The sequence below is a fragment of the Pelmatolapia mariae genome, linkage group LG5, assembly GCF_036321145.2.
Source record: "Pelmatolapia mariae isolate MD_Pm_ZW linkage group LG5, Pm_UMD_F_2, whole genome shotgun sequence".
NCBI lineage: Eukaryota > Metazoa > Chordata > Actinopteri > Cichliformes > Cichlidae > Pelmatolapia > Pelmatolapia mariae.
In genome coordinates, this window is record NC_086231.1 from 4,074,934 (window position 1) to 4,147,022 (window position 72,089).

Consider the following 72,089-nt stretch of genomic DNA (forward strand, 5'->3'; position numbering starts at 1 on the left):
GGTGCAGCCACTAAACAGGACAGGCGCAGACTGCAGCGGACTGTATGGGCAGCAGAAAGGATCATCGTCGCCCCCCTGCCCTCCATCCAGGACCTGCACCTTTCAAGAACCAGGAAACAGGCAGGGAAAGTCATCACAGACCCCTCACACCCTGGACACAGACTTTTTGATCTGCTGCCCTCTGGCAGACGGTACAGAAGCCTGCAGACCAGGACCACCCAACACAGGAACAGTTTCTTTCTCCTCGCCATCTCCCTTCTAAAGAGTTGACCTGTCACACTGCTCCCACTGCCAGACTGCAGCTGCACCTTATGTACATTCTGTAGTTTTCATTCCACCTCATTTCATTTCTGTATTTTATGTATATAAGTTTAGATTAGTTATTTATAGTTGGTTTACACAGCTTTGTGTATGTATGTGTATGCATGTGTGTAATGTATATATAGACACGTGTGTGTGTGTGTGTGTGTGTGTGTGTGTGTGTGTGTGTGTGTGTGTGTGTGTGTGATTTACATTGCTGTGCTTGAGAGCCACCATCTACCGGAACCAAATTCCTTGTATGTGTCTGCACATATACTTGGCCAATAAACACGATTCTGATTCTGATTCTGATTAAATACAGCCTTAGTAACATGAATAACCTCAACTTGCTCTCACAGATTTATTTGTGTCCATCGTTGTTAGTGCACGTCCATGTTTTCTAACATGTGGAAGGTCCTGAGTGTGAAACCAGCAGGTCTTTATACTGGATGCAATACTGTGATAGAAGCACATCAAATAATTCAGTAACAGCAGTCAAAACATGAGAAACTCCTAAATGTACTGAATCAAGTTCACTTGGTGTTTTCAGTTTTCTGGGCTTTTTCTCTTTAGTGCACCAACAAATCAAGAACTAAACTGATTATAAAGCTTCAAATAAGCTGTTCTGCTTGTAAAGGTGTTTTTTCTCTGGTTTTCCCTCCTGGTTAAAGCTGCAGCATAAAGCTCAGACTATTTCTGAGAAATCACAGTGCTTCCTGACCTTCCCAAAGGAACAATAGCTGGTGGAGTGTGTTCCTGTCAGGGACTTCATTCTGCTGTGAGTAAGTGGTTTGACTGGATTTGTTTGTTTTAGATCTTCCTGATTCCTCATTGCTAAGATTTTTTAAATATTTTTGTTGTGATTCACAAGGCATTTTCAGGTTATTTCCTGTTCAGACATCTTTTTTAATATAATTTGCATATTACGTTTGTACCACAAAATCAGCTAAATGAACTCTGAGCTGTTGGTTTATAAAAGAAATGTCCATCAGCTGTAGAGACGCTGTAGCTTAAACTGCCTGTTGTCATTCATACAGTTTCAAATACTGTCTCTCTCAATATAGGTGTGGCTGTAGCTCGGGAGGTCACAGACTAATCAGCAGGTCTGCATGCCAAATATTCTTGGGCAACATCAAGTTGCTCTCCAATGCATCCACTGGAGTATGAATGTTAGATAGAAAATACTTGCATAGAAAAAAGTGCTTGTGCGAGCAGGTGAATGAGACAAGTTGTGTAAAGCACTTTCAGTGCTCAGAATACAAGGCGCTGTATAAGAACCAGTCAGTTGGCAACTGACTGGTTCTTATACAGCGCTTATACTTATACTTATACTGACTTAGACCACTGAACCTTTAGCTGTGCTAATGAATCTGTCTTCTCACCAATGAGAGGAGCAGTGTGAGCGAGAGTGACTCACACTCTCTTTTGATTACATTTACTGAACTATTGTTATATTATTGTGTATGTTATGTTCACATCAGTGTTGTAAAGAAATCCTCATTATATATATTAATGCTTGTTCTACAAAGAGGTTTGATTTCATCTGATTGTTAAAATGAATTTTTGTGAATCATTTTTTCCCAGTTTGGATTCAGGAGACAGACACTATCTTTACTTTTAAGATTAGGCTTCAAACTTTCCTTTTTGCTAAAGCATATAGTTAGGGCTGGACCACGTGACCCTGAATCCTCCCTTAGTTATACTGCAATAGGCTTAATCTGCAAGAGGATTCCCATGATGCTTTGAGTGTTTTTTCTTTAGTTACCATTTTATGTGTTTATCAGTTTCAGTTTTATTTGTCATATGCAAGTTAGCACAGGGTCAACATTGCAATGAAATCTATTTGACGAGCAGCAGACAGCAATTCAGCAGTATAGTAAGTAAAAAACAGTAAGAGCAAAATGTTTATAAAATAGAGTAAAAAGAAAAAAGTTAACAGGAAATACACACACACACACACACACACACTTGTGAATAGATAAAGGAAATCTTAAATAGGAATGTAACCACGTCAACTCGCTTACGGAGATTTGCCGCGTTAATGCGGTTATGGCGTTAATGTCATTTTGACGAGATCAACGCTGACAGCAATAGTTTATACACCACGTGGTCTGATTGTTGGGTTTTCTCTGTGGTCTTTACCAGTGTTGGTCAAGTTACTTGAAAAAAGTAATCAGTAACTAATTACTGATTACTTCCCCCCAAAAGTAATCCTGTTACTTTACTGATTACTTATTTTCAAAAGTAATTAATTACTAAGTTACTTAGTTACTTTTTAAAAACACGATTTACAACCTGAATAGGTGATAAAGTTATAGATCTTTCAGCCCAATTCTACTTTTTCTGCGTAATTCATCATACAAAATGTAATCAAATGGAAAAGTCTCTTTTTAAAACTTGTTTTATTAGTTTTAATCTTTTAACTTTATGCATCAAGCAAACATTAAATTATATGCAACATTCTCTGACTGGAAGAAATTTGTTTAACATTTAAACCTATTTTCTGCACATTCCAGCACATAAAATAAAATATTTTTTTTTGTGTTTACACTCACTCTTTCAAATAGATGCAAGTAAAACACAGCAGAGAATAAATAAAATCAAAGACTCAGCGGTCCTGTTGCTCTATTTTCACCTGTTTAGCAGGATTGGGGTAGGCGGAGGTGTGCCCTGGTGCAGGTGAGCCGCAGCGGTCAGTGGAAGAATCCACGAGTTTGTCTGTGAATTTCCCATTACGTCGTAGCGCACTCGGTACTTGCTCGTAAGTTTAAGGGTTTTTTCGCTGTAAAAAGAAGTTTTCTTCCCACGCACAACGGACACTAATGTTTTTGTCACTTTTTATGGAATCAAACTCAAAATAAGGTCAGTACTTCCACGCTTTAAACGCTGCATGCTCATACTCCGCACTCGTTATATTATCCATTGTTGATCTGCACACAGCTGGTGTCACGAACGTGGCACTCGCTTACGTCACTGTCATGAGACATTCTCGCAAAAAAATCACGGTCTTAGTAATGCAGTAACGCAGCATTTCTATGGGAAAGTAACGGTAATATAATTACAGTTTTTGCAATAGTAATCCCTTACTTTACTCGTTACTTGAAAAAAGTAACGAGTAATCGGATTACAGTAACGCGTTACAAGTAACGCGTTACTGCCCATCTCTGGTCTTTACTGTATAATGTAAAGCACTTTGAAGTAACTGTTGTTGTGATTTGGTGCTATATAAAATAAACTCAATTTCATTTAAAAATATTTAGATTAACAGCATTCTGGAAATGACCTACTGCCAACTTACGATACTCGTGAAGAAAAACTACTACAAAACGAAACTCTGCATGTTTAGAAGCATTTCAAATGAAGCTTTGCAGTAGCTGTGGATCAATAAAGAGTTTTAATGCCTGAACCTGTAGCTGTATGCTTTCCAGTGGATCCACAGCTGTGCAGGATCACCATCTACTGATGTAATAAGGTTTTATCTTAGTGTGTAAATGTATAAGAGGTATTATTGACAGTTATAAACAGAAACAGTTTGTTTCCATAAAACTGAACATGCAGCATTTAACAACCTACTACACTGTCACTGTCTCACCCAGGAGGTGCCAGGTGGAACTATTCCAGATGTTGTCAGTTATAGTAATGAGTATAAAAACAAAGAGCTGGACAGAAGAAGAACCAGAAAAACCACCTCAAACTTTTTCTATGTTTTCCAGGTTAGACTGAAGGATGGACGGTACATCAGGCAGTGCGATGGAGGTGGCAGCACTCGGTCGGCCTTTCAGCGTCGGGATGCTGTACGACTGTCGCAGTGAAGCGCTCGTCCCTGGTAAGAATTCACATGTAAAGATTCTTGATGCATCACAAACTTTCATTTTTTAAAGCCAGTCGACTGTAGAATATATATATATATATATATATATATATGTGTGCATCTATATATATATATATATATATATATATATATATATATATATATATGTATATGGGTGGGTTCCCTCTGGGTACTCCGGCTTTCTCCCACCGTCCAAAGACATGCAGCTTGTGGGGATAGGTTAATTGGATAATCAAATTGTCACTAGGTGTGAATGTGAGTGTGAATGGTTGTCTGTCCCTGTGTGTTGGCCCTGCGACAGACTGGCGACCTGTCCAGGGTGTACCCCGCCTCTCGCCCTATGACAGCTGGGATAGGCTCCAGCGCCCCCCGCGACCCTGAAAAAAAGGATAAGCGGAAGCGAATGGATGGATGGATGGATGGATGGATATATATATATATATATATATATATACTGAAAGTGCTGGGTATACAAGTCTGGCCTAAGTCTTCTGTCAGAAAGACGGCAGCAGTCCAGGAGTTGAGTTAATTGTCTTTATTTAAGTTCCACAGAAGAATTGGTTACATCAGAGCTTGCCAGGCTTAATCCAAATGCAGTGCAGCCATACGTGAACTTACAGTTGTAGAAGATACAGTACATGTGACTATGAGCATGGTTTTCTGGAAACAGAAACAGGCAATTCTGTAATTATTAGAGCCAACGATAACTAAGAAACAATCACAACTAGGGATGGGTACCGGTATCCGGTGCCATAATGGCATCGGTTCTGACATAAACGGTAGTAACCAGACCAAAAAGCAGCGCACATTTCGGTGCTTTTTTTTTTCTTGAGATGTCATACACTTTGGATTCTAGCCAATCATTTTACCTTTACAAGGATAGTAGGCGGGCCCAGGTACGTACGTTCTTTTAGAGCAGAGCTACAGATTAAAAATGCCCAAGGCAAAGCGGTCAAAAGTCTTGCTGTACTTCACAGCAAAAGATGCAAACTCAGCAGCCTGCAACAAGTGCTTTAAGCCCCACGCCCCCCGGTACCGCGAGCAAAAAGGAGGAGATCACGTTTAATCGGTTGTAACACGGGGTGAGAAATATAAGTCCAGACATGTGTGGTATCCACAGAAACCTCTGAATCTCAGCTAAAATGTCATATAAACCATTTCTGCAACCACCAAACTCATCGAAAACAAGCCATGATTAAACGAGCAGTTATGTAAATGCGCACAAGTCCGCTAAACAAACAAGGCGAACCAGAAATTCTCCAGACTTCATGTAACCGGCTAAAGATAGCTCTGGAAGATAACCAGCCTATCACCAATCCCAAACACCAAGTTTCACCACACTCTGACCAAAATTCACTGAATGAGCCGCAAAAGAAGACCACAAAAACACACAGCGGCACCAATGCGCTAAGACAGAAATTGGCTTACCGTCCAGATTTCCTCCGTTATTTTTCGCTGGTAGCTGGTAGCCATGTGATTATCAGCAGTTACCACGCCTACCTAGCTGCATCAGAGCCGTTTTCCGTCAACAACCTCCATTTTAGACCCACCTATAGACACGTGACTGGACAGACGTAACATGCAGTAAATTTGGGCCCACGTGGGTTTTGGCATTACAACGTCTGATTGGTTAACGTAACGTGAACGTGGCATCGTTACTGTGACTCTATTGGCTCAAACAATTAAAAAGATGTGTCAATCATGCAAATTGACCAAAAGAAACCAAAGTTACAGCCCCTCAGAGTTTAAAGGGCCAGAGGCCAATTAAGCGCTCCATGGCAGAAAAGGCCCATTACCATGTAAATGTATGGTTAATTCTTCAAAAACGTATTTTTTTTTTTTAAAGAAAAGGATTTTTAGGCATGTTAATAAAATTAATTAATTTCTGCTCTTAAATACCTAAAAAATTCAACTGGCATGGTGTCCAATTGTGTGCCAAAATTGGACATTTTTGTACAACGTCTGGATATTCATGTATTGACAGCGCTGTAATTTTTCACTGTTTCACTTTAAAAACATAAATCTTTGCACAGATGATGTTTATATGTTGTTACGGTTCTTATCATTTTGAAGAAAAAAAGAGACTGCTAAAAATAAAAACATGAGAGGTTTTTGGACAAAGTTTGTGTTCTCCATTCTTTAAGCACCGGTTCGAGCACCGTTTAAGCACCGACACTGTTTCAAAAGTACCGATTTGGCACCGGTATCGGATAAAACCTAAACGATACCCATCCCTAATCACAACACATCATCTACTCAACGCAGCAGTATTTTACAATGTCCACAAGGGGTCACTGTAGACCATAAAGACCATAAGCTGAAGCAGCAGACATGAGCCCAAACAGGTTCCCATCACTCCAGCCTTTCTGCCAGTAAAAGTAGCCACACCCCAAACTCCAGTATCAGATACATGATATAGAATAATTCACCCTACAGTTGTTTTGAAGGGAGACTCTATGCACTGGGACCAAACGTTTTTATAACAGGCCGTAAACATGATTTTAATGCAGTAAAGTTGGACATATGACATATATATATATTTTATATATTATAATACAAGACTCTGTGGGGACTGACTCCCTTTTGGAGCCTTGTGGCACCCAGAGGAACTGTAGTTTTTAACATTTCCAAGTTTCAGCTCCACAGGTTGCCTCGTGGTTTTAACTGAACCCAGTTGTGTTAAAGTGATCTGGACTGTTCCTTTGTCATTCTAATTTTTCATTTTTATTTTTATAATTCTCAAAGACAGTTCAAACTGAGCCTTCAAACAGAATTAAAACCTGCTGTTTGCTTAAAGTTGTTGGATTTTAGCAGATTAGTGTTTGAAGTCCTGTGGAAACAGCCGAGGTTTTATTATTCCTGCTTCTAACTTCTATTTATGCCTTTTTGTAAAAGAAAAAAAAACAACAACACAAAACAAGCTCTAACTAGCTGCTGTAATCAATGTGCAACTAACAGGGCCTAAAGATAACATAAGGATAAGAACATCTTCACTGATCCTCATGAGTAAAGTCAATCACTATTAAAACAAGTTGGCAGCCATGATGCAACACCTGGAAATCATCTCCAACTCTTCGAGCGCTTTTCCATTTGGAGCTACTCAGGTTGGCTTGAGTCGAGTCAGTCTTTACGATTTTATCATTAGCTGGTAATACCTGGTACCAGATACTTTTTAGTACCTACTGCATGTCACTGATTGGCTGATCAGTGACATGCAGTCTTTTGACAGTGGCGTCACTAAATTAGTTATTAGAAAGTTTCCCTCAAGAAAACCCAAACTGCCATTTTTGATATTATTACTGTCATTATCTAAAATACTGAAAACTCAGATGCAGAACCTGAACTCTTCATCTGAAAGAACTCAGCTAATCTGGTTCATCCAGACAGACAAACAAAAGATTTGTGCTTCATTTACTATTTTTATTTCATTTTGGTGAATATCACAAAAAGAGATGAAAAAACAAAACATGAAAAAAATCAACAGCAACAATTTGACAAGTTTGCTCATAGAAAGAGACCGCTCTGTTTATTTATTTCAAAATGTACATTTTTTAAAATCATTTTTTAACATTTATTTTAGGGTGTTTGATTTAATTAATGGTGTCCTGGTAGAAATATTTTCCTTCTTCTTTTGCAGGAATGACTCTGTGGGATTGTGATGACCTGAAGAAAGATGTTGGAGAAAGACCACAGGCCTCTAATGATTTTGAAATTGTTGCATCTGAATCAATTGAGGACAAATCTTCAGCTCTAAATGTTGATGCTTCACTGAAGGCAAGTTTCTTGGGTGGACTGGTTCAGGTTGATGGATCTGCCAAATATCTGAATGATAGTAAATCTTCCAGAAATCAGGCCAGAGTAACACTGAAGTACAAGGCAACCACAAAGATCCAGGAGCTGTCCATGAATCATCTTGGAAGGGACAATGTGAGACATTCATATGTTTTTGATCAAGGCTTAGCAACACATGTAGTCACAGCTATTCTTTATGGAGCACAAGCTTTCTTTGTGTTTGACCGTGAAGTTTCTGAACATGAAGATCATCAAGATGTTCAGGGCAACTTGAAGGTGATCATCAACAAAATTCCCTTACTTTCTATAGAGGGTGAAGGTTCCCTGAAGATGGAAGAGAAGGACAAAGAAAGTGTTGATAAATTCTCCTGCAAATTTTATGGAGACTTCTGTCTTCCAAAACCACCAACAACCTTTAATGATGCAATAAAAGTCTACCAAAGCCTACCAGGATTACTAGGAGACAAAGCTGTACCAATGAAGGTCTGGCTGCTGCCACTGACAGCTTTAGATTCTTCTGCTGCTAAACTCGTCCATGAGATCAGTATAGGATTAGTTCAAGAAGCACAGACAGTCCTGGAGGACTTCAGTGAGCTGGAAATGAGGTGCAATGATGTACTGGGAACCAGCACTGCATGGGAATTCCCACAGATTGGCAAAAAAATTAAAAGTTTTAAAGAAATGTGCTCTGAGTTCAAGCTGGAATTCCAACAAACTTTCGCGAAGAAGCTTCCATCAATCCGAGGAGGAGGAGAAGAGGAAGCTGAACTCGCTGAGATCCTGAAGAAGAGACATTCTTCACCTTTCAACAGCAAAAACCTGAACGAGTGGATGGACTGTAAAGAGAGAGAAATCTACACTTTAATGTTTTTTACCAGGATGATGAAAAACACCAAAATCATCTCGTCTCAAAATGATCTGTACAAGGAAAGTCTCAGTGCAGAGCATGTTGTGTGTTTTGTTTTCACCTCTCTGGGAAAGGATGAACCGTACCTCTCAGCTTTATCAAAATACTTAAAAGGAAAAGCCAACCCAGACCTTCAAGATCCTCACATTCATGATGTAGAGAAGGAACAATGGTACGCCTCAAAAGAAGTAACAGCTGAAATGAGGAGAAAAGCAAAACTCTTCAGTGATTTTGCAGAGGCCAACAAGGAGAACAAGAACATGAAGTTCCTGACAGTGGGTTTAACTAATGAGACACAGGAAGCTTCCAGCATCTACCTTTATGAAGGTGGATTTCCTGTCAGTGAGAACTTTGAGCCTCCTTCAAAGCCTGAAACTGTGACAGCAGCTGACAGAAACCACAACAGTGTGACACTGAAGATTTCTCCACCCAGATTTGGATCAGAGAACATCACCTCCTACTCTGTTGAGTACTGTGTCAGTGGAGAGGATGGATGGCAGCAGAAGACAGAAGCAAAGGCTGAAGAAGTCACAGTGAGAGATCTGAAGCCAAACACAGAGTATGTGTTCAGATGCAGAGCAGTGACCTCAGCAGGTTTCGGACCGGCTAATGTAATCAGTGATGTCATTAAAACCTTACCCTGGTCCTTTGGAAAAATAAACCTCCACGTATAAGCTTAAAAACACTACAAAAGACCAAGGATAAAGGAGGATTAGAACTACCTAACTTCCAGCACTACTTCTTAGCCAACAGGCTTCAGTTTATCTCAGGATGGCTAAAACATACCCTCTTAGATGAACCTTGGCTAGATGTAGAACAAGCACTTTGCAATAATCTAGAGATTTATCTACCATTTATCAGCTCAAACATCCAACGACATGAATGCTTCAAAAGCGTCAACATTAGCTCCTCTCTGACAGCATGGTGGGAGTTTCTGAAGTTGACAGTCTTCATTAATCCCATGCAAACGTACACCTATCTGGAACAACCCTGACATATTACAAAACAATAATATGATAAACTTTTCAGATTGGAGTGGTAAAGGAATCAAATATTTAGAACATATACTAGAAGGAACAGAATTTATTTCATTTGACAGACTAGTTACACAATATGGGATCAACAAGAAAAGATTTTTAGAATATCAACAAATTAAATCCATAGTAAAAAAGAAATTTAAACCTGGTCAAGTTGAACTACAAACACCACCAAGTGTGGTTCAATTTCTTACTCTTAAAAGCCCCAAATTACTTTCCAAAATATACAGAATGCTTTCTAAAACAGGTGAATCAATATCACTTCCTATTGCAAAATGGGAAGCGGATTTATCAGTTAATTTAGACCAAAACTTCTGGTCTCAGATTTGCTTAAAAACCTTTCATTCAATTAGAAATCCCAGTCTTCAATTAATTCAATACAAAATACGACATAGAGTGCACTATACAGGTCATCGGCTGTTCAAGATGGGCTTTACGTCTACCAACAACTGCTCACACTGCCAAACCAACTCACCGGACAATTATATCCACGCTCTTTGGTTCTGTCCACCAGTTCAGAAGTTTTGGCGCGAGATATGTGAAGACTTATCAAAGTGTCTGAAATGTAACATTCCAACTTCCCTTTTAGTGTGTTTGTTGGGCAGCTTAGATAATGTCACTACAGAAAAGAATATAGCCCATATGGTTTTCACTGCACTATGCATAGCCAAGAAAACAGTCCTCATGAACTGGAAAAATAAAAATAATCTTAATTCTAACCAATATAGAAATTATCTATTAGATTACATTAGTCTTGATACAGCCTCTGCCACCACATCAGATCAATTGCTCTGGGCTCCTTTGATCAGCTCCATCTCCTAGTGGAGGTGGGGGGTCATAGTTTGGTCCCACCTTCGCTGTTGTGATTGTTGTGGGGATAGAGAAAGGCTTAGGGCGTCAGGGGGTTCCCCAGGAGCATCTTCCTTGGAGGGCTCAACCCGGGGTAGCGGTCATGGCCAATTAAGGGCTCTGTTGGCTCTTAGGTGACGGTTTCCTCGTGGCTGCGTGCAGCGGGGCTAGGGGAGGGTCTGTGCTGACGGACATGGTTTACTGACCTGGTAGCCTGGCTGCCCCTGGGTGGGTCCGGGTCGGGCGTGGGGTTCTGGGGGTGCTCCGTCTCTGGGCTGGGGCCCTGGCTGGGCCTCGGGGGCTTGGGTCCTGGTTGGTGTGTTGCCAGGGTTGTGGGCGGGTGGGTGTATGGGGGCCCAGCCCTGGCGCAGGGTGCCGCCAGTGTATCGAGCCACCTGGGGGGCTCTTCAACTGGTGGGGGAGGTTGTCACATCTTGCAGGAGCTCTCCTCTCTTCAGGAACTCTCTCTGCTGGAGGGGGAGATACAGGAGAGGTGGAGGAAGATCTCAGCCTGGGCGTCTATTGTCTTGTATAGTCTGGAAGATGAGTGGATGACGGGGTGGGTGCAGTTTTCTCTGTGGTGGGGTCGGGTGGGCTGTCCCGGGCTCTGTGGGGCCGGGCGGCGCTGCTGCACTGGGCCCCGGTCCGGATGGGCCTGGGCCCCCTTTCCCTGGCGGGTTGCAGAGTATGGGGGTGCCTACTGGGGTCAGCGGGGGAGCTGGCCCCAGGGAGGGGACACTTGCCCCTCCCTTCCTTCCCTCCCCATCTCCAGCTGCCTCCCTCTTCCCGCTCCACCACAATCACCCACACATGCAGGGCCTTGGGGTAAAGGTGTGTCACCAGGGTGCAGGGGAGGCATCCCCCCCTCTCTGTCCCCCCAGGACCTTGGGGGTGGGCACGCTACATGGTACCCAAAAGACCATCAGGGTGTACAACCTCACCCCTGGCGCCGTTGCCCACCCCTCAATTTTAAATACACGTAGACATTGAGGGCTATCAGGAGGGGCTATGCGCTTACCTGCTGCTCTCTGGCAGGTAGCTCCATGCCCTCCTGGGTTTTAAATGCACCTTAGAACACACATACATCAACACTACATATGAGCGGGCGGAGGGAGGTTTGGAGTCTTCTCACACCCCCGTTCTCTGTGGCCTGCTGGAGCGGGGGGGGCTAGGAGGAGGAGTTGGCCGTCCGACTGGGGTCTGGAATGTGGGGCCTCCCTGCTGCTGCGGAGTCGGGGCAGTCTGCTTATCTCCACCCCAGGGATGTGCAGACATTGAGCTACATGGTGGAGTATTCAAAAACAGATGATAATGAGGAAGCTCTGCAGTGGAACCAAACAGAGTCAGCAGGTGAAAATGTGATCCTTTCAGGTCTTCAGACAGATACAGAATATGCAGTCAGGGTCAGATGTCATTGTAGTTCAGCTGGAAGAAGCAAAGAAAGCATCACTGTTAAAGTCTACACAACATTTAACCGCCTCGCAGAACTTCTCAGGATTAAAAGTGAAAAGATCAAATCTGATTCCCCCTCAGTTTACAAGCTGCCTCTGACAGAAGAACACATGAACATAGATGGATGCAGGAAGTTTAACTTTGGAGAAGAAACTGAGGGGCAGAATCGTACAATAATAGTTTTTGGAGCGACAGGATCAGGAAAGTCCACTCTGATGGAATGATCAACTACGTTGTTGGTGTAGAGTGGGAGGACAGTTTCAGGTTTAAATTCATTAATGAGGATCAGTCAACATCACAAGCTCACAGTCAGACCTCTGAAGTCACTGTTTACAAAATCAACCACCAGGATGGATTTAAAATCCCGTTCTCTCTGACCATCATTGACACTCCAGGCTTTGGAGATACAAGAGGCATAGAAAGAGACAGAGAGATCACAGAGCAGCTACGTAATCTCTTATCTGCTCAGCACGGTGTCACTGACATTGATGCTGTGTGTTTTGCAGCACCAGCTGCTCAAGTGAGATCCACAACACAGAAATATGTGTTTGATTCAGTGCTCTCAATCTTTGGCAAAGATGTGGCAGAAAACATCAGGATTCTGGTGACATTTGCAGACGGTCAGAGACCTCCAGTTCTTTTTTTTTTTTTTTTTTAAACCTGTCCCGTTTGGTTCTTTTGCCATCAGAATTATTGTCTAAAGGCGAAGAAAGATGCCCAACGGATTTACTTTACCAAATGGACCATCCCAGCCTTGCCGTAATGGTCCATTTGATTCAACTTTTTATTGTTTATTTTATTTTCACTTGTTGAATACGGGACAGACTTGACTGGAGGAGAGAACGTGGAGAAAGAAAGAGGGAAAGAAAAAAAACCTGAGAAGAGGGACGGGGGAAAAAGGGCAAAAAACAAAAACCAACAGAATAAACAGACAAAAAATACATATATCGATCACCTGGATCACCTGTTGAGAAAGAAAAAAGAAAGCAAGCAGAAGAAAACGAGAGTAATAAACAAGATCACAATGATATATGGGAATATGACAGTAAATACTAAATATTAAACATTATTGTGCAGCACGTGAGATCGACAGCGCACAGTGTGCTTTGAGGTAGGAGCCAAAAAGGGTGTAGTTTGTGTGTGTGATCACCCGTGTGTGCACCTGTGAGCATGAACGCGCTTGTTTTTAAAAGGTTCCTTCATGTAACGATCTGCTAGAGGGTGTGGGGGGCCACTGCCCCGACCTCCAGGGCATGAAGCAGGTATGGAGGAGATCAAGACTCCAGACATCCAGAGGCCCCCAGAACACAAGAGACCAAGGAAGACCAACAGAGGGGCAGCCGCGCCACTATCCCAGAAAGAGCTGAGGAGAGTCCCAGATGAGGGGTCACTCATCAGCCGCGGAGCAGAAGCCAGGGGGGGTTGCAGTGACGTGCCCGTGAGCTCCGCCGGCAGCCAGCTGTGCCTGAGTGGCCGAGCCCCGGGCCGTGAGGCCAAGGGCACCCCATCCCCAAAGTGGCCCGAGCGAGCCCCAGGCTCCAGGTCCCAATAAGCAGCCGCCAAGGAGTGAGCCGGTGGGTACCTGGGCGCCCACCCCCGGACACAGAGAACCACCAATGCACCGATGTCTGAGGGCGTCCGCCACCGGCAGGGGAAGTGGTGGGGGGAGATGGGCCTCCAAACCTTGGAGGGCCTGAGATGTCTCCAGAGAGGTGGCGTCTGATACCCAACCTGACATATAGACACAGACAAAAAGGCACACACAGATACAAACATCTATTCCCACCCTCATGCTCTCATATACAATTGCTCAACACTCACCCAACGTGGAGACAGACATAGAGAGACACTGTACACACAATCACACTCCCCAAGCGTACTCTAAGCCCCGAGTCTAGGTACCCTTGCCCCTGGAGGGGGAAACTGCACCCAGACTCAGGTGGTGTAACCCTTTTCCCTGCGGTGGGGAGAAGCAGACCGCCCCGACTCCGCAGCAGCAGGGAGGCCCCATACACCAGACCCCAGTCGGACGGCCAACTCCTCCTCCTAGCCCCCCCGCTCCAGCAGGCCGCAGAGAACGGGGGTGTAGGAAGACTCCAAACCTCCCTCCACCCGCTCATATGTACTGTTGATGTATGTGTGTTCTAAGGTGCATTTAAAACCCAGGAGGGCATGGAGCCACCTGCCAGAGCAGCAGGTAAGCGTATAGCCCCCCGTGATAGCCCTCAATGTCTACGTGTATTTAAAATTGAGAGGTGGGCAGCGACGCCAGGGGTGAGGTGTACACCCTGATGGTGATTGGAATCCGTGTAGCGTGCCCACCACGAGAGACCTCCAGTTCTAAAGACGATCAATGCTGCAGAAGTCCCATGTCCTAAAACAAAAGACAGGCTGCCGGTTCACTTCAAGTTTAATAATTCAGCACTTTTTGCAAACAACAGATCAGCTGAAGGAGACAGAATGAGTGATGATGATGAAGAAGGAGGTTTTGATAAGATGTTTTGGGAGATGGGGACAAAAAGCATGAAGCGTTTTTTGCTGCACTGAGTGTCATAGAAACCAATAGCTTGACAGTGACAAAGGAGGTCCTCAGAGAAAGAAAGCAGCTCGAGATTTCAGTTGAGAATCTGCAGAAGGAGGTGAAACTTGGGTTAGCCAAGCTTGAGGAGATAAAAGAGATGAGTGATAAACTTAAAGAATATGAAGCAGAGATCAGCAGAAATGACAACTCTGAGTTTGAAGTTACTGTCAAAAAACCTGTTCAGTTGGCCATTTCTGGCACTGGAAACTATGTCACCAACTGCCAGCAATGTCATGTCACCTGTCACTATCCCTGTCCCATACCAAAGGATGCAGATAAAATACGCTGTAAGGCAATGGGATCAGATGGATACTGTACTCAGTGTCAAGGCAAATGTGTTTGGAATGTACATTTTAATCAGATGTACAGATGGATGTATAAAGACGTTAAAGAGAAAAGAACAATAAAAGAGTTGAAAGAAAAGTACCAGATAGCCAGAGGGGAGAAGATGATTGTTCAGGGACCGGTGGACAAACTGAAGGCTGAATATAAAAGTTTGCAGGCTGAAGTGATGAAACTAATGGAGAGATCTGAAATGTCTGAACAGACTTAAAGAGACATCACTGAAGCCAAACCCTCTGTCCACTCCAGAGTACATCGACGTGCTTATTGAAGGAGAGAAATATGAGGGCAAACCAGGCTGGAAGAGACGAGTTGAGTCTCTGATGGAGATGAAAGAAAAAGCAAAACTCATGGCTAAAATAGAAAAAGGAGAGAAACCCCTTCACTGAACATTTATGTGATCACAAGGAAGAACAAAGAAAAGGTCGAGACCAGTTTGAACTGAGACGATAAAGATCTGAACTCGAAGACTGACGAAGACAAACGACGCATGTAAAAAACCTCATTTTTACTTTGCTCCCTGATAAGATCTCATTTTAAAACTGATTTGTCTTTAACATAGAAGTGTAATTATATGTTATTGAACTTTACAATGTTCAACTTTTTACTTTTTGTTTTCAGCTTCACCTCGTTTATGTAATATTAACTCTTTTTTTTAATAATTTGAAACATCAGGACATTCAGAATCAGTTCAGTGACTCCTGTTGATGTTAATGGACTTTTTAATGTGTTGATTTGTATTCTTTTATTAAAAAAGTTTGATTTTACTTTTTGTTTCATTTCCTGTAATTTTTCTGGATTTTAGTTGCTTCAATTCAATTTTATTATGTTTCATAAAACACAGTAAATCTTTATCACACATATGAGAGCAGCTGTTTATCGTCTGTGTGAGAAGACGTAGTTTTACTAACTCACAGGTGTCATTTACACATTCACAGCTTCATTTTTATTTACTTCCTGTCCACTGCTGCCAGCCTTTGTTCACAGTTCAAACATTTATTCAAACAGTTTTTAAATTTACACTCAGTAACTCATCACAGTGCTTGTAGTTTGTTCAGCAGCCCAGCAGAGGGCGCTCCCTTCCAGCAGCTTCCTCAGTAATGTCTGACAGTGAGGCAGCATGAAGAACTTCAGCCGTCTGAAACCAGCTCGTCTGAGTGAACTGCAGCTGTTTGTAACAATGTTTGAATGTTTCCACTGAAGCTGTGCTCCTTTAGTCTCTGTGTATTTACTACATTACACATGATTTTATTAGAATCATTGAATCTGGCAGGAGTTCTGAGCTCTGTATTCACACTGAGTTACAGAAAGAGCTGATTTTAATCCTCTGCTGACATTTTAAATCTTTATTCCTCGTTTCAACATCAACATAAACTTTATGATCCTCGAGGGGCAATTTGTTTTGTAGCAGCAGCATAAACACACTGTAACTTCGAAATGACAACACAGGCACGGCTTCTTCAAGACGGGCGCTTCGCTGCATTTATTGAACACCATGAAAACTACAAACATAACACACAAAGGCTTTAAGTGCTTCAGTCTATCAAAAGTGTCACTTGTGTTTTAGCAACAACAACAAAAAAATTACCTCGTGACCGCCTGCCACTTCGGAGGTTCTAGAAGAATACCTTTACAATCCTGTGCATTCTAAATTAAAACATAAAATAATTAGAACACCATACATTACAAATTTTCACAATATTACAATACAGTTATAACAAATGACAAATACCTTGTACAGCTGGTAGACTAACCAGGCCTTTGCAGATAGCTCGCTGAACTCCTTAGCGTGATTATTAAACGTGGGCTTACAGGCTATATTATCACGCCCAAACCTCGCGATAATAGCGGTGTAACAAAACTTGTTCTTTGTGACAAGATAAACATGTCTCCTATACAAGATAAACACACCTTTACAATATTGTCCACAGAAATATACAAGCAAGAACATTTTAACTGCTGGAACTATCTATCAAAGTTCTTTATACATAAGCCACTTTTGTGACACATACACCCAAAAACACAAATCCCATAATAGAATTTGTGCCTAATTCTAATCAGCCAGGGTTTCGGGTGAGCTCATTGTGAAACCTGGCCCCACCCTATCATGTGATTTCCTGAGGTCAGATGGCCCAGGATGTGAGTGGGCGTTAACGCCTTAACGCCCACTCACATCCTGGCTGATTAGGTCCCACACCCACTTTCACACCTTGGCGCATGTGATTAGAGGATCACCAGGGGGTCCTTTGTCCCTCCTTGGGGGGATACTCCCACTGGGTTTAAATCTGGGACTCTCGGCCATTTGACCTTAGAACTGAAGAAGCTTCTCGGATGAGAGGTGAAACGTCTTCAAGCAACTCAAAGAAGTCCAGACGCTTTTCTTTGCAAACTCCTTTGACTGTCTCATGTTTAGCATTTAGGTTCCAGGTGTTATATTCACTCTGTCTATCAGTGTCGAGTCTGCATCCTTGTGTAGTGTTCTTGTTTCCTGTTTTATTGTGAAGGTCTGCGTCTCTTGTGAGTGTGTTCAGTTTTACCTCTTGTCTCGTCTTGTTGATTACTCCCAGCTGTGTCCCCCACCTGTGTGTAATCTCCCTGTGTTTCTCTGTGTCTATTTAAGTCGCGTCTTCTGTCATTGTAGTTGCTGGTCCGTCTGTGTATCCACCGTGCTCCTTCTCTGTGTTCTCCCTGCTGTCCGTCGTCATTCTCCGCTGCTCATCCTCCTTCATGTTCATGTCCTGGTTTGTGTTCACTAGTTTAGTTGTTCTCAGTTTAGATAGCTTTCTGTTCCGTTTGCCGTTTGCCCATTTTTATTTTGTGTTTAATAAACCACCCTCACACCTTTACAAGTGCCTGCGTTTGGATCCTCCTTTATTTCTTCCACACGGCTCATCTCACTCGCTGTGACAGTACGGACCAGCCACTAATGGATCCAGCAGCATTCACCCCTCCCAAGGAGCTCCAGGAGGTCATAATGGATGCAGCCTCCAGGTTAGTCAACCTATGGCTGGAGCATGAGGGAGAGGGATTTCTCAGCTCTGTGGAAACCAAGCTTCCGCGGCTGATTTCCGGTTATCCCTGGCTATTGGACTCACTGCACCCACTCGTACAAAACTTCATTCTTCACGAACTACAAATTCACCCCCCCGCCGTTACCGCTCGCCCACTCGCTTCAATAGAGGACGCGCAGTCCGAACTGCCGGACGAGGAGTTACCCGGCCTGTCGGAACCGTCTCCACGGAGGAAGCGACGTTCACGTCATCGGCGCGGCACCCCACAGCCAGATGTCGGGACATGTATGCAACCGGCAGTGGTGAGTAAGAGGGACACTGTTTCTGTTTTGGCAGATACAAGGACTGTTTATTCCGGGGTCATTTTTTGTGTGTCTTCTGAAGACGATAGTAGCTTCTCTGTTTCATCCATTTCCATTGCTTCAAAAACTGCCTTTTCTGAGCCCACATTCTCTGTTAATGACTGTGTTCACGCTGTTGTTTCCATGCCTGGAGTAGCTGAGCCTAGCACTACGAACGTAGGGAATTTAAGTGTCAGGGAAGCTTTTTTGTCTCCGTCAGTCCCTTCAGGGAAAGCAATAAACCTTTCTGAAACAGGTTTTTCCGGCCATATTGTCCCATCCTCGCTTTCACCCCAGTCAAACATCAGGTCTGTAAAGCTGCCCTCAGTTCAGTCAGCAGCCTAGCTGCCCTCAGTTCAGTCAGCAGCCCAGCTGCCCTCAGTGTCATGATTAGCGGAGCGGACTCAGGCGCAGACCACAAGTTCCTTCAAACCAAAAGTGAATTTATTTACAGTGTTCTCCACAGTGAAGTATATACACACAACGGTGTCTGGGGAAAAGGGGCCGGGGTTCCAGGGTCCGGGAGTGAAAGGGGCAGGAGTCCAGGGAGGGGAGATTTCCATGCAGCTCTCGCAAACACACACAGCTCCTCTTCTTTCCTCTACCACTCTTGCTCACGCTCAGTCACAGTGCACAGGGAAACGGGTCCGGGGAGAATGCTGATGGCTCAACGATCCAGCGACGAGTAGAGCAGGTTCGCCATCTTAAGTAGGACTCTAATTCTCGTAATCAGTTGCAGGCGTGCTGATCATCCCCAGGTGCGTGGGCCAGGGACGGGAGCCCATTCTGAGCTCCATCCCGGCAGGAGAAAGAGAGAGTGGGAGAGAACGAGAAAGAAAGAGAGAGCAGAGGCGAGAGAGGAGGATAAACAAAACAAAACAAAACATAGCGCCTGACTAATGTCAGCAGGCGAGGTGCGGGGACCATGACAGTACCCCCCCCCCCAATGGGAGCCTCCCGGCGACCACCAGGCTTGTCCGGATGAAGGCGGTGGAACTCCCGGAGCATGGTCTTGTCCAGAATGACTGCTCGCGGGACCCAGGAGCGTTCCTCCACGCCATAGCCTTCCCAGTCCACCAGGTACTGACAGCCACGCCCCCGGCACCATTAGTCCTTGATCCGAGTGATGGAGTAAGCTGGCAACCCATCCACGAGCCGGGCGGGTGGAGGGGGCCTGGAAGGAGGGTACAGAGGACTGGACCAGACAGGTTTGATTTGTGAAACATGGAAGACATCATGGATTTTCATATTGCGAGGGAGTTTTAACTTCGCAGAGACAGGGTTGACCAGGGCAGAGATTTCAAAAGGGCCGATGAAGTTGGGTGTAAGTTTCTTGGATTCAGTCCTGATGGGAACAAAGCGGGTAGAGAGCCATACCTTCTGGCTGACAGAGTATTCGGGTGCTGGGGTCCGGTGCCGGTCTGCGATGCGTTTGTTGTTCTCCTTCGTGCGTAGTAGGGCCACTTGAGTGGCCCGCCAAACCCGTCGGCACCTGCGTAGATGAGCCTGGACGGAGGGGACAGAGTGCTCACCTTCCACAGCAGGAAAAAGAGGAGGCTGATATCCCAAGGAAACTTCGAATGGAGACCAACCGGTGGCAGAGGCAGTCAGGCTGTTATGGGCGTACTCGATCCATGGCAACTCCTCGCTCCAGATGGTTTGATTGGTGGAGGCGACACAGCGCAGGGCGGTCTCCAGTTCCTGGTTGGCCCACTCGGACTTGCCGTTGCTCTGAGGATGATAGCCCGAGGATAGACTGACCTTTGCTCCCAGAGAGTTGCAGAACTCTTTCCAGACCCGAGAAGTGAATTGAGGCCCTCTGTCGGACACAATGTCTTCCGGGATCCCATGCAGGCGGAAGATGTGAGTGGCTAGCAGGCGTGCGGTCTCTAGAGCTGTGGGAAGCTTAGGCAGAGCAATGAAATGAGCCGCTTTAGAGAAACGGTCGATTATGGTGAGAATGACGGTGTTACCTGCAGAAGGAGGTAGCCCGGTGATGAAGTCCAGTGCTATGTGAGACCATGGTCTGGTAGGAGTGGATAACGGATGGAGCTGACCCGCCGGGGGTTGGTTCAGTGGTTTGTTTCGGGCACAGACAGTACAGGCGGTGATGCATTCCCGAGTAGCTTGGGTGAGTGAGGGCCACCAGAAGTACCGCTGGAGAAACTTGACAGTGCGATGGATACCTGGATGGCATGAGAACAGGGCTGTGTGAGCCCACTGCAGAACCTGGGATCTGACGAAGCGCGGAACATAGAGTCTGTGGGTGGGTCCCCCTTCCGGATCCGGTTCGGCTTCCTGAGACGCCCGGATAGCCGCCTCGATCTCCCAGGGGATGGCCCAGATAGTACAGGTCGCTGGCAGGATGGGATCCGGATCTGCCTTTTCTTCAGCGGCAGAGAACTGACGGGAGAGGGCGTCCGGCTTGACGTTCCGGGAGCCGGGTCTGTAGGTGATTGAGAAGTGGAAACGGGTGAAAAACAGGGCCCATCTGGCCTGTCGAGCATTGAGATGCTTCGCCGTTTGAAGGTAGGCCAGGTTTTTGTGATCGGTCCAGACCACGAAGGGTTGGGTGGTGCCCTCCAACCAGTGCCGCCATTCTTCCAGGGCGAGCTTAATCGCCAGCAGCTCCCGGTCGCCCACATCGTAGTTACGTTCTGCAGGGGTGAGACGACGGGAAAAAAGGCACAGGGGTGCAGCTTACCCTCCTTCTGTTGGGAAAGAACAGCCCCCACCCCTGAGTCAGATGCGTCGACCTCTACCATGAACTGAAGAGTGGTGTCAGGCTGGACCAAGATGGGCGCTGAGGCAAACCGCCTCTTGAGCTCCTGAAAGGCTGATTGGGCGGCGTCACTCCACTGAAAAGCAAGCTTGGGAGAGGTTAACTGGGTTAATGGTAAGGCAATCCTGCTGAAGTCCCGTATGAATCTCCTGTAGAAATTGGCGAAGCCTAGAAAGCATTGCAACTGGCGACGGTTGTTTGGCTCGGGCCAGTTCACCACAGCCTTGACTTTCACAGGGTCGGGTCGGAGATCTCCTCGCTCGATTATGTACCCAAGGAAGGCAACAGTGGGCACATGAAACTCACATTTCTCGCTTTTGACGAACAGCCAGTTCTCCAGAAGGTGTTGCAGTACCAGCCGGACCTGGGTTTCGTGCTCAGCCTGGGAAGAGGAGAAGATCAGAATGTCGTCTAGGTAGACAAACACAAATCGTTTAATAAAGTCTCTTAGAACATCGTTGACCAGAGCCTGGAATATTGCAGGTGCGTTAGTGAGGCCGAACAGCATGACCAGATACTCGAAATGTCCGAGGTGGGTATTGAACGCTGTCTTCCATTCATCGCCGTCCCGAATCCGAACCAGGTGGTAAGCGTTTCTTAAGTCCAGCTTGCTGAATATGGTGGCACCTTGGAGAAGTTCAAAAGCAGAGGTGAGCAGAGGCAGTGGGTATTTATTCTTGACCGTAATGTTATTGAGTCCCCGATAGTCAATACAGGGTCGGAGGGTCTTATCCTTCTTCTCCACAAAGAAGAAACCCGCTGCGACTGGTGAGGAAGAGGCACGGATGATGCCAGCAGCGAGGGAGTCAGTTATGTATTTCTCCATAGCCTCCCGTTCTGGCAGCGAGAGGCTGTAGAGGCGGCTGGTCGGTAAAGGAGGTCCCGGCAGCAGGTCTATGGCGCAGTCATAGGGCCGATGGGGTGGCAGCGACTGGGCTCGGTCCTTCCGAAACACCTCAGCAAGATCGTGGTAAACAGACGGCACATTAGCTAAGTTGGAAGATGGTGGTGACTCTGGGCCGGTGACCAATGTGCTAGGAGGTGAGGTGAGCCTCCTTTCTGCCAATTAATAGTGGGATTGTGTTGCTGGAGCCAGGGCGTCTGGGTGGAGTGAAAAACAAAAAAGCTAATCTCCTCTGAATGATTGCCAGACAGTGTGAGGGTGAGCGGTTCAGTGATGTGTGTGATGTCGGGGAGGCGCTGCCCAGACAAAGCCGTGATGCGTAAGGCATGAGGCAGTGGCTCCACAGTTATACAGAGTTGTCTTGCTAGTTCGGAGTCAATGAAATTTTGTTCTGCTCCCGAATCAATGAGCACAAAAAGTGAATGACACTCGGAGTGGACCAGAAGTTTAGCCGGTAGGGCTAGACGTGGAGGAGATTTATCCTGATTTAAACCGCCCACCAGTACTCCTACCATTACTGGCGGGCGCGGCCTTTTGCTCGCGATGGGCAGGAGGCGATCATGTGTCCCTTGTTACCGCAATAAAGGCACTCACCTGCCGTGATGCGTCGCTGGCGTTCCGCAGCAGTGAGGTGGGAGCTGCCAATTTGCATTTGTTGTACCTCTCCGTCGGCGCCCTCTGGTGTCCGGGAGGACCGGTAATCGGCCGAGGCCTCCGCCCTTCGTTGCTCCGCGGCCTGTTTGTGGCTAAATTTAAACACAGTCTTAAATTTAGCCACAAACACCTCAAAAGAAATCCCAGGGTCTGAGTTTACCACCTGGGCCCATTTCAAAGCACGATCTCTTAGCATCTATATAAAGAAAGCAATCTTCGCCCCATCATTGTTATGGAAGCGCCGCTGTTTGCGGAAAATCAATGAGCACTGGGCCAGAAAATCAGAGCACTTTTCCGACTCACCCGTAAAGGGTTCAGGCGAAGGCAGAGGACCGTCAGAGGATGGAGTGGCTGCCGATGGGGGGCTTGCTGTGGCCGCCACGAGTGTTCCCTGCGGGGCAGGGTGAGCTGGCTGGGGATTCCCCAGCTGTACGCCCCCTGGTGTGGTCAAACGGGAAACAGCTTGGGTTAGTGCGGCAATCTCACCTCGCAGCTGGTGTAACATTTGTTCGTGGCGGGTCAGCGCCGCTTCTTGGGCAGCCAGTGCCTGTCCGATGGTATTCTGGTCTGCAGAGTCCATGTTGTGGCTGGATCGTTCTGTCACAATTAGCGGAGCGGACTCAGGCGCAGACCACAAGTTCCTTCAAACCAAAAGTGAATTTATTTACAGTGTTCTCCACAGTGAAATATATATACACAACGGTGTCTGGGGAAAAGGGGCCGGGGTTCCAGGGTCCGGGAGTGAAAGGGGCAGGAGTCCAGGGAGGGGAGATTTCCATGCAGCTCTCGCAAACACACACAGCTCCTCTTCTTTCCTCTACCACTCTTGCTCACGCTCAGTCACAGTGCACAGGGAAACGGGTCCAGGGAGAATGCTGATGGCTCAACGATCCAGCGACGAGTAGAGCAGGTTCACCATCTTAAGTAGGACTCTAATTCTCATAATCAGTGGCAGGCGTGCTGATCATCCCCAGGTGCGTGGGACAGGGGCGGGAGCCCATTCTGAACTCCGCCCTGGCAGGAGAAAGAGAGAGTGGGAGAGAACGAGAAAGAAAGAGAGAGCAGAGGCAAGAGAGGAGGATAAACAAAACAAAACAAAACATAGCGCCTGACTAATGTCAGTAGGCGAGGTGTGGGGACCATGACACTCAGTTCAGTCAGCAGCCCGTCTGCCCTCAGTTCAGTCAGCAGCCCAGCTGCCCTCAGTTCAGTCAGCCACTCCACCACCTATTACGCTTCCACTACAATTGGCTCCGCTACCTATAGCTCAGTTGCCACTAGTTCAGCAGCCTACCCACTCATTCATTCAGTCACCATCCTCACCGCCTCATTACAAGCAGGCAACACACTTCATAAAAACATCTGCTGGTTCTCTTAAGCTGGCCATCTCAGAGACAGTTGCTCCCTCTAGGGCCTCCCCAGAGGCTGGGTGTCAGTCACCAGCCAACTCTGGACCCCTAGAGGTCAAGACGCATGCGCCAGCAGCTCACCCGGAGAACTCACCAGAACAGTCTCGGTTCTCAGCACCCCCTGAGAGTTCAAGTAAGTACACCCGTCCGCCTCCGCCTCCGCTGAATGTATTGGGGAACACTTTCAGCCCTCCGAGGACTGCATCCCACTGTTGCTGCCTGAGTCAAGCCACTGTGCTGCTCAGCCCCAGCCAGTGTCCACACTGCCAGAGGTCTCCGTACCTGCTGCTTCAGTGTCTGTCTCCACTGGAGGGCCCGAGGAGCCCGTTGAGAGGAGGTATTTTACTGTTATTTTATCATTGCAAGGCCGCACATGCTTACAAGACACTTACATCATGTTATTTTATGATCCTTTATTTAGTTATATCTTTTGTTAACCTTTAAGTAGTGTGTATTGGCAATAATTACTCATTACTTCATTTACTTATCATCATTAATTGTTACTTCATTAGAGAATTTCTTTAGGCTGTCGGCCTTATGTTACAACTTGTATTACAGGTATTGTCATGATTCCGTATTAACATTTTCTATTACAGGTGCAGTGATAATCCTTTTTTATATACATGCATTGTATTTTTGTGCTTGCCAATGAGGGGGCTTGGTCAACCAGTGGAGGGTCGGAAGCTTTGTTCAGCGCGAGGTCCAAACAATCTATTGTGTTAAGGATCTTGAGCTATAGAAAGAACACGCTTACAAAACACATATACCATGTTATTCATCATTATCCTTTATTCATTTATATTCTTTTTATTAAACTTTGAATAGTGGCATTTGATTAGAACATTTATTCAACATATTACATGTATGGTTTCAGTTAGGTTATTGCACACATGCAGAGTTGGCCTCTGTCCTTATAGACAGAGTGAAGGCTGAGGTCGAGGCACACACGCACACACACAAGCAGTAGTTAAACTCATGTTGAGGGGAGAGTTCAAATATTTAAATAATATTTTGCAAGGCCTTGTAGCTGTTTGATTATGCTTGCAGGAGAGACGGTTTGTTCCAGGGGATAAGCGGAGTTAGAAGATTACCGGGAAGGATCTGGCCTCGGGAAGAAGAAGATGTTCTTTTAATGTGTTAAAAGTTGTCAACATTGATTGTATTGTACCTACTTTACGCATGAGGGGGCGTTCTAATACCCTGATTTTCATAAAACTATTGTTGTGTGGTTTTCGGCGAGAGATCTTATGCTGTCTGCGTGCAGTGTTCATCTCCCACACGTGTGTTCATTAAAATCATCGTTTAACTTGACCCGGCCGGACCAGTGTTGTTATTTTGGTTTTCCTCTTGTATCCATCCCCAATATTTTGAACCCAGCCAGCATCCTGCCTCGTCGGCTGGAGGACCTGAGGAGCCCGTCCAGCCTCAGGTCTCGTCAGCTGGGGGTTCGGGAGTACCCAGCCAGCCTCAAGTCTCGTCAGCTGGGGGTTCGGGAGAACCTAGCCAGCCTCAAGTCATCAGCTGGAGGGCCCGAGGAGCCCGTCCGGCCTCAAGCCAAGTCTGCTGGAGGGCCCGAGGAGCCTGTCCGGCCTCAAGCCACGTCTGCTGGAGGGCCCGAGTCGCCCGTCCGGCCTCAAGCAAAGTCAGCTGGTGGGTCCGAGGAGCCCACCCGGCACCACGCCTCGTCTGCTGGGGGTCCTGGAGGACCCAGCCAGCACATCCTCATGTAAGCTGACGGTCCAGGGAAGTCTGTTCAGCCGTCACCTGCTGAACCATCCCCTGCGACTTCTACACCGTCACCTGCAGCGTCCCCGCCTGCAGCGTCCTCGCCTGCAGCGTCCCCGCCTGCTGCGTCCACATCGTCGCCTGCAGCATCACCGCCTGCAGCATCACCGCCTGCAGCATCACCACTGTCTGGTTCCGCAGCCGTCCCGCTGTCGTCAGGTTCCGCAGCCATCAGGTTCCGCAGCCGTCAGGTTCCGCAGCCGTCAGGTTCTGCAGCCGCCACGCTGCCGTCCGGTTCAGTCTCTGTGTCTTCATCCACGCCTGGTCCAGCCTCTGTGTCTTCTTCCACGCCTGGTCCAGCCTCTGTGACTTCATCCACGCCTGGTCCAGCCACTGTGTCTTCTTCCACGCCTGGTCCAGCCTCTGTGTCTTCTTCCACGCCTGGTCCACCCTCTGTGTCTTCATCCACGCCTGGTCTATACTATGATTTTGCAGACAGTCTATGTTTTTGCACAACTAGCACAATGTGACAGAAATACTATGATTTGGCACAAGTACTATGATTTAGTACAAATACTCTTATTGGCACAAATACTATGTTTCAGTACAAATACTACGATTTGGCAAAAATACTGGGTTTTAGCACAACTACTGAGATTTGGGTGAAATACTAATTTAGAAGAAATACTATGATTTTGTACAAATACTACTATGTTTTGGTTCGAATACTATGATTTGCAAAAAATACTATGATTTGGCACAAGTACCATGATTTAGTACAAATACTACGAATTGGCAGAAATATTGTGACTTAGTAGTAATACTTTAAGATAACAGATATACTGTTATTTTGCAGACATAGTATGTTTTTGCACATATACTACGATTTTGCTCAAATACTATGAAATTGCAGTAATACTATGATTTTGAAGGAATACCATGATTAGGCAGAAATACTATGCCTTAGTAGTAATACTATGACATAACAGATATACTGTGATTTAACAGATAATATGTTTTTGCACCAATACTACGATTTCGCTCAAATACTACAAAATTGCAGTAATACTATGATTTTGAAGAAATACTATGATTAGGTAGAAATACTATGCCTTAGTAGTAGTACTATAATATAACAGATATACTGTGATTTAGCAGACATAGTATGTTTTTGCACAAATACTACGATTTTGCTCAAATACTATGAAATTGCAGTAATACTATGATTTTGAAGGAATACTATTGGTAGAAATACTATGCGTTAGTAGTAATACTATAACATAACAGATATGCTGTGATTTTGCAGACATAGTATGTTTTTGGACAAATACTACGATTTTGCTCAAATACTATGAAACTGCAGTAATACTATGATTTTGAAGGAATACTATGATTTGGTAGAAATACTACGCCTTAGTACTAATACTATAACATAGCAGTTATAATGTGATTTTGCAGACATAGTATGTTTTTGCACAAATACCACGATTTCGCTCAAATACTATGAAATTGCAGTAATACTATGATTTTGAAGGAATAATATGATTTCGTAGAAATACTATGCCTTAGTAGTAATACCATAACACAACAAATATACTATGATTTTGCAGACATGCTATGTTTTTGCACAAATACTAAAAATTGGCAGAAATACTATATTTGGGCAGAAATACTATGATTTGCTATAAATACTATGATTTGGCACATATACTATAATCAGCAGATATAGTGTAACATAACAAAAATTCTACGACTTAGTAGTAATACTATAACATAAGAGAAATTTTAATTGGACAAAAATAACATGATTTGGCACAAATATCATGATTTGGGCAAAAAAATACCATGATTTGGCACAAATACGATGATATGGCAGAAATACTATGATTTGGGATAAATACTATGATTTGGCAGATACACTATATTCAGCAAATATACTATAACATAACACACATTCCTCCACTTAGTAGTAATACTATAACATAAAATAAATATTATGGTTTTGCCCCAAAACCATGATTTGGCACAAACACCATGATTTTTCAAAAATACTATGATTTAGCAGAAATACTATGATTGAGCAGAAGTACTAAGATGTACTAGAAGTACTTTGATTTAGCACAAATACTATTATGGAGGAGTAATAGTTTAACATGGGAGAAATATTGATACTCACACACACATACACAGAGAGCAAAGTGTACAGGGGCTGTTAACAGTCTGGGCTTGGTATATCTAGGTCAGCTAAATTGGCTGCACCTGCTGTAATCCGCACTTACACACACAGACACAGAGAGAGGTATGGGTTTTCTTCAGTGTATTTCGCACATTCAGGATTCCCTCGAACAAATGGCCATAATTTCCTAACCGTAGGAGCTAGAACGGTCATTCTGACACTGTTTTGTTCAGAAGAGATGGGGGAATCTGCAGGTCTTCATAATTCAGAGATAAAATATAAATTATTGAAGATATATGACTTGTAACACACTGTAACTGAGTAGAGGCAAAGCAAAACTGCCTTGACTTGCCCTCAAACAACGTTTTGTAACTCTAAATCTATATGGAGCATCAAAATCATTTTTTCACCGTAAGAAACAGCAGGCTTTGGTGAACAGTCATGGGAATTTTCAGGTCTCTGTGGAAATCCATCAAAAAGATATGACGAGAGAAAAAAGTGCCTAATTTCCAGAGTTTGAAATCTGAAGAGATCTGAGCAAGGCACCAATTTCCTACCCTCAAACAAATGTAATTGATGGCCAAACGGTAATAGGTGAGAAAAAAATTCTTGAATTGTGAGCATCAGGGGTGTCTTAAGATATATTGGCACAAGCGTCATGTCTCAACTTTGTTTGGTTAAAGAGATATGACGATTCGAAAATGCCTCTCATTATAGAATTCCAGCGCTGATTTTAAACAAACTCTCCATTGACTCTCTATGGAGAGTTTTCAGACTTTGTGTTGCTCTGAGGAGATTTGCAAAAAATGTGTAAATCCCACAAGAATGATAGTGACATTTTGTGAAAGCCAGCAAAAATACCTACGTTTTGATGTATAATTTGTGGGAGTTGAGTGGAAATTGAGCGAGTAGCAAGAAGTTGTTTAGACATGAAGAGAAAATTCAGAACGGACCAGCACTCACTCTGACTTAATTGCATAGCAACCATAGCAACGCATGTATTTTCTGAAAAATCACATTTTTGCAAATGAAAACTTAAAGAGGTATAAGATTAAAACGGTAGAAGATCTGAAAAAGCTGAATCATTCAGGAATAGCCCAATAATCTGAGAACATTTTAAAGTTTGAATAGAGTTTCTAAGTGAAAGTATGACAAAGTAGTTAAGTTTCAAAAACAAGCAAGTTTTAGCAGAATTGTGGAAGTTTTCCATTCATTTCAATGGGACAAATTAAAGGAAAAAAGTGTAATATTTGAAAAAGTATAATAGTAATAAACACCAAAAGATATAGCACCCATCTCCAGAAAGAGCAGAACAGTATAGAGTTTGAATGGTAAAAATCGGCTGAAAACTGAGAGAGTAGTTAAAGTCCAAAAAACGTATGGAAGCAACTAGAATAAAGTATAAAGAATAAAGAGAAACAGGAACTCAATAGTGTGGAAGCCCTTGAGGGCATCCACACAATAAAGAGAAACAGGAACTCAATAGTGTGGAAGCCCTTGAGGGCATCCACACAATAAAGAGAAACAGGAACTCAATAGTGTGGAAGCCCTTTGAGGGCATCCACACAATAAAGTATAAAGAATAAAGAGAAACAGGAACTCAATAGTGTGGATGCCTAAAGCATCCACACAATAATAAAGAATAAAGAGAAACAGGAACTCAATAGTGTGGATGCATAAAGCATCCACACAACTAGAAAAATTTGCATTTCCTGCGAAAATGCTGTGTGGATGCCTTAACACTGAAGCTGTCTGCTGAAAAGCTGAAAAAGATGAAAAGTTGCAAAAAGTTGTATGGTGGTGAAAAAAAGTGTTATCCTGAGCAGGAATAGAACCTGGCCCTCCTGGGCTCAAGGCAGTAACTCATTTCACTGTGCCTAACTCACTCTGACAAGGAAAGAGATGGAGAGCCTGACAATTATGGTGGAATGAGCTGAAGCTGCTGAGAATTGTCCTGAGAACAGGTAAAAGGGCTGAAAACTTTGCAGAAAAGAGGTAAATCAGCAGAATTTCTGCAGAAAAGTGGCAAAGAAGCAGAACATTGCGCTGACCAGAGGTGAATCAGCAGAATTTCTGCTGAAAAGAGGCAGAACAACCTGGTTCTGCTCAAATTCACCAATCAGAGGTAGTGCTTCTGTCTGCTTCATCAGGCTGTGTACTTGTATATATTTCTGCCATGGAGCGTTAACAAGAATCTGAGGTCCATTTTAGAAAAGCTGCTAAAATAATAAAACTTTGTAGAATTGTAATAAATTAGCAATATAAATTTCAGGTCTGTGATATTGTATCAATTTTTAGTGAAAAAAAACAATGTTGAACAAGGTGGGATTGAACTGACGACCTTTGAGCTGCAGAGCCGTGTCATTACTGATTGCGAGGGTCTGAAAGACAGAGACTGTTGCAGAAAAGAGGTGAATCAGCAGAGTTTCTGCTGAAAAGAGGTTTTTTTTCTGAAAACAGCCAAAAAAGCTGGAATTTGTGAAGAAAAGGGGTGAAGAAGCTAAAGTATACCAAATCAAAGTATTTGTGCCAAAACATAGTATTTCTGCCATATTGTGGTATTTGTGCCACAAAAGTTACTACATTACAACATGAATACGGATTAAAGATGAAAGAAACTGGCAACAAATTCCTCCACTACAAACCAGTCTGATACCACTTCTTTGCAGTGTTCACGTTTACTAAGGCACTACCCAAAAGGCGCCACAAGAGGGCACTCCAACACAAGAGATGACCTATGTACACTGATGCACTTAGTAACAGTCAGCCTCCTACTTAGCCACTATGTAATACAGCGATATTACAGTGTACAAATTCACATAAATTTGCAGGGGGAACAAACAAAGCAGGAACAAGCCCAAAGCAGGAAGCTGCTGAGAATTGTGCTGATAAGAGGTGAAAAGGCTGAAAATTTTGCAGAAAAGAGGTGAATCAGCAGAATTTCTGCAGAAAAGAGGCAAAGAAGCAGAAACTTGCGCTGAAAAGAGATGAATCAGCAGAGTTTCTGCTGAAAAGGGTTTTTTTTCTGAAAACAGCCAAAAAAGCTGGAATTTGTGCTGAAAAGGGGTGAAAAAAATGAAAATTTTGCTGAAAAGGGGTGAAGAAGCTAAAGTATACCAAATCAAAGTATTTGTGCCAAAACATAGTATTTCTGCCATATTTGTGCCACAAAAGTTACCACATTACAACATGAATACGGATTAAAGATGAAAGAAACTGGCAACAAATTCCTCCACTACAAACCAGTCTGATACCACTTCTTTGCAGTGTTCACGTTTACTAAGGCACTACCCAAAAGGCGCCACAAGAGGGCACTCCAACACAAGAGTGACCTATGTACACTGATGCACTTAGTAACAGTCAGCCTCCTACTTAGCCACTACGTAATACAGCGATATTACAGTGTACAATTTCACATAAATTTGAAGGGGGAACAAACAAAGCAGGAACAAGCCCAAAACAATAAAATAACTGGGCTGCCATAGCTATCGCTTAACTAGCACATACGCTAAAGGTAACTAAAACCAATACACAAAAGTAGCAGGGTAAACATCTTAAGCATGGAACATTAACTCACGTTTATGTGACACACACCATCCCCAACAAATACAGAATGGGCTATTTGCTCCCCTTCCCAGCAGCTCTCTCCTCAATCGTTAGCCCAGGAACGAAGGAAGACCATCTAGCTCAGAAGTCCCATGAATTCCCTCACTGCTCAGAGGCTGCTGGGTAATGTAGCTCACAATAACACAGGTTTTTCTACAAGCACAAATACTATAACATAGCAGAAATACTGTGATTTTGTTGAAATACTATGCTTTAGGACAAATACTATGATTTGGCAGTAATACTATGTTTTAGGACATATACTATGATTTGGCTCAAATACTATGATATAGCAGCAATTCTATGTTTTGGTACAAATGCTGTGCTTAGGCACAAATATTATGATTTGGCAGACACTATGATTTAGCAGAGATAATATGATTTGGCAGAAATACTAAACTTTGGCACAAATACTATAATTGAGTGCAAGTACTTTAAGATAACAGAAATACTATGATTTAGCAGAAATACAATGTTTTTGCAGAAACACTGTAATTTCACTCAAATACTTTGAAATAGCCGTAATACTATGATTTGGCAGAACATAACAGAAATTCTACGACTTAGTAGTAATACTATAACATAACAGAAATATTAATTGGGCACAAATACTATAATTTGGCACAAGTACCATGTTTTGGCAAAATCCCATAATTTGGCACAAATACTATGATTTGGCAGACACCATGATTTAGCAGAGATAATATGATTTGTCAGAAATACTAAACTTTGGCACAAATACTATAATTGAGTACTTTAAGATGAGAGAAATACTATGATTTAACAGATATACAATGTTTTTGCAGAAACACTGTAATTTAACTCAAATACTATGAAATAGCAGTAATTCTATGATTTGGCAGAAATACTATGTTTCAGAACAAATACAATGACTTAGAAGTAATACTATAACAAAAGGGATTCCTCAAAATACTATGAAATTGCAGTAATTCTATGATTTGGCAGAAATACTGTACTTCGTACAAATACAGTGCTTTGGTACAAATACTATATTTTGATTTGAGTACTATGACTTGCAACAAATACTATGATTTGGCACGAGTAGTATGATTTAGTACAAATACTACGAATTGGCAGAAATACTGTGACTTAGTAGTAATACTATAACATAACAGATATACTGTGATGTTGCAGACATAGTATGTTTTTGCACATATGCTACGATTTCACTCAAATACTATGAACTTGCAGTAATACTATGATTTTGAAGGAAAACCATGATTAGGTAGAAATACTATGCCTTAGTAGTAATACTATGACATAACAGATATACTGTGATTTAACAGACAATATGTTTTTGCACGAATAATACGATTTTGCTCAAATACTATGAAATTGCAGTAATACTATGATTTTGAAGGAATACTTTGATTTGGTAGAAATACTATGCCTTAGTAGTAATACCATGACATAACAGATATACTGTGATTTAGCAGACATAGTATGTTTTTGCACAAATACTACGATTTCGCTCAAATACTATGAAATTGCAGTAATACTATGATTTTGAAGGAATACTATGATTTGGTAGAACTACTATGCCTTAGTACTAATACTATAACATAACAGATATACTGTGATTTTGCAGACATAGTATGTTTTTGCACAAATACTACAATTTGGCAAGAAATACTATGTTTGGGCACAAATACTATGATTTGATATAAATACTATGATTTGGCACATATACTATAATCAGCAGATATACTATAACATAACAGAAATTCTACGACTTAGTAGTAATACTATAACATAACAGAAATTTTAATTGGGCACAAATAACATGATCTGGCACAAATACCATGATTTGGCAAAAAAAATACCATGATTTGGCACAAATACGATGATATGGCAGAAATACTATGATTGGGTACAAATACTTCGATTTGGCACAAGTACTATAACTTAGTACAAATACTATGACTTGGCACAAATACTATGATTTAGCAGAAATACTATGTTTTAACATAAATAATATCTTTTGACAGAAAATTCTGCTAAAAGGTACTATTTCTGCTATTTAGCAGATATACTGTAATTTTGCACAAATACCATGATTTGCTATAAATACTATGATTTGCCACATATACTATAATCAGCAGATATATTATAACATAACAGAAATTCTACGACTTAGTAGTAATACTATAACATAACAGAAATTTTAATTGGGCACAAATATCATGATTTGGCACAAATACCATGATTTGGCAAAAAAATACCATGATTTGGCACAAATACGATAATATGGCAGAAATACTATGATTGGGTACAAATACTTTGATTTGGCACAAGTACTATAACTTAGTACAAATACTATGATTTAGCAGAAATACTATGTTTTAACATAAATAATATCTTTTGACAGAAATTTCTGCTAAAAGGTACTATTTCTGCTATTTAGCAGAAATACTGTAATTTTGCATAAATACTATGATTTGGGATAAATACTATGATTTGGCAGATATACTATATTCAGCACATATACTATAACATAACAGACACTCCTCCACTTAGTAGTAATACTATAACATAAAGTAAATATTATGGTTTGGCCCCAAAACCATGATTTGGCACAAATACTATGATTTAGCAGAAATACTATGATTTAGCAGAAATATTATGATTGAGCAGAAGTACTAAGATGTACTAGAAGTACTTTGATTTAGCACAAATACTATTATGGAGGAGTAATACTTTAACACACACACATACACAGAGATCAAAGTGTAGAGGGGCTGTTAAGAGTCTGGGCTTGGTATATATAGGTCAGCTAAATTGGCTGCACCTGCTGTAATCAGCCCTTACACACACAGACACAGAGAGAGCTCTGAGTTTTCTTCAGTGTATTTCTCACATTCAGGATTCCCCTCGAACAAATGGCCATAATTTCCTAACCGTAGGGGCTACAACGCTCATTCTGACACCGTTTTGTTCAGAAGAGATGGGGGAATCTGCAGGTCTTCATAATTCAGAGATAAAATATAGATTCTTGAAGATATATGACTTGTAATACACTGTAACTGAGTAGAGGCAAAGCAAAACTGCCTTGACTTGCCCTCAAACAACGTTTTGTAACTCTAAATCTATATGGAGCATCAAAATCATTCTTTCACCGTAAGAAACAGCAGGCTTTGGTGAACAGTCATGGGAATTTTCAGGTCTCTGTGGAAATCCATCAAAAAGATATGACGAGAGAAAAAAGTGCCTCATTTCCAGAGTTTGAAATCTGAAGAGATCTGAGCGAGAGACAAATTTCCTATCCTCAAACAAGTGTAATTCATGGCCAAACGGTAATAGGTGAGGAACAAATTCTTGAATTGTGAGCATCAGGGATGTCTGAAGATATATTGGCACAAGCGTCATGTCTCAACTTTGTTTCGTTAAGGAGATATGACGATTTGAAAATGGCTCTCATTAGAGAAATCCAGCGCTGATTTTGAACAAACTCTCCATTGACTTTCTATGGAGCATTTTAAGACCTTGTGTTGCTCTGAGGAGATTTGCAAAAATTCTATAAATCTCACAACAATGATATTCACATTTTCTGAAAGCCAGCAAAAAGTCCTACGTTTTGATGTATAATTTGTGGGGGTTGAGTGGAAATTGAGCGAGTAGCAAGAAGTTGTTCAGACATGAAGAGAAAATTCAGAAAGGACAAGTGCACACTCTGAGTTAATTGCATAGCAACCATAACAACGCATGTATTTTCTAATAAATCACAATTTTGCAACTGAAAACTTAAAGAGGTATAAGATTAAAATGGTAGAAGATCTGAAAAAGCTGAATCATACAGGAATAGCCCAATAATCTGAGAACATTTTAAAGTTTGAATGGAGTTTCTAGGTGAAAGTATGAGGAAGTAGTTAAGTTTCAAAAACAAGCAAGTTTTAGTAGAATTTCTGAAGATTTCCATTCATTTCAATGGGACAAATTAAAGGAAAAAAGTGTAATATTTTAAAAAGTATAATAGTAATAAACACCAAAAGTCATAGCACACATTAGCAGAAAGAGCAGAACAGTTTAGAGTTTGAACTGAGAAAATCGGCTGAAAACTGAGGAAGTAGTTAAACGGCAAAAAACGTACGGAAGCAACCAGAATAAAGTATAAAGAATAAAGAGAAACAGGAACTCAATAGTGTGGAAGCCCTTTTAGGGCATCCACACAATAATAATAATAAATCCGACGAATAGTAATATGTGTGCCTCTTGGCATAGGCATACATAATAATAATAATAATAAATCCGACGAATAGTAATATGTGTGCCTCTTGGCATAGGCACACATAACTAGAAAATTTGCATTTCCTGCGAAAATGCTGTGTGGATGCCTTAACGCTGAAGCTGTCTGCTGAAAAGCTGAAAAAGATGAAAAGTTGCAAAAAGTTTATGGTGGTGTGAAAAAAAATGCCTCCCTGAGGAGGATTCGAACCTGGCCCTCCTGGGCTCAAGGCAGAGACTCATCTCCCTGTGCCAAACTCACTCTCACGAGGAAAGAGATGGAAAGACTGACAATTATGGTGGAATGAGCAGAAGCGGCTGAGAATTGTCCTGATAAGAGGTGAAAAGGCTGAAAATTTTGCAGAAAAGAGGTGAATCAGCAGAATTTCTGCATAAAAGAGGCAAAGAAGCAGAAACTTGCGCTGAAAAGAGATGAATCAGCAGAGTTTCTGCTGAAAAGAGTTTTTTTTTCTGAAAACAGCCAAAAAAGCTGGAATTTGTGCTGAAAAGGGGTGAAGAAGCTAAAGTATACCAAATCAAAGTATTTGTGCCAAAACATAGTGTTTCTACCATATTGTGGTACTACTACATTACAACATGAATACGGATTAAAGATGAAAGAAACTGGCAACAAATTCCTCCACTACAAACCAGTCTGATACCACTTCTTTGCAGTGTTCACATTTTCACATTTAGTAAGGCACTACCCAAAAGGCGCCACAAGAGGGCACTCCAACACAAGAGATGACCTATGTACACTGATGCACTTAGTAACAGTCAGCCTCCTACTTTGCCACTACGTAATACAGCGGAAATACAGTAGCAGAAATACAGTGTTTTTGCAGAAACACTGTAATTTCACTCAAATACTATGAAATAGCAGTAATACTATGATTTGGCAGAAATACTATGTTTCAGTACAAATACTATGACAAAGCAGAAATACTATGACTTAGAAGTAATACTATAACAAAAGGGATTCCTCAAAATACTATGAAATTACAGTAATTCTATGATTTGGCAGAAATACTGTACTCCGTACAAATACAATGCTTTGGTAAAAATACTATATTTTGATTTGAACTCTATGATTTGAAAAAGATGAAAGCATTGAAAAAGGTGAAAAGGCTGAAATGAGCAGAAAAGAGATGAATCAGCAGAATTTCTGCAGAAAAGAGGCAAAGAAGCAGAACGTTGCGCTGAAAAGTGGTGAATGAGCAGAATTTCTGCTGAAAAGAGGCAAAGAAGCAGAACGTTGCGCTGAAAAGAGGTGAATGAGCAGAATTTCTGCTGAAAAGAGGCAGAATTTGTGCTGAAAAGAGGCAGAAGGTTTTGTATGTAGAAAAAGAAACACGATGAACCATGTGTGAAATAAATAAAGAAATGAAATGAAAGAACAACCTGATTCTGCTCAAATTCACCAATCAGAGCTACTGCCTCTGTGTGCTTCATTAGGCTGTGTACTTGTATGTATTTCGGTCTATATTAGAAAAGCTGCTAAAATTATGAAACTTTGCAGAATTGTGATAAATGATCAATATAAATGACAGGTCTGTGATAGTGTTTAAATTTGTAATGAAAAAAAAATGTTGAAGCAAGGTGGGATTGAACCCAGGACCTTTGAGGTGCAGAGCCGTGTCATTACTGATTGCGCCACCTGGCAAGGGGGCGGGCGGCTGAAAAACAAATAGATCAGCAATCAGAAATAGATCGCGGTGAGAGGCGAAAAGCGCCGTTTTTTGGAGTTACAAAACGTCGTATAACTCAAAAACTAGGAGGGCTAGCAGAATAATTCTTGTACTGGGTGAATCAGCGGACTTTGGTGTATTTTGACTGCGATTTTCATAGCTCTTTGTATCTCTGTCGCGGAGATATGACGAGAGAAGAAACGGCTTCATTTTCAGAGTGTGAGAACTGAGAGGAGGACAGATTTCCACCCCTCAAACAAACGTAATTTATGGCTCAACGGTAAGATGAATGTAAAAACTGCTTCCACTGTGAGTGTCAGGAGTGTCTGAAGATATATTGGCACAAGCCTCATGTCCTAACTTTGCTTTGTTAAGGAAATATGGCGATTTCAAAATGCCTCCCGTTACAGAATTTCAGCTCTGAATTTCAAAACCTCCCTATAGACTTTGAATGGGAAGTAACCAGACTATGTGTCACTTCGAGGCAAATTGCGAAAAAACGGTAAATCTCACAATAAATATAGTAACATTGTCTGAAAGCAGGCAAAAATACCTACGTTTTGATGTATAATTTGTGGAGGTTGAGTGGAAATTGAGCAAGTAGTAAGAAGTTGTTCAGACATGAAGAGAAAATTCAGAACAGACCAGCACACACTCTGAGTTAATTGCATAGCAACCATAGCAACGCATGTATTTTCTGAAAAATCACAATTTTGCAACTGAAAACTTAAAGAGGTATAAAATTAAAACGGTAGAAGATCTGAAAAAGCTGAATCACACAGGAATAGCCCAATAATCTGAGAACATTTTAAAGTTTGAATGGAGTTTCTAGGTGAAAGTATGAGGAAGCAGTTAAATTTCAAAACCAAGCAAGTTTTAGCAGAGTTGTGGAAGTTTTCCATTCATTTCAATGGGACAAATTAAAGGAAAAAAGTGTAATATTTTAAAAAGTATAATAGTAATATACACCAAAAGTCATAGCCATCATTAGCAGAAAGAGCTGAACAGTTCAGAGTTTGAACTGAGAAAATCGGCTGAAAACTGAGGAAGTAGTTAAGTGCCAAAAAGTGTACGGAAGCAACTAGAGGAATAACTAGAAAAATTTGCATTTCCTGCGAAAATGCTGTGTGGATGCCTTAACGCTGAAGCTGTCTGCTTAAAATGACTGAAAAAGATGAAAAGCTGCGAAAATTGTATGGCAGTAAAGAAACTGAAAAATTCTGCTAAAAACAGGTGAAGATGCAGGACCTTTTGCTGAAAAGAGGTGAAAAAGCAAAGATTCTGCTTCAAAGGGGTAAAGTTCAAATTTGTACTGAAAAGAGGTGAAAAAGTTTCTTCTGAAATGAGCAGAAGATACTGAGATTTGTACTGATAAGAGGTGAAAGGCTGAAAATTCTGCTTAAAATAGGTGAATCAGCAGAATCTCTACTGAAAAGAGCTAAAGAAGTAGAACGTTGCACTGAAAACAGGTGAATCAGCAGAATTTCTGCTAAAAAAGACATTTCTGTTGAAAACACTTTAAAAAGCTGGGATTTGTGCTGAAAAGGGGTGAAAAAACTCACAATTCTGCTGAAACGGTGAAGAAGAGGTGTTGGGCTGTTGAGAAGAGTTAAATAAGTTGAACTAATATGTTTGGGTACAAATACTATGATTTGGCAATAATACTGCGTTTTAGCACAACTCCTGAGATTTGATTGAAATACTATGATTTAGAAGACATACTACGACTTTGTACAAATACAATGTTTTGGCACAAGTACTATGATTTGGTTCAGATGCTATGATTTGAAACAAATACTATGATTAGGCAGAAATACTATTATTTAGTAGTAATACTATAATTAACCAGAAATACTATGTTTCTGCAAAAATACTATGATTTTGCAGAAATACTATGCCTTAGCAGTAATACTATAACATAACAGATGTATGATGATTTTGCAGACATTCTGGTTTTACACAAATACTATAATGTGGCAGAAATACTATGTTTTAGCACAAATACTATGATTTTGCAGAAATACTATGCCTTAGCAGTAATACTATAACATAACAGATGTATGATGATTTTGCAGACATTCTGGTTTTACACAAATACTATAATGTGGCAGAAATACTATGTTTTAGCACAAATACTATGATTTGCTTTAAATACTATGATTTGGCACATATACTATGTTCAGCAGATATACTATATTAAAATAGAAAGTCTACGACTTAGTAGTAATACTATAACAAAATAGATATAGTATGATTTTGCAGACAGTCTATGTTTTTGCAGAACTATGCACAATATGGCAAAATACCATGATTTGGCATAAGTACTATGATTTAGTACAAATACTATGATTGGGCAGAAATACTATGTTTCAGTACAAATACTATGATTTGGCAATAATACTGCGTTTTAGCACAACTACTGAGATTTTATTGAAATACTATGATTTAGAAGACATACTATGACTGCGTACAAATACTATGTTTTGGTTCGAATACTATGATTTGCAAAAAATACTATGATTTGGCACATATACTGTATTCAGCAGATGTACTTTGACAAAATAGAGAGTCTACGACTTAGTAGTAATACTATAACATAATAGATATACTATGATTTTGCAGACAGTCTATGTTTTTGCACAACTAGCACAATGTGGCAGAAATACTATGTTTCAGTACAAATACTATGATTTGGCAATAATACTGCGTATCAGCACAATTACTGAGATTTGATTGAAATACTATGATTTAGAAGAAATACTATGACTTCATAAAAATACTGTTTTGGTTCGAATACTATGATTCGCAAAAAATTACTATGATTTGGCACAAGTACCATGATTTAGTACAAATACTACGAATTGGCAGAAATACTGTGACTTAGTACTAATACTTTAACATAACAGATATACTGTCATTTTGCAGACATAGTATGTATTTGCACAAATACTACGATTTCGCTCAAATACTATGAAATTGCAGTAATACTACGATTTTGAAGGAATACTGTGATTTGGTAGAAATACCATGCCTTAGTAGTAATACTATAACATAACAGATATACTGTGATTTTGCAGACATGGTATGTTTTAACACAAATACTACGATTTCGTTCAAATACTATGAAATTGCAGTAATACTATGATTTTGAAGGAATACTATGGTGTGGTAGACATACTATGCCTTAGTAGTAATACTATAACATAACGGAAATTTTAATTTGGCACAAATACCATAACTTGGCACAAATACCATGATTTGGCAGAAATACTTTGATTGAGCAGGAGTACTAAGATGTAGTAGAAGTACTTTGATTTAACAGAAATACTATTATGGAGGAGTAATAGTTTCTGCAGAAAAGACGGAGAGAAGCAATCACAGTAGCTGCTCATCTCACTGAGCCAAAGCAGTTCTTGTTCCAACAAGAGATATGATGAGAGAAAAAATATGCAGGGGGGCCGAAGAAGCTGAATTGTTGTGAAAAGAGGGGAAGAAGCAGAACTGTATGCTCGAAACAGGTGAAAATGCTGAAATAGTGTTGAAAAGAGGTGGAAAAGCTGAAATTCTTCTGAAAGAGCAGAACAGGCTGAAAATTTTCAGATACTCATTGAGCCAAACTGGAAAAGAGGTGAATCAGCAGAATTTCTGCAGAAAAGAGGCAAAGAAGCAGAAACTTGCGCTGAAAAGAGATGAATCAGCAGAGTTTCTGCTGAAAGGAGTTTTTTTTTTCTGAAAACAGCCAAAAAAGCTGGAATTTGTGCTGAAAAGGGGTGAAAAAAACATGAAAATTTTGCTGAAAAGGGGTGAAGAAGCTAAAGTATACCAAATCAAAGTATTTGTGCCAAAACATAGTGTTTCTGCCATATTGTGGTACTACTACATTACAACATGAATACGGATTAAAGATGAAAGAAACTGGCAACAAATTCCTCCACTACAAAACCAGTCTGATACCACTTCTTTGCAGTGTTCACGTTTACTAAGGCACTACCCAAAACGCGCCACAAGAGGGCACTCCAACACAAGAGATGATCTATGTACACTGATGCACTTAGTAACAGTCACCCTACTACTTAGCCAAAATGGCAAAATCCCATAATTTGGCACAAATACTATGATTTGGCAGACACTATGATTTAGCAGAAATACAATGTTTTTGCAGAAACACTGTAATTTCACTCAAATACTATGAAATAGCAGTAATACTATGATTTGGCAGAAATACTATGTTTCAGTACAGGTTTCAGGTGAAAAGGCTGAAAATTTTGCAGAAAAGAGGTGAATCAGCAGAATTTCTGCAGAAAAGAGGCAAAGAAGCAGAAACTTGCGCTGAAAAGAGATGAATCAGCAGAGTTTCTGCTGAAAAGAGTTTTTTTTCTGAAAACAGCCAAAAAAGCTGGAATTTGTGCTGAAAAGGGGTGAAAAAAATGAAAATTTTGCTGAAAAAGGGTGAAGAAGCTAAAGTATACCAAATCAAAGTATTTGTGCCAAAACATAGTATTTCTGCCATATTGTGTTATTTGTGCCACAAAAGTAACTACATTACAACATGAATACGGATTAAAGATGAAAGAAACTGGCAACAAATTCCTCCACTACAAACCAGTCTGATACCACTTATTTGCAGTGTTCACGTTTACTAAGGCACTACCCAAAAGGCGCCACAAGAGGGCACTCCAACACAAGAGATGACCTATGTACACTGATGCACTTAGTAACAGTCAGCCTCCGGCAGAAATACTGTGATTTAGTAGTAATACTATAACATAACAGATATACTGTGATGTTGCAGACATAGTATGTTTTTGCACTACTCATTTATAGTGAAAAAAAATAGCAATATAAATTACAGGTCTGTGATAGTGTATAAATTTGTAGTGAAAAAGAAATGTTGACTAAGGTGGGATTGAACCCACGACCTTTGAGCTGCAGAGCCGAGTCATTACTGATTGTGCCACCTGGGAGGGGGGCAAGCGGCTGAAAAACTAAGAGATCAGGAATCAGAAATAGATCGCGGTGAGCGGCGAAAAGCGCCGTTTTTTGGAGTTACAAAACGTCGTGTAACTCATAAACTAGGAGGGATAGAAGCATAATTCTTGTACTGGGTGAATCAGCGGACTTTGGTGTACTTTGACTGCGATTTTCATAGCTCTTTGTACCTCCGTCGCGGAGATATGACGAGAGAAGAAACGGCTTCATTTTCAGAGTTTGAAGACTGAGAGAAGGACAGATTTCCATTAGGAAAGCTGCTAAAATCATAAAAGTTTGCAGAATTGTAATAAATAAACAAAATATGAATTACTTGTCTGTGATAGTGCATTAATTTGTAGGGGGGAAAAAAACGATGACCAAGGTGGAGTTGAACCGGCGATCTTCGGCCTGCCGACCGGTGTCATTACCAACTGCGCCACTGGGAAACATAGCAGTGGCTTAGAAAAGGGGAAGATGAAATGTCAGAATTAGATCGCGGTGAGGCGTAAAACGCCGATTGTTGGAGTTACAAAACGTCGTGTAACTCAAAAACTAGGAGGGCTAGCAGCATAATTCTTCTACTGGGTGAATCAGCGGACTTTGGTGTACTTTGACTGCGATTTTCATTGCTCTTTGTACCTCCGTCGCGGAGATATGACGAGGGAAGGAACGGCTTCATTTTCAGAGTTTGAAAAGGGAAAGGGAGGACAGATTTCCACCCTTCAAACAAACATAATTTATGGCTCAACAGTAAGATGACTGTAAAAACTTCTCCACTTTGATTCAACAGAAATACTATTATGGAGGAGTAATACTTTAACATGGGAGAAATATTGATACAGACACACAAACATACATATACACAGAGCCTAAAGGGAGCAGTGGCTGTTAAGAGTCTGGGCTTGGTATATCTAGGTCAGCTAAATTGGCTGCACCTGCTGTAATCAGCCCTTACACACACAGACACACAGAGAGGTATAAGTTTTCTGCAGTGTATTTCTCACATTCAGGATTCCCCTCGAACAAATGGCCATAATTTCCTAACCGTAGGGGCTACAATGCTCATTGTGACACCGTTTTGTTCAGAAGAGATGGGGGAATCTGCAGGTCTTCTTAATTCAGAGATAGAATATACATTTTTGAAGATATATGACTTGTAATACACTGTAACTGAGTAGAGGCAAAGCAAAACTGCCTTGACTTGCCCTCAAACAACGTTTTGTAACTCTAAATCTATATGGAGCATCAAAATGATTCTTTCACCGTAAGAAACAGCAGGCTTTGGTGAACAGTCATGGGAATTTTCAGGTCTCTGTGGAAATCCATCAAAAAGATATGACGAGAGAAAAAAGTGCCTCATTTCCAGAGTTTGAAATCTGAAGAGATCTGAGCAAGGCACGAATTTCCTACCCTCAAACAAATGTAATTCATGGCCAAACGGTAATAGGTGAGAAAAAAATTCTTGAATTGTGAGCATCAGGGGTGTCTGAAGATATATTGGCACAAGCGTCATGTGTCAACTTTGTTTCATTAAGGAGATATGACGATTTGAAAATGCCTGTCATTAGAGAAATCCAGCGCTGATTTTGAACAAACTCTCCATTGACTCTCTAAGGAGACTTTACAGACTTTGTGTTGCTCTGAGGAGATGTGCCAAAATTCTGTAAGTCCCACAACAATGATAGTGACAATTTCTGAAAGCCAGCAAAAATACCTACGTTTTGATGTATACTTTGTGGGGGTTGAGTGGAAATTGAGCGAGTTGCAAGAAGTTGTTCAGACAAGAAGAGAAAATTCAGAAATTTCCACTGTCCACTCTGAGTTAATTGCATAGCAACCATAACAACGCATGTATTTTCTGAAAAATCACAATTTTGCAACTGAAAACTTAAAGAGGTATAAAATTAAAATGGTAGAAGATCTGAAAAAGCTGAATCATACAGGAATAGCCCAATAATCTGAGAACATTTTAAAGTTTGAATGGAGTTTCTGGGTGAAAGTATGAGGAAGTAGTTAACTTTCAAAAACAAGCAAGTTTTAGCAGAATTTCTGAAGATTTCCATTCATTTCAATGGGACAAATTAAAGGAAAAAAGTGTAATATTTTAAAAAGTATAAAAGTAATAAACACCAAAAATCATTGCCGGAAAGAGCAGAAAGAGCAGAACAGTATAGAGTTTGAACTGAGAAAATCGGCTGAAAACTGAGGAAGTAGTTAAGTGCCAAAAAGTGTACGGAAGCAACTAGAAGAATAATAATAAAGAATAAAGAGAAACAGGAACTCAATAGTGTGGAAGCCCTTTTAGGGCATCCACACAATAAAGAACTAGAAAAAGTTTGCATTTCCTGCGAAAATGCTGTGTGGATGCCGGAATGCTGAAGCTGTCTGCTGAAAATGACTGAAAAAGATGAAAAGCTGCAAAAATTGTATGGCATTAAAGAAACTGAAAAATTATGCTGAAAACAAGTGAAAAAACAGAAACTTTTGCTGAAAAGAGGTGAGAAGGCAAAGATTCTGCTTCAAAGGGGTACAGAAGTTCAAATTTGTACTGAAAAGAGGTGAAAGGGTTTCCTCTGAAATGAGCAGAAGATACTGAGATTTGTATTGATAAGAGGTGAAATGCTGAAAATTCGGCTTAAAATAGGTGAATCAGCAGAATTTCTACTGAAAAGAGGTAAAGAAGTAGTTGCGATGAAAACAGGTGAATCAGCAGAATGTCTGTAAAAAAGAGATTTCTGTTGAAAACACCTGAAAAATCTGGGATTTGTGCTGAAAAGGGGTGAAAAAATTCACAATTCTGCTGAAACGGGGTGAAGAAGAGGTGTTGAGCTGTTGAGAAGAGTTAAATAAGTTGAACTGACAAATGCGATGATTTGAAACAAATACTATGATTTGGCAGAAATACTATTATTTAGTAGAAATACTATGATTTACCAGAGGTACAATGTTTCTGCAATACTATGCCGGGGTATTATTTCTATAACATAACAGATACATGATGATTTTGCAGACATGTTTTAGCACAAATACTATGATTTGCTATAAATACTATGATTTGGCACATATACTGTATTCAGCAGATATACTATAACAAAATAGAGAGTCTACGACTTACTAATAATACTATAACATAATAGATATACTATGATTTTGCAGAGAGTCTATGTTTTTGCACAACTAGCACAATGTGGCAGAAATACTATGATTTGGCACAAGTACTATGATTTAGTAGAAATACTCTTTGGGCACAAATACTATGTTTCAGTACAAATACTATGATTTGGCAATAATACTGCGTTTCAGCACAACTACTGAGATTCGAATGAAATACTATGATTTAGAAGAAATACTATGACTTCGTAGAAATACTATGTGTTGGGTCGAATACTATGATTTGCAAAAAATACTATGATTTGGCACAAGTACCATGATTTAGTACAAATACTACGAATTGGCAGAAATACTGTGACTTAGTAGTAATACTATAACATAACAGATATGCTGTCATTTTGCAGACATAGTATGTTTTAGTACAAATACTACAATGTCGGTCAAATACTATGAAACTGCAGTAATACTATGAGTTTGAAGGAATACGATGAATAGGTAGAATTACTATGCCTTAGTAGTAATACTATAACATAACAGATATACTGTGATTTAGCAGACATAGTATGTTTTTGCACAAATACTAAGATTTCACTCAAATACTATGAAATTGCAGTAATACTATGATTTTGAAGGAATACTATGGTTTGGTAGAAACACTATGCCTTAGTAGTAATACTATAACATAACAGATATACTGTGATTTTGCAGACATAGTATGTTTTTGCACAAATACCACGATTTCACTCAAATACTATGAAATTGCAATAATACTATGATTTTGAAGGAAAACTTTGATTTTGCAGAAATACTATGCCTTAGTAGTAATACTATAACATAACAGATATACTATGATTTTGCATACATTCTATGTTTTTGCACAAATACTACAATTTGGCAGAAATACTATGTTTTAGCACAAATACTATGGTTTGCTGTAAATACTATGATTTGGCACATATACTGTATTCAGCAGATATACTTTAACAAAATACAGAGTCTACGACTTAGTAGTAATACTATAACATAATAGATATACTATGATTTTGCAGACAGTCTATGTTTTTGCACAACTAGCACAATGTGGCAGAAATACTATGATTTAGCACAAGTACTATGATTTAGTAGAAATACTCTTAATGGCAGAAATACTATGTTTCAGTACAAATACTATGACTTGGCAATAATACTGCATTTCAGCACAACTATTGAGATTTGATTGAAATACTATGATTTAGAAGAAATACTATGACTTCGTAAAAATACTATGTTTTGGTTCGAATACTACGATTTGCAAAAAATACTATGATTTGGCACAAGTACCATGATTTAGTACAAATACTACAAATTGGCAGAAATACTGTGACTTAGTACTAATACTTTAACATAACAGATATACTGTGATTTAGCAGACATAGTATGTTTTTGCACAAATACTATGATTTCACTCAAATACTATGAAATTGCAGTAATACTATGATTTTGAAGGAATACTATGATTTGGTAGAAATACTATGCCTTACTAGTAATACTATAACATAACAGATATACTGTGATTTTGCAGACATAGTATGTTTTTGCACAAAAACTACGATTTCGCTCAAATACTATAAAATTGCAGTAATACTATGATTTTGAAGGAATACTATGATTTGGTAGAAATACTATGCCTTACTAGTAATACTATAACATAACAGATATACTGTGATTTTGCAGATATAGTATGTTTTTGCACAAATACTACGATTTCACTCAAATACTATGAAATTGCAGTAATACTATGATTTTGAAGGAATACTATGATTTGGTAGAAACACTATGCCTTAGTAGTAATACTATAACATAACAGAAATTTTAATTGGGCACAAATAACATGATTTGGCAAAAAAAATACTATGATATGGCAGAAATACTATGATTGGGTACAAATACTATGATTTGGCACAAGTACTATGATATAGCAGAAATACTGTGTTTTAACATAAATAATATCTTTTGACAGAAATTTCTGCTAAAATGTACTATTTCTACTTTTTAGCAGAAATACTGTAATTTTGCATAAATACTATGATTTGGGATAAATACTATGAATTGGCAGATATACCATATTCAGCAAATATACTATAACATAACAGACATTCCTCCACTTAGTAGTAATACTATAACATGAAATAAATATTATGGTTTTGCCCCAAAACCATGATTTGGCACAAATACTATGTTTCAGTACAAATACTATGACTTAGAAGTAATACTATAACAAAAGGGATTTCTCAAAATACTATGAAATTGCAGTAATTCTATGATTTGGCAGAAATACTGTACTTCGTACAAATACAATGCTTTGGTACAAATACTATATTTTGATTTGAATACTATGACTTGCAACACATACTATGATTTGGCACGAGTAGTATGATTTAGTACAAATACTACGAATTGGCAAAAATACTGTGACTTAGTAGTAATACTATAACATAACAGATATACTGTGATGTTGCAGACATAGTATGTTTTTGCACATATGCTACGAGTTCGCTCAAATACTATGAAATTGCAGTAATACTATGGTTTTGAAGGAATACTATGATTTGGTAGAAATACTATGCCTTAGTAGTAATACTATAACATAACACATATACTGTGATTTAACAGACAGTATGTTTTTGCACGAATAATACGATTTCGCTCAAATACTATGAAATTGCAGTAATACTATGATTTAGTAGGAATACTATGATTTGGCACAAGTACTATGATTTAGTACAAATACTCTTATTGGCAGAAATACTATGCCTTTGTAGTAATACTATAACATAACAGATATACTGTGATTTTGCAGACATAGTATGTTTTTTTCACAAATACTACGATTTTGCTCAAATACTATGAAATTGCAGTAATACTATTATTTTGAAGGAATACTATGATTTGGTAGAAATACTAGGCCTTAGTAGTAATACTATAACATAACAGATATACTGTGATTTTGCAGACATAGTATGTTTTTGCACATATATTATGATTTTGCTCAAATACTATGAAATTGCAGTAATACTATGATTTTGAAGGATTTCTATGATTTGGTAGAAATACTATGCCTTAGTAGTAATACAATAACATAACAGATATGCTGTGATTTAGCAGACATAGTATGCTTTTGCACATATACCACGATGTTGCTCAAATACTATAAAATTGCAGTAATACTATGATTTTGAAGGAATACTATGATTAGGTAGAAATACTATGCCTTAGTAGTAATACTATAACATGGCAGAAATTTTAATTGGGCACAAATAACATGATTTGGCACAAATACCATGATTTGGCAAAAAAATACCATAACTTGGCACAAATACGATGATATGGCAGAAATACTATGATTGGGTACAAATACTATGATTTGGCACAAGTACTATGACTTAGTACAAATACTATGATTTGGCACAAATAGTATGATTTAGCAGAAATACTATGTTTTAATATACATAATATCTTTTGACAGAAATTTCTGCTAAAAGGTATTATTTCTGATTTTTAGCAGAAATACTGCAATTTTGCATAAATACTATGATTTGGGATAAATACTATGATTTGGCAGATATACTATATTCAGCACATATACTATAACATAACAGACATTCCTCCACTTAGTAGTAATCTCATAACATGAAATAAATATTTTTGGTTTGGACCAAAACCATGATTTGGCACAAATACCATGATCTTTCAAAAATACTATGATTTAGCAGAAATACTGTGATTGAGCAGAAGTACTAAGAGGTAGTAGAAGTACTTTGATTTAGCACAAATACTATTATGGAGGAGTAATACTTTAACATGGGAGAAATATTGATACTCACACACACATACACAGTGCCTAAAGGGAACAGTGTCTGTTAAGAGTCTGGACTTGGTATATCTAGGTCAGCTAAATTGGCTGCACCTGCTGTAATCAGCACTTACACACACAGACACAGAGAGAGCTATAGGTTTTCTTCAGTGTATTTCTCACATTCAGGATTCCCCTCGAACAAATGGCCATAATTTCCTAACCGTAGGGGATAGAATGCTCATTCTAACACCGTTCTGTTCAGAAGAGATGGGGGAATCAGCAGGTCTTCATAATTCAGAGATAAATTATAAATTATTGAAGTTATATGACTTGTAATACACTGTAACTGAGTAGAGGCGAAGCAAAACTGCCTTGACTTGCCCTCAAACAACGTTTTGTAACTCTAAATCTATATGGAGCATCAAAACCCTTCTTTCACCGTAAGAAAAAGCAGGCTTTGGTGAACAGTCATGGAAAATTTCAGGTCTCTGTAGAAATCCAACAAAAAGATATGACGAGAGAAAAAAGTGCCTCATTTCCAGAGTTTGAAATCAGAAGAAATCTGAGCGAGGGACAAATTTCCTACCCTCAAACAAGTGTAATTCATGGCCAAACGGTAATAGGTGAGGAACAAATTCTTGAATTGTGAGCATCAGGGATGCCTGAAGATATATTGGCACAAGCGTCATGTCTCAACTTTATTTTGTTAAGGAGATATGACGATTTGAAAATGCCTGTCATTAGAGAAATCCAGCGGTGATTTTGAAGAAACTCTCCATTGAGTTTCTATGGAGAGTTTTCAAACTTCATGTTACTCTGAGGAGATTTGCAAAAAATGTATAAGTCCCACAACAATGATAGTGACATTTTCTGAAAGCCAGCAAAAGTACCTACGTTTTGATGTATAATTTGTGGGGGTTGAGTGGAAATTGAGCGAGTAGCAAGAAGTTTTTCAGACATGAAGAGAAAATTCAGAAAGGACAAGTGCACACTCTGAGTTAATTGCATAGCAACCATAACAACGCATGTATTTCCTGAAAAATCACAATTTTGCAACTGAAAACTTAAAGAGGTATAAGATTAAAACGGTAGAAGATCTGAAAAAGCTGAATCATACAGAAATAGCCCAATAATCTGAGAACATTTTAAAGTTTGAATGGAGTTTCTAGGTGAAAGTATGAGGAAGTAGTTAAGTTTCAAAAACAAGCAAGTTTTAGCAGAATTGTGGAAGTTTTCCATTCATTTCAATAGGACAAATTAAAGGAAAAAAGTGTAATATTTTAAAAAGTATAATAGTAATAAACACCAAAAGTCATAGCTGGAATTAGCAGAAAGAGCAGAACAGTTTAGAGTTTGAACTGAGAAAATCGGCTGAAAACTGAGGGAGTAGTTAAGTGCCGAAAAACGTACGGAAGCAACTTGCAGATGAAGAATAATAAAGATAAAGAATAAAGAGAAACAGGAACTCAATAGTGTGGAAGCCCTTGAGGGCATCCACACAATAAAGAGAAACAGGAACTCAATAGTGTGGAAGCCCTTTTAGGGCATCCACACAATAAATCCGACGAATAGTAATATGTGTGCCTCTTGGCATAGGCACACATAATAATAAATCCGACGAATAGTAATATGTGTGCCTCTTGGCATAGGCACACATAATAAAACAATTTTCAAAAAGAGACTTTTTCATTTGATTACATTTTATATGATGTATTATGCAGAAAAATATAATTGGACTGAAAGGTCTGTTGCTTTATTACCTATTCAGGTTGTGTATCATGTTTTTTAAGTAACAAAGTAACTAGGCAACTAATTACTTTTGAAAAAAAGTAATCGTAAGGTAATTGAAAATGTCTTATTTGGAGAAGTAATCAGTAATTAGTTACTAATTACTTTTTTCAAGTAACATGACTGACACTGTTCAAAACAGAGCATTACATATAGTAGAATTTTAAAAATGTGTTTGAACAGGTTAATCTTCCCATCTTTGGTGTTTCTACAGCACCACCTACTGGTGGAAACCCATCACAGTTCTGCAAGTTTGTGTGTCATACCAAACAGCTTCATTTCAGCTCTGAATCATTTTATAAAAGGTTCAAAAGGTTCCTTGGAAAAGATTTGAAGATATCCTCCAAACCTTAATATGAACTTATATTTTAATACTTACTGCATTTTATTCTACTCATGTGGGTCCAGGTCACAGCAGTTTGAGGAGAGACACCTTAGAGCACATAAAGCTGGTGTCTCTTAACTTCATCCTAGTACCTCTGGCTTCTTCCCTAAGAACCAATGTTAGCAACCAGGGATCAGGGTCGGGGGCTCGGGTCCTAAATCCATGTAGACATTGAGGGTTCTCGGGAGGGGCCGTGCTAACACCTGCTGCTCTCCGGCAGCAGCACCATGCCCTCCCCTGTTTTAAATGCACTTTAGAACAACACGCAGCAACACTACACATGAGCGGGAGGAGGGAGGTATGGGGTCTTCACACACCCCCGTTCTCTGCCAGCCATCGGGGCGGGGGGCTGGGAGGAGGTGTTGGCTGACAGATTGGCCTCCCTGCTTCTGCGAGGCCTGGGGCGGTCTGCTTGCCTCCACCCCGGGGGGAAAGGTTCACATCTCTTGGGTCTGGGTGCCGTTTCCCCCTCTGGGGGCGAGGGTACCTGGACCCGGGGTATAGAGTATGTTTGGGGAGTGCGATTGTGTGTACATGTGCATATATGTCTATTCCTACGTTGGATGAGTGCTGAGTGTTTGTATATGTGTGCATGAGGGTGGGAATGCATGTTTGTGTCTGTGTGTGCCTGTTTGTCTGTGTTTATATGTCAGGTCAGGTCTTAGACTCCACCTCCCTGGGAACACCCAGGCCCTCCAAAGTGTGGAGGCCTATCTCCCCTCACCACACTCCCTGCCGGTAACTGATGCACTCAGGGGTCGGTGCATTGGTGGTTCTTGGTGTCCGGGGCTGGGCGCTCAGGTATACACCAGCTCACTCCCGGTGGCTACTTGGCGGGGCCTGGTGCTTGTCGCTCGGTCAGGCCTCTTCCGGGGCAAAGGGGGCCCTCGAACCTCCGGCCTCGGGGCCTGCAGCTCGGTTCACTCTGGCACAGCTGGCTGCCGGCAGAGCCGGCGGGCGCGCCAGTGCAGCCCCCTCTGGCTTCTGCTCCGTGGCTACTGGGTGACCCCTCGTCTGGGGATCTCCTCAGCCCTTCCCAGGAGGGTGGCACGGATGCCCCTCCGGTGGTACTCCTTGGGCTCTCACACTCTGGGGTCCCTGGATGTCTGGAGCCTGGATCTCCTCCATGCCTGCTTCATGCCCTGGGGGACGGGGCTATGGCCCTCCACACCCTCTAGCAGACCGTTACATGGGGAAACCTTCTGTATACAAGCGCGCTGATCCACATGGGTGTGCACATGGGTGTTCACTGTTCGTAGACATAAACTACACCTTTCTTAGCTGCTACTTCAAAGCACATTGTGCGCTGTCTGTGCTGCACAACAACATTCAATATTTAGTATTTATTGCTGTTTACACTTAGCTAGATTAACATGATGGTGTTGTGTTTAGTATATTGCTTTATTTTTTTTTTTGCTTGTTTTCTATTCTTTTTCTCTCAACAGGTGATCCAGGAGATTTTTTTTTTCTCTTTGTCTTTGTAAGTAAAATATTTAAAAAAAAAAAAAAAAAAAAAAGATTTGCACAGAAGGGTATAAGCTAAGCGGTCACTTGATGTGTGTTTGCAATGATATCAGCTGCTAGCAGCTGATCTACCAGGACTGTGGCAGACTGCCTTTGAGTTTGTAGTCTATCTATAACAGAATGTTCATTTTTGTCAGTCTGGATCCATGATTAATATAATTCATAAAAACAAGAAGCTAAAAGAGGTCAACGGCAGAGACTTCACATGAGAATTTCATTTCACTGTATATATGTAACCAGGACTACTGTGTTTTGTTGCATTACCAGCTGCTTCTAATTTAGGTCTGTATTTTTATATATAAATTCAGTCATGTATATGTTAATGGTATAAAGTATCAGTAACAATCAAAAAAAAAAAAAAAAAAAAAAAAAGCAACCAGGGATCAGGGTCGGGGGCTCGGGTCCTGGTTGGTGTGTTGCCGGGGTTGTGGGCGGCTCTGTGGGCTCTGGGCTCTGTGGGGCCGGGCGGCGCTGCTGCACTGGGCCCTGGTCCGGATGGGCCTGGGCCCCCTTTCCCTGGCGGGTTGCAGAGTATGGGGGTGCCTACTGGGGTCAGCGGGGGAGCTGGCCCCAGGGAGGGGTCACTTGCCCCTCCCTTCCTTCCCTCCCCATCTCCAGCTGCGTCCCTCTTCCCGCTCCACCACAATCACCTACACATGCGGTAGGGGTGTGTCACCAGGGTGCAGAGGAGGCATCCCCCCCCCTCTGTCCCATTCTGGCTGCCTGTGCCTCAATTTTATCTCACAACTTAGACATTCACATTACTCACACTCTCATAACACATACATATAGGATCTTGGGGGTGGGCAGGCTACACGGACTCCAAATTACCATCAGGGTGTACACCTCACCCCTGGCGTCGTTGCCCACCTCTCAATTTTAAATACACGTAGACATTGAGGGCTATCAGGAGGGGCTATGCGCTTACCTGCTGCTCTCTGGCAGGTAGCTCCATGCCCTCCTGGGTTTTAAATGCACCTTAGAACACACATGCATCAACACTACATATGAGCGGGTGGAGGGAGGTTTGGAGTCTTCCTACACCCCCGTTCTCTGCTGCCTGCTGGAGCGGGGGGGCTAGGAGGAGGAGTTGGCCGTCCGACTGGGGTCTGGAATGTAGGGCCTCCCTGCTGCTGCGGAGTCGGGGCGGTCTGCTTCTCCCCACCGCAGGGAAAAGGGTAACACCACCTGGGTCTGGGTGCAGTTTCCCCCTCCAGGGGCAAGGGTACCTAGACCCGGTTCTTAGAGTACGCTTGGGGAGTGTGATTGTGTGTACAGCGTCTCTTTATGTCTGTCTCCACGTTGGTTGAGTGTGGAGTAATTGTCTATGAGAGCATGAGGGTGGGAATGGATGTTTGTATCTGTGTGTGCCTGTATGTCTGTGTCTATATGTCAGGTTGGGTATCAGACGCCACCTCTCTGGGGACATCTCAGGCCCTCCAAGGTTTGGAGGCCTATCTCCCCCCACCACTTCCCCTGCTGGTGGCGGACGCCCTCAGACATCGGTGCGTTGGTGGTTCTTTGTGTCCGGGGATGGGCGTCCAGGTACACACCGGCTCACTCCTTGGTGGCTGCTTGTCGGGGCCTGGAGCCTGGGGCTCGCTCGGGCCACTTCGGGGGTGGGGTGCCCTCGGCCTCTCGGCCTGGAGCTCGGTCACTCAGGCACAGCTGGCTGCCGGCGGAGCTCACGGGCACGTCACTGCAACCCCCCCTGGCTTCTGCTCCGCGGCTGCTGAGTGACCCCTCATCTGGGACTCTCCTCAGCTCTTTCTGGGACAGTGGCGCGGCTGCCCCTCTGTTGGTCTTCCTTGATCTCTTGTGTTCTGGGGGCCTCTGGATGTCTGGAGTTTTGATCTCCTCCATACCTGCTTCATGCCCTGGAGGATGGGGCTGTGGCCCCCCACACCCTCTAGCAGATCATTACATGAAGGAACCTTTTAAAAAAACAAGCGCGTCCATGCTCACAGGTGTACACACAGGTTATCACACACACAAACTACACCCTTTTTGGCTCCTACCTCAAAGCACACTGTGCGCTGTCGATCTTACGTGCTGCACAATAATGTTTAATATTTAGTATTTACTGTCATATTTCCATATATCATTGTGATGTTGTTTATTATGTTGCTCTCCTTTTCTTCTGCCTGTTTTCTTTTTTCTTTCTCAACAGGTGATCCAGGTGATCGATATATGTATTTTTTGTCTGCTTATTTTGTTGGTTTTTGTTTTTTTGCCCTTTATCCCCGTCCCTCTTCTCAGTTGTTTTTCTTTCCCTCTTTCTTTCTCCCCTTTCTTTCCCCCAATTAAGTCTGTCCCGGATTCAGCAAATGAAAATAAAATAAACAATAAAAGGTGAATCAAATGGACCATTACGGCAAGGCTGGGATGGTCAATTTGGTAAAGTAAATCCGTTGGGCATCTTTCTTCGCCTTTAGACAACAATTCTGATGGCAAAAGAGCCAAACGGGACAGGCAAAAAAAAAAAAAAAAAAAAAAAGCAACCAGGGATCAGTCCACCAAGGCTGCCTTGACTGCTGCCTGATCTGTATAGTAGCTGACCCACAGGGCCTCTCGTGTAGGCGGCAGGCACACAGGCTGCCCCATAACCCCCTAAATGCTGTAGCTGTTTACTGTCAGCAGGGGGCGGTGTCACAAATAATCAGGCTTTTGGCTATTCTGAGTTGTGTTGATGTTAATCCTTCAAACAGCGTTTGACAAAACTGCAGTTATTACATGCAAACTGCTGCTGAAGTGAAAATTTGTTAAAAAGAATATAGTGATGAGTGGCCTATGTGGTGAATTCTGCTGTCGCTCCTTTTCCTGCCCATAGGTTATAGTTATAGGTTGAAGCTATGATTTCATTGGATCTTGTTTGGTCATTCTAGACTTATCTCTTAAAGCACTTAAAAGCAGCAGAGTGCGGGAGGTTTGTTGTTGAGATGAAGTCAAATCATTTTCTCTAAATTCTGGAAAGCCAATTAATATGAAAAATCTGGAAACTACCCAAACATAGAGAACCAAAATATATTTAATATTTTTTAATATGTTATTTAATAATATTAAATTGTAATAGGCTTTTTACTTTTTTTATATTCTTATTTTTCTATATTCTTTTATTTTTCTTGCAGAGCATCATGATTTTGGGGGATTTCAATGCGGATGGACGTTACCTGCCAAGGAGACTAAGGGTAAACATCAGAATGAGCTCTCGTTGCTACTTTTGGTTGATAGATGAAGACGCTGACACCACTACAAGTGACCTTAATGACCATACATATGACAGGTAACTTCACATGTACTGCTGTTTTTGTTGTGTTGAACAGAATTTTTTTTAAGAGGAGGCCTGTGGTGGCTAATTTGATTGCCTTATCCTTTATGAATGTGCATGAGAAGATGTGAATGTGGCTTATAGAAAAAAGGACAGAGTGTTTAGTTGCAGTAGAAAAGTATTATTACCAGTGTCTTTACCTCAGGTGGACAAGGTCTGTTTTTATCGGGGAAAAACAATTACTCGCGCTTACATGCATCACAATGGTTTCATCCACTGCCTATCAGTCTTATTACTTTGCATACTAGACACAGAGGACTTAAAACAAGGGTATCACAAATATAAACAAATGCATGATTGCGATTGTATTTCCTATTAATAGGATTGTGTTGTATGGAGATAATGCAGTTGATCCTGACTCTGCAACACCTTTCAACTTCCAAGCAGCCCACCACCTAACTAATGTCACAGTAAGTTATTTCATATGAAAGTGTTTACATACAGACTTACTAAGTAATTTCTAATGTATCCACATTGCTGTCTTTAAAAAGTATATTTATTAATTATTTATTTAGGTGTTGTTTGTTTGTTTTTTTGTTGACTCGATCCATCAGTGATCATTATCCTGTGGAGGTGGAGCTCAGGAGAATTAACAAATGAAAATCTAAATATTAATTTTTTACTGTTCTATGTTTTTCCCTTTGAAATTTACAAAAGCAGTCATTTTTTAAGAGTATTTGTTGAATTTTGTTTTTGAATTCCTTCAAGTTTATAGTTGTCCTTCCTCCTTTCCCATGATGCTCTGCTTCAGACACATTCCTCCTCCATCACTGAGTGCTTCCAGCAGCCTAGGAGGCACCTTGATTGTCAACACATATTTCGAGTTAGTGGTGTGATTTAATGGTGAATATGTCTTTATTTGACATTTACTGTCATTAAATACCTGTTAACATTTAAAATAATGTCTGTTGTCTCTTTTTGACTTTGTTATATAAGAACTATGGATCGTTGAAAACAGATAATTTTTATTTTTGTGATAGTGAGAATGACGTACATTGGGCTGCTGTGTGGCAACTAGCAGAAAAACCTACATGTTTGATTTACCATAGATTTTAGTCTGGAGTGTTTTCCTGATGCAGTCCGCACATTTATCCCGGCCTGGGATGTGACAAGGAATACAATGGTTTGTGAACTCACATTTGACAATTTATGCATTAATTTTTACGTTGTTTTGAAATTAACTTGTAATTCTGAATCACTGACAGATATGGAAATAACTTTTAAATTTAATATTGGTAAAATGTTTTAATCGTATTTTAAACAAAACTACAGGGTACCATCACAAGCAAGGTCCTATTCAGTGATTCATTCAGCATAATTGTAATTATGAGTCACAGTTCAGTGCATTTATTTACATTGATTACCACAAATGTTATATATACTAGGGTGACCATACTTTAATTTCCAAAAAAAGAGGACACTTGGCCCAGGCATGAAGAACTTTAATAAAACTGTTTGCTTAAAGAAAATTGTAACATATTTAAACAATGCCTTCTCTGTGCGTTTAATGAATGGTGAAATAAAGAAAGGTTTCTGCATCTCATTTGGCATGTTTCTAACCTCAATTAATTTTGTTCGCTCGCTACCATTCTTCCAGTCAAAGTACTGAATTATAATTGGGAATATTTTCTCTGCTCCATGGTTACTTCCGTCTGTAGCAATGCCACAGTGCTGGATTTCATTAAGAGCTTCATGAGTGACTTCCACTGAATGTGGCGCTATCACACCATTGACAATAGCTTCAGTCTTGGTGCGGGCACTGTTGAACTTTTTAGCTGTGTTAGAGTCTGGAAATGCTTTTTTTTAGCAACACATTAGTGCAATCCATGGATCTGTAGCTATTGTTATGCTTCACACTATGAAAGACCAGTGCACTTTCTGCTGCAGATACAGCAGCATCCTCGTTTTTCCCAAGTGTACTAAAGAACTCAGTCAACTTACTAGATGAATTTTCACCTCGCACAGCCTTTTTATGTTTTTCTGTGTCCATGTGAGCAACAAGATCTCCAGAACCTTTGTTAGACACACAAACATATGTGCCAGCTCTGCACACAGTGCACTCCGCCTCCCATTTATTCCGACCGGGACAGTACAAGGAAAATTTCTTTTGCAGTTTTTCTTAAAAACATGCACTTGTGCTTTGGTGCATGCCTCAGACAGAAGTTTCCCCAAAGCAAAAAGACAAGCAAAGGAGTCAGCCACTACCTTAATTGGCTGATGAGATCATGTGAGACAGGTGGGTGATTTTGTCAGGTGTGTAGAGCCAAGGCCAGGAACCTGGAATAAGGCCCAACAGGGAGCACAGACAACAACAAAAATCACAGATAGAAGAGAGGAGAGACAGAAACTGAAGCAGAGAGAAAGAGACAAGATAAAAACTGAAGATGTCAGCCAGGGAGAACTGAGAGACCACAATATGACACTTCATCATCATCATCATCATTTATTTATATAGCACTTTAAAAACACACCTGGTAGATCAAAGTGCTGTACAATACAAATATAAATGTAGTAATAAGATAGCAGAAACCAGACATAGCAATAAAATTAATAAAAAATGTGAGTTACCCACAGAGTTAAAAGCCAGGGAGTAAAAATAGGTTTTTAATAAGGACTTAAAAACTGGCACGTTTAACCTTCGTTAAACATCTGAGGTGATAGAATGCTGATTTTACCACCCCGTTTACGTGGTCATCAAAGGTAAGTGCAGAATCAATTTTTACTCTGAGATTTGTGATCGAACTCTTTAGTTGGGAAGTCAAAGCTGCAAGATCAACATCTGGAGCGTGAGAAAAACGATTTGGGCCAAATAAAATCGCTTCTGTCTTCCGATCATTAAAATTTAAAAAGTTTTTTGCCATCCATGCTTTAACATCACTAAGGAGGTCAAGCAGAGGTCGACTTGGGAGACTATCAGAATGACTAAAAGCTAAATAAAGCTGGTAGTCATCTGTATATAGATGGAATGGGGCCACAGAGGATGAAGCCGACCCCAACTTAACACAAAAGGTCCTATTTGAGAGATAGGACTTTAACCACAAAAGTGCCGAACCAGAAATTCCCACACAGTCCTGTAAGCCAGAGATCAGCAAATTGTGATCCACTGTGTCAAATGCAGCGGTCATGTCCAACAAGACCAGAACGGCATATTTGCCACGGTCTCTCGCTATCAGGATGTCATTCATAACTTTTACGAGGGCTGTCTCCATACTGTGAAAGCCGGACTGAAAGATTTCTGGCAATTGAGAGTCATCCAAGTAGTCCATCAACTGAGTATAAACAATCCTTTCCAGAATCTTACTAAGAAAGGACATTTTAGAGATGGTTCTAAAATTTGATATGATTGAACTGTCTAAGCCTGGTTTCTTAAGTAAAGGATGTATGACTGCATGCTTAAATTCCCTAGGTACTTGACCAGACGAAAGACTAGTATTAATAATGTTCAGAATGTGTGGTCCGATGGTAGGAAATACCTTCTTAAGAAAACGGGGAGGAACAACGTCATTTGGAGAGCCACACAGTTTAGCATTCAACACAAGTTTCTCTAAATCAGATAAAACAATTGGTAGAAAAGCAGAGAAAAAACTTGAGCAAGCACCATGCATGGCTGGGTCAGCAATAGGTAGAGTTGGAGATCTCAAACTAGCAACCTTGTCCACAAAATAATTAAGAAACTTATTGCACATAACTGCAGAAGAGTGCAAAAGAACATAGCCTTCTGTATTAAGTACAGAATTTATAGTGTTATATAGAACACGAGGGTTATGCGAGCTGGCAGCAATAAGTTGGGAAAAATAGGAGTGCTTGGCAGCCTTTACTGTTCTCTGATAGACTTTCCAGCTAGTCTTAAGAGCTTCCAGAGAGACATACAGCCTCCGCTCGGCAGTATCTGAGCCAAAAGCACGATAACATCGAGCAGGTACAGCCCGCTTAAAAACAGGATTAAAAAGAACAATGTCACATAAAATAGGCATATGGTCAGAGAACACCGCATCGTCGACGAGTAGGTTACGGACAGATAAGCCATGTGATAAAACCAAGTCCAGTGTGTGACCACGTTCTTGAGTGGCACCTTTAACAGACTGAACAAAATTAAAAGAATTCAGCAGCAGACGTGTATATTAAAATCACCAAGCAAAAGGATCTGGTCATACCGTGATGCACAGTCAGCAAGAAACTCTGAGAACTCGGATAAAAACTCCTTATTATATTTTGGGGGCCGATAAACGATTGCACACAACAGCGAAGACGAGTGGCCCAGTTCGCACAAACAGAGTTCAAAACTGGTGTCGATGGGGATAGCTGCTTAAAGTCAAGATGTGCCTTAAAAACAACAGCTAGCCTTCCTCCGCGACCAGAAACTCTCGGAACACTAAAGAAGGCACAGCCAGCCGGCAGTAATTCAGAAAAGGCACTTAACTCACCGGGTGGAATCCAAGTTTCAGTCAAGCAAAGAAAATCCAGCGTGTGCGAAGAGAAAAATTCCATTAAAATGAATGTCTTATTTGCCACCGATCTGGCATTAATTAAACCCAACCTGAGAGGAACTGGCTCAGGAGCTTCCGAGGCGGTAACAACCAGATCCACAGATCGGAGGTTTGTTCGTTCCACTTCATGCCAACGCAGATGTCGGAGAGGAGGCGATTTTGCAGAACCCTTCTTGAGAGATCTCACAACAGGAACCAAGCAGGAGTCCACCGGGTCCAAAGCACACAACGGCACCAAGAGTCGCGAGCAGGATCGACAAATGGAGCGAAGCTCATGAGGAAAACAAGAAATCCTGAGTCTCAGGCCGTTTATCAATGCCCAAGTACGCGAGTACGTACTCGCGTGCTCGGTGAGTACGTACTCGCCGAGAACGCGAGCACGGACTCGTGGGCCGTTTCTCAATTCTCAAGTACGCGAGCACGGACTCGTGATTTGTACAGTCGGAACACCAGCGTACGTGATGATGTCACAGGTCCGGAGTTTTTACTGCCGTCCCCTCTTAGTTTAACTGTGAGTAACATGTTATGAAGCTTAACTTTAATCACAGCCAAACCGGTTTACTCAGGAACAAATAAAACACTGAAATGAACCAAACATTAACATTTAGAAGTGATCTAAGTGACTTATATATCATTGTTAACCTCAGTAGTGAAACCTCTATTAATAAAAATAGTGTACATGTACATACGTGTACATACCTTAATACAAACAAGCAGGTGAGATGTTAGAACGCTTTTATTTCTATTCTAGTGGACACCCAATACTATAGACAGCTGCTGGGGTTTCTTTAACCTGAGTAGTGAGAAGTCCGCGAGCGGGGGGGGGGACGATGTGCCGGGAGTCCGCTGTTGAGTTTTGGACGAAATGCATTCTGGGATATATAGCTGTCCCAAGTCTACACCGATGCATGCTCGATAAAATGGGCGGATCGAGAACACATCCGGGACTTTTTCGCGTTCTCGGCGTGATGCGTACTTCGAATTGGAACAGTACTTGGTCTCCGACTGATGACGTATCACGAGTACACGAGAACGCAAGTGCGCACAAGTACGCATATTGATAAACGCCCTCAGTTTGACGAGGCGACCTCCACGGTTACCCCGTCTCCTCCGTCGCTTCCGCACAGTGGCAGTGGTAAGGAACGCCAGTGTGGTGGTGTTACTTCCAAATCGGGAGGCAGAAAGCCTTGGTTGTAATTTCCAAACTGAGCTAAAACTTGGGTAGATAAGCCTATTTCCAGTAATGTCTGGCAATCATAAAACAATGTAGGGCTGACATGTTGCACAAAATTAACTAAAAGCAATAAAATAAAACAAATAAAAGAAAGCGATAGATGGCATGCCAAACACACAGGCGCCATCTGTCCAATGGTCTACAGCCAATCACTTAGTGTGAGAACTCAATATTTTGCTTTGCCCAGGGAGAAGCCAGAAAGAAATCAAGTGACACAACTGACTTTGTTGCTAAGACTTTGTTACCATTGTTATTATACAGTTTTCCCTCAAAAATATGACTTTCACTTTCCTTTCACTTTATTTCTAATGCACTTTAAAAATCGACATAACAGCTGACCAAAGTGCTGACCAAAAAATACAAAATAAAAGAACAAGAATAAAATAATAAATCAGTACAAGTACATACAAAGGGTAAAAAGTTTAGATGACAACTCACACTAGGTTAAAAGCCAAGGCGAAAAGGTGCGTTTTAAAAACAAATGGAGCCTGCCTGACCTCCATAGGCAGCTCATTCCACATTTTGGGAGCCAAAGCTGCAAATGTCATGGTCCCTGTGTCTCTCCAGCTGGCTCACTCCAGGCCACATGTTGTTTTCTTCCTCTCTCTCTTTCCTCACTCCCTTGTCTTCCTGGGCGGAGCTCATTATGGGCTCCTGCCTTTTAACCCATGTACAAAAGTTAGTGTGAGTGGCAGAAGAGGAGCGAGTGTGCGAGCAAGAAGAGGAGTGTGGCGAGCGTGTGGATTTCTCCCCTATTCCTGGAGCCCTGGACCCCCTAACGCGCACCTGTATATATTGCACCGTGAAGTTTGTTCCCTTTGCTCCCTTTGCTCCACACCTTGTATATATTCGGCACTGTGGTTTTGTAAATAAACTTTTGAACTCTTTTTCCAAAAGGCCTGAGTCTGTGCCTGAGTCCATTCCTTCCGCCTTGACAGCAAAGGCTCTGTCTCCTCAGGATTCATAAAATGTCTTTGGGACATTTTATGAATCCTGAGCACCTGGTTAGCTGATCTAAGAGCATGTGATGACAGCTCAGAAAAATAAGAAGGAGCAAGACCCTTAAGAGACTTAAAAATAAATAAAATAATTTTAAAATGGATTCAAAACTTAATGGGAGGCCAGTGAAGGGACACTAAAACCATGCTTTTGTTTGCTTGTACCAGATAAAAATCCTGCAGCAGCGTTTGTACCAGGTGTAGGCGTAAGAGGGAGGCCTGGCTAATTCTAATCAACAGAGAATTACAATAATCCGGACAAGGTGATAAATGCATGGATCAGAGTCTCTGTTCAGGGTGGTTGCTGTGGTCTGCCCCCAGATCCACTAACCACTGAGCATTACTGTTATGGGTTGTGTCCTTCTCTAATATGCTTTTCCAGTATTCCTCAGTCTCCAGCCTTGGTGGTGCTGTTCTCATATTCCCCTGCCACTGAGAGTACACCTTGGCTGTTTCTGTGGAGAACAGCTGGTTTATTCTCCTGCCTTCGATCTCTCTGGTGTACCTCTTCAAGCTGCGAGTGGTTGCTTAGCAGTTTCCAAGGCCTCAGGTATGGACAGCTTGCTGTACTTCTTAGGCACCTTCTTCATCGTACCATTCTGCAACTCCGTTAGTTGGCTAACCTCCCTCCGTGCTACTTTGATCTTGCCCTCTAGCCTCCTTCTCCATGGAGGGTACTGCCCCTTGTGGCTGTTCAACTTGTAGACAAGCATCTCACTGATCACTGCTGCCGTATTGTAGATCAGCTCGTTAGTCTCGGTAATGGTGGCTGTAGGTATCGTCGGTAGTGCTGCATTAACGTCATCTAGCAGACCTTCTGAGGGGCTTCACGTAGTCTTGGTATGGGGGGTCCAGGTTTCAAGCTTGGCCATGATCCTATCTTTCAGGTCAGTTCCTCTCGCACTCAACGATCCTTCTCCTATCGCACTTGGGGCTTGGTGCCCAATCTCAGGTGGGGGTGATGAAATCTCCCCCCTGACGTCGCGTTCTGGCTCCTCCTTGCCGTAGCATTTATGTTGTACCTCGTCAATCTTTAGCTGTGAGAGCAGCCCTTTCTTTCAAAATTTGGAACACGGAGTTACTAGTTGTTTCGCCGTCATTGTAGATGTTGGGTATCGAAACATCCATAGGTCCCTCATCCTATTCATGTAACCCCTTCCGCCAGGGTTACTTGTTGACGTGGACCTTGTTGATCCGGGCGACGTCCGATATATATATATATATACACACACACACACACACACACACACACACACACATACATACATATATATATATATAGCATCAAATCCAGCATCAAAGGAAAGTGGCCGAACTCAAACTCAAGCTTAATTTATAAACAGCTGCTGAGCCTCCTCCATGACCCAAGGACCTTGGAGTATTAAAATATGAGCAACAGTGGGGTAATAATTCAGAAAAAACACTGGACTCCCCCGGAGAGATTCATGTTTCAGTCACGCAGAAAAAGTCCAAACTCTGGGACCTGAAAAATTCCTTTAGGATAAAGATTTTGTTCAGGATGGACCTTGCGTTCACCAGACCTATCCTCATGGATACCGGGTCTGTAGAAGCAGTAGTGGGAGATGTAGGTGAAATCCGTGCAAGATGCCGCAGATTCCCAAGGTTGACACCTTTCCAGGGCAGATCAAAGGGAGTGGAACGATGGGGATAGGACACCTGGTGCAAGTTGGCAACAGGTACCAGCCAGGAATCACGGGGTCCAGGGAACACCAGGATGTAGAAAGTCTAGTAACTGATCCATATTGAATAAGGAAAGTCCCCAGCCCCTCTAACCACTTGCCACAACATCTGTGACAACTTCTCCAGCAGGGTGGGTGTGGTGCCCGGCAAAGGTAAGCCAGTACTCTAGCTGAGACCGGGGCAAAGGAATCAGGTCTTTCTTGATGGCAATGCAGAAATTTTGCAGTAGACAGACGACACTCGAGTTTGTCGATCATACATCAGTAATGAGTTGACATTATGAAAAACGCACAGGAACAACAGCAAAAACAATAACAAACGAGAATGGTAGACGATTCGGCACACACACTGGCGCCCTCTTGAATTCAAAAATCTGTACTTAACAGGACGGAAACATTTGATTGCTACAGTGTTTGCCAAAAACAAGCAAATATGCTGCATTTTAAAATGACTGAATAACAATAAAGAAGCAGAAGCAAACAGAGGTGCAACCCAAAGCAGAGTAAAGAACAATAAGACGTAGAAGTCATCTGTCCGTGTCAGTAGTGTTGTACAGTCTGTGAACATAAAGAAAGGTCATAACATCACTCACTTCCATACGGCTTAAAACGCTGCCCAACTTAAGGTACCACATCTTGATAACTGGCCATATTTCATTTTTTTTAGCTCTAACTGAAACTGAAGTACAAAAACGGTGTTCCAAGGTTAATGACATTAATGATGCTGATACCTTGATGATCCAGTTATTTCTTGCTCTTTCATTCAACCAACCACTCTAATCAAGTTGCATCTCTGGTGGGATGCTTTAAGTTTCTTTCAAAGATTTTTGCAGCTGACAAAAACATTCACAGAACACATTAAGCATCTGATTAATAGTTCACATTATGTTCACATGTTGAATCATTTAGAAGCTTTTTTAAAAAAATCCTTTATCCTCATTGTTGAAATTCTTCATATTACATACATGTATACTAGTATGTAACATAAATAAAGCATACATGTATACTATGTACATAAAGGGCCCCCATTTCCTCCAGGGTGCTGATTATGTGTGCACTTTGCCTATGTGTATTATTTTATCATATAAAATTACCAGTTTATGATGTATCTGCTTCACATTAACACATCAAGTAAAAAAAAAAAAACAACAGTTTATTTGTTTGTTTCCACATAAAGATTAGATTGTTACTTGTTTTCTTCTAGCTCTCTTTTGGACTCCACCGCTCCTGAGAGAAATACCTGGTTTTTCAAATGCTAAATGATCCGTACCAACTTTTCTCTCACTGTGTCTGTGAGTCTGTCTGTGAGAATTTATGTGGCTGTGTGGTTTAGCACAGAAGATTCCTTTCTCTCCGACAGCTTAGACCCTCAGTCAGTCGTACTCTATCCACTGACAGTGAAGGATCTCTTTCTGCTTTTGTGTCTTCAGACATTTGAGTTTGTTGATCTTAACCTAATTGGTGAGATCTTTTCTTTATTTTCTGTTTCTTGCTTAAAAAATAGCTTTAGTTTTCAAAGTGGTGATTGAGCTGCTTTTCATTTTACTGGTTTGTTTGATGCCAGGTCAGAATTGGCAGGAAACCTGCCAGGCTGTTTTTTTTACTTTTGAAGTTTGACTTCAAGTTAACATTGTAAAAGGGTCTATTTTAAGTCAAACAATAACAGTTACACATCCAGGTAGGGATGGGTATCGTGCCGGTGCTTAAACGGTGCTCAAACCAGTGCTTAAAGAATGGAGAACACAAAATTGGTCCAAAAACCTCTCATGTTCAGCTGTTTTTTGTAAAAAGATAACAATGTTAGCCTTTTCTGCAGGTATAGGGCATATATGGTATCACTCTTGGCTGGAAGCAGTGCTTAAACAATGGAAAAAACACAAAATTGGTCCAAAAACCTCTCATGTTTAACTGTTTTCCACTTGTTCTTTTGGTCATTTTAGCCTTTTTGGCCAGGGTGAAGGGAGTATCTGCCATCAAACAAGAAGACAGTGTTTGCTAGTTCACCTTACATGCATTAATTTAATAACGTGGTTAGCCTACTCAACATAAATTACACACGAACAACATTAAGCTACTCACGCAGAGAAGAACGGCGGCTGCTGCCATCATCATCCGTCATCATTTCTGCTACACTGGCAGGGCTAGGGGCCAGGACTCTCCTCTTCGGGTTTTTGGGGGATGTTGCTAACTCCAGGTCCGATAACAGGCACCACACCCGCAGTAGATGTGCTCGGTGTGAGGTCTCACAGCAAGCTATCAAACACGGCGCATTTCTCGGCTTTTAAAAAAACGCTATGCGTCGCCAGGTGTTTCATCGGATTCGAGGTGTTACCTCCTTTGACAGTATCACAGTATCACCTTAAAGCACTTGTTGCAGGCTGCTGAGTTTGCATCTTTTGCTGCGAAGTACAGCCAGACTTTTGACCGCTTGGCCTTGGGCATTTTTAATCTGTAGCGCTGCTCTAAAAGAACGTACGTACCTGGACCCGCCTACTATCCTCGGAAACGTAAAATGATTGGCTAGAATTGGCTCAGGAAAAAAAAAAAAAGCACCGAAATAAAGCACCGAAATGTGCGCTGCTTTTCGGTTTGGTTACTACCGTTTATGTCAGAACCGGTGCCATCATGGCACCGGACACCGGTACCCATCCCTACATCCAGGTGCCCAAACTGAAACGAAACCAAACTGAAACCAAAGTGAAAGGAAAGGTCTAATATATCCACCACCATCACTTTCTTAGTGGCTTACCTGAGTCAAAGCAGGGCTGAAGCCTTTCACTTCCAAGTTTGTCCACACTGGCTTGTAAAAAAAGTTCTTGAGTGATCACATCATGTTTCTGTGCCTTTCAAATGGCTTCTCACAGTTAAGTTGAGTTCTGCTCAGATGTTTGCCCTGAGTTCCTGAAGGGTCAGAATCACCTTTATTTGGACAAGTTTGTGCACACAAACAAGGACTCTGACTCCAGTTCACTTTGCTCTCTTCATGCCGTATAAGAAATGTTTATTCAATAGGCAGTTGTTGCGTGTTATTTTTATTTAAGGTAAAAGAGAGTTTCAGTCGCAGTCCAGGTTTTCACTCATTTATTGCCTGAAGCAGTTCAAAAATAATTCATGTACATGGATCTCCTTCCAGTTAGAAAACCACAGTCTGCTGTGGGAAATTTCAGGAAGAGAAATAGAGAGACGATTCACTATCTGCACCCTTGCCAGAACAGTTAATCCTTTCTCATGTCACACTCTAATCACTCTTTCACACAGTTTGCATGGTTTCACTAAGGACACTCACAATCATGCTCTCATACAGTTTACAATAACACTATAAGTTGCAATAGCACTGATGTCAAAAGCATATAGTTAGGGCTGGACCAGGTGACCCTGAATCCTCCCTTAGTTATGCTGCAATAGACGTAGGCTGCCGGGGGATTCCCATGATGCATTGAGTTTTTCCTTTCCAGTCACCTTTCTCACTCACTATGTGTTAATAGACCTCTCTGCATTGAATCATGTATGTTATTAATCTCTGTCTCTCTTCCATAGCATGTCTTTATCCTGTTTTTCTTCTCTCACCCCAACCGGTCGCACCGTTTTGTCCGTCTGTATCTGGAAGTCCCACAGGATCTCAGCTAGGTCATTCTCCATCACCCTTGGGGGCATCTCCCATTTTGACCTCGGGACTTCCAGGTTATACTCAGCACAGATGTTCCTGTATACCATGTCAGCCACTTGGTTATGGCGTTCCATGTATGCCTTGCCTGCTAGCATCTTGCACCCTGCTGTTATGTGCTGGTTTGTCTCAGGGGCATCTTTACACAGCCTGCACCTGGGGTCTTGCCTGGTGTGATAGACCCCAGCCTCTATGGATCTTGTGCTCAGAGCTTGTTCCTGTGCTGCCATGATTAGTGCCTCTGTGCTGTCTTTCAGTCCAGCTTTGTCCAGCCACTGGTAGGATTTCTGGATATCAGCCACCTCCGCTATCTGCCGGTGGTACATACTGTGCAGGGGCCTGTCCTTCCATGATGGTACCTCGCCTTCGTCCTCTTTCTTGGGTTTCTGCCTGAGGTATTCACTGAGCATATATCTGTGGCAGTGGCTGGTTTAGTAAACAGCACTCTATAGCACCTGCATGAAAACAGCAGTCTAACCAGATTCTTACTCTGGATGGTTCCTCAGTAACACTGTGAGGAACCTTGGAGCCATTTTTGACCAGGATATGTCCTTCAATGCACATATTAAACAAATATGTAAGACTGCTTTCTTCCATTTGTGCAACATCTCTAAAAGTAGAAACATCCTGTCTCAGATGCTGAAAAACTCGTTCATGCATTTATTACTTCTAGGCTGAATTCCTGTAATTCATTATTATCAGTGTGTGCTAAAAACTCCCTGAAAAGCCTTCAGTTAATCCAAAATGCTGCAGCAAGAGTCCTGACAGGGACTAGAAAGAGAGAGCACATTTCTCCTGTTTTGGCTTCCCTTCATTGGCTTCCTGTTAAATCCAGAATTGAATTCAAAATCCTGCTCCTCACATACAAGGTCTTAAATAATCAGGCCCCATCTTATCTTAATGGCCTTGTAGTACCATATCACCCTATTAGAGCACTTCGCTCTCACACTGCAGGCTTAGTTGTTGTTCCTAGAGTATTTAAAAGTAGAATGGGAGGCAGAGCCTTCAGTTTTCAGGCCCCTCTTCTGTGGAACCAGCTTCCAGTTTGGATTCAGGAGACAGACACTATCTCTACTTTCAAGATTAGTCTTCAAACTTTCCTTTTTGTTAAAGCATATAGTTAGGGCTGGACCAGGTGACCCTGAATCCTCCCTTAGTTATGCTGCAATAGGCAAAGGCTGCCGGGGGATTCCCATGATGCATTGACTGTTTCTTTTTCAGTCAGCTTTTCCTTTCACTATGCATTAATAGACCTCTCTGAATTTAATAGTTATCATCAAGAAAAAAATTTTTAACTTTGTTTTTTATGTGTCTCTTCTTCCTCAAACAGAATTGTTGTGTATGGAGAGACAGCGCTGAACACCAACATCCCCAACTCGTTTCAAAACGTGAGTTTAAGCTGACCAATGAGGTGAGACTCACTTGTGTGCTTTTCTGAGCTCAAAGATAGAAATGATTTGACAGTTTTATTGTAAAGGACAACATCAGTGTTATCAACTATATTTCCTTTCTCGGGCACTCAGCATCAGTGACCATTACCCCATGGAGGTGGAGCTGAAGACCAGAGCAGGAAGACAGAAAAGGATGGCTGTGCCTGACGCGACAGCGATGATATCTGGGGAAGAACAGTCTCAGAAAAAACGTGTCTGAGACAGTTTAATAAAAATAAATTTCAGTACAATTTTAGTTATTTTATAAAGAAGCAAATACCTCATGAATCTCAGGGCTGATCTCAGTTCAGTTACATTCTAATTAATTATGTAGAGTTGCTGTTTATTTAGGAATCAAAGTGAGGCGACATATCTCATTTTAACTGAAATACACTAACAGTAACAAATTTATAGCAAACATGATCTGCAGTGTTGTATTCTGGTTGCTACTGAGAGCAGATTCTATATTTCCTCCTTCTAATATTAAACAACAGGGAAACAGAAGAAGACCAAACCGGCAAGGTCACCAAAGATGGCGGCCAAGCCAGCGGGAGCACAGAAGAAGAAAAAAGATGAGCCAGACAGACAACAGAAGAAGAATGTGGGAACAAAAAGAAGCGAGGGCAGGCATCCAACACGCCAACCAAGAGAAGATGCCAGGATGTTCAATATTCATGATCTTACTATTAATTTTAAAAAGAGTTACTGTAGTTAGATGTAGTACTTGTATTAAAACGTCAAAGCTTCTGTTTGTTTACTAGAGATTTAACTGAAAACCACATCAGGTGGTTCACTGTGATACCAAAATACCCCCAGTTAGTCTTTTGTATTCATTGTACTAGATAAATCAGGATGAATGTACTGTAGAAGTGAAAAAGAGTTTAGAGATATTAGTATTGCATGGAATTCATTTTCCATGGTAAACTATTTAGATAGGTAGTTATTTGAAGTCATAATAAATATTATTCGTGCACAGAAACAATATTTGAAACATTTTCTTTATTCTGCATTCAGAGCAAACGCTGACAGAGGCACAGCTTCCTGTAAACACTTACAGTGTGTTTGAAGCAAAGCTTTGTGTAAGAAAACAATATTTGAAACATTTTCTTTATTCTGCATTCAGAGCAAACGCTGACAGAGGCACAGCTTCCACACTTACAGTGTGCTGACGCAAAGCTTTGTGTAAGGTTTAACTTTTTTTCCCCTTGAGAATCATCCTGATCCAGTTAAGGTGTTTTGAGATATCCGTATAGACATTGGGGACATCCGGATAGTTACAGTTTCCCAGCTTGGTTCCAGGAAGCCGTTTGTTGTAAGAAACAATACCGACAGCCATTCCCTTGCAGACCAGAGGGCCACCAGAATCACCCTGTAAGGAGGAAGTATGTATTTTGTTCATGTGATACTTAATGCAGGGTGCTCATATATTTCTCAACAACAGAGCAGTTAGCAATGACTTTTCAAGGAAAGGAGAGAAAAGATACCTGACAGGTTCCTTTTGTTGTGTTGTATCCACCTGCACAGATAACATTGGGAGGAAGATGACCCCATCTTTCCCTGCAGACTTGTGGGCTGATGACCGACACACCCACCACTCTCAGGTCATCAACACTTCTACCGTACGTGTTTATCTTACCCCATCCAGCCACTCGACACTTCTCATTTTCATTTAATGTCATTTCACGGAAGGGAAGTTGAATGAATTGAATTGTTTTGCTTGGTCGGACAGGTGTAGACAGCTAGAGGCACAGAATTAAAGAGTAAAGATTAAGAATACGTGAAAACCATGTAGCAGCAATACAGAACATTTATCTTGTTTTTTTTAAGTAAGCACTTTTTACCTCAACTAGAAATGTGTTTTTCAATCAGCATATTGTAAATGCAAATACTCCAAAATATAAAACTTCCTGTGTGATGTGAGAAAACAAAAATGATAAACCTTACTTTTAAAAGCATGATGTCGTATCCAAGGCCAACAACCCGATAATATGGGTGTTTGTATTT

At 41.3% G+C, this 72,089-nt stretch overlaps 2 protein-coding genes across 2 annotated transcripts in view; one reads left to right on the forward strand and one right to left on the reverse strand.

The window, feature by feature from the left end:
• The first annotated feature begins 4,026 nt into the window (after window positions 1-4,026).
• Window positions 4,027-19,133, forward strand: LOC135933067 (cytolytic toxin-alpha-like). Its single transcript, XM_065470952.1, has 6 exons — window positions 4,027-4,126; window positions 7,770-9,425; window positions 12,676-12,789; window positions 17,713-17,833; window positions 18,003-18,388; window positions 19,069-19,133. The coding sequence occupies exons 1-6, from the start codon at window positions 4,027-4,029 to the stop codon at window positions 19,131-19,133; spliced, it is 2,442 nt and encodes an 813-aa protein (XP_065327024.1).
• Window positions 19,134-71,130: 51,997 nt separating this feature from the next.
• Window positions 71,131-72,089, reverse strand: part of LOC134626895 (granzyme B-like) — a 1,654-nt gene continuing 695 nt past the window's right edge. The window contains exons 3-5 of the mRNA XM_063472788.1: window positions 72,030-72,089; window positions 71,570-71,824; window positions 71,131-71,454 (exon numbers count right to left, since the gene is read on the reverse strand). The exon at window positions 72,030-72,089 is cut by the window's right edge and continues 73 nt beyond it. Of these exons, the coding sequence (XP_063328858.1) occupies window positions 71,275-71,454; window positions 71,570-71,824; window positions 72,030-72,089 (495 nt within the window). The 3' untranslated portion in view covers window positions 71,131-71,274. The remainder of the gene's footprint in view (window positions 71,455-71,569; window positions 71,825-72,029) is intronic.

Bases quoted from the DNA above. Each gene is read 5' to 3' on its own strand.
- LOC135933067 (XM_065470952.1), top strand. From the start codon at position 4,027: ATGGACGGTACATCAGGCAGTGCGATGGAGGTGGCAGCACTCGGTCGG. The intron at 17,834-18,002 runs GTTTGTGTTCAC...TCGCTGTGACAG, and splicing joins TCCTTCATGTTCATGTCCTG to TACGGACCAGCCACTAATGG. The intron at 18,389-19,068 runs GTATGCAACCGG...GCTCACGCTCAG, and splicing joins ACAGCCAGATGTCGGGACAT to TCACAGTGCACAGGGAAACG.